This window comes from Glycine max, chromosome 5 (genome assembly GCF_000004515.6).
Source record: "Glycine max cultivar Williams 82 chromosome 5, Glycine_max_v4.0, whole genome shotgun sequence".
NCBI classification, from domain to species: Eukaryota; Viridiplantae; Streptophyta; class Magnoliopsida; order Fabales; family Fabaceae; genus Glycine; species Glycine max.
The window spans coordinates 40948703-41018955 of record NC_038241.2 but is presented as its reverse complement, the minus strand read 5'-3'; the positions used below and the strand labels follow the sequence as shown (position 1 = coordinate 41018955).

Genomic DNA, 70253 nt, shown 5'->3' with positions numbered 1-70253 from the left:
GCACATTGAGCAACAGGAAGATATGATCAGATTAACCCATAGAATACAAGCTCTCTAATTCAAACCAACTATATTTTCTTCTTTTCTCCCCTGGAATGAGAAAAGAGTGACTGGTGTTGCCAAAGACACTTCAAATATGGAAAAGAAAAAAGAAAAGAGAAGCCTCACCTTGGGTTTCAATTGAAAAGCCAATGTCTGCTTTCCATTAACTACATCCTTCAGCCTTAGTTTATGATCACTGTCACTTGCAATCAAAGGCTTACTCTCAAACTCATCTTCAAATTCCATGGAATTTACACAGAAGCAGGTGTTTGAACAAGAAGAAATACAGAACTTGTCCAACATCCAACTAAGTTTCCCCATTTCAACTTCTTACTGGCAAATCTGAACTGAAAGAACCTCTCTGCTCTCACAACTCTAACCTCCCTTGCTCAAGTCTCAACCAATGACTTGAATGACACAAAATCCATATCAGCTGGTTTGCTGTAATACCTTATGTTAAGGAGGAGAGGGAGGAAAAAACAAAGAAGCTTAAGGTCAAATTGTATTGGGAAAACCAAACTGCACAAAACCCAATGAAATTTATCCTGAACAATAATAGAAAAGAGACCCAGTGCGATTGGAACTTGTCATGTGATGAACCACTAATTAAAACACTGACCAAACTAAAATTCAATGAAGACACAAGATACCAACCATTTAGTGTCATAAAAGGAGAAACAGGGTTTGAGAAGCGTCTCATTGACTGTTTTAGCTATTGAAGAACCAAATACTACGTATCAGAAGAGGAGAAACATGATTCATGATCAAAGATGAGAGATAATAAAAGGATCACAGGAAGGGAAGTGGAAGTGACAAACTTTATGTGTGAATGTGATGGGACTTAGCCCAAGCTGGAGGAAAAGAATATGTATATACTATAATATTCAATTACAGATCCATGTGGATAAGTGTAACATCCAAATTAATGAACTATAACCATGGTAAAAGGTCAAATATTAAAGGAACAAAGTCGAGGCATATTTGGTAATACAACTGTGACGCAAAGTGAAGACTAAAGACAAAAGAAAACGCATGGCAATACGGCATAATCGGGAATTCTTTAAAGTTTTGAGCATTATATTAGATCCTTTTAATTAAAAATGTTCATGCATAGTAAATAAACTTTCCGCATATAGCAACAGTGCACATTGCTTGATTGACATCTTTCTACATTATAAATTATACATAATTGGAATAAATACGACTGATTGAGAGACTTTGCATGCTTAATGTATTAACATTCCAAATTATGTCAGTAGATAATTTTATATCAATAAGTGCAAAGGGAAAAAAATGATACAATAAGTAAATCTGATTCATTGAGAGACCTGAATGAAGCAGAATATATATGTTGACGTCTTTGTCTATACCTTGAATGTAATAGTGCAAAATGGGACAGGCTCCATTGCATTATTGGACACTATTAGCTCAGAAGTGTTTGCGAATTATTGTGTTAAATAAATGGTCCTTTCTATCTACAGGTTGGTCCATGTGATAGTGAATCCTTTAAAAAATGGAGCAGATTGAGGAATTTGACAAAGCTAAGGGCAAAGACACTGGTCAGGAGCATGTGTCAGTCACATGAGCTTAATTTGCTTCTGCGACGATAAAAGCAGAGTGAGGAAGTTACTTGTGGTGCTTTTTATATGAAGTTCAGATTATATAATAATATATACATGCACCAAACACAAACATATATAAAAAGAAATTGTGTATGGGATTTGCTTAGTAAGACTCAACTATTGTAGAGACTATTGTGATCTGAATTAATAACATTAACAGGGAAGAATTATATAATAGTGTGCGATATAACAGCATATACATATCCCTAATTGGTTGACTATAACAAAGGAATCCACCGCTATGGACCAGTCAACATGCTACGTTATTTTCTTTCTCTCTTACCTTTAATTTAAACTTTATGGAAAATAACATCTTTTGCTTTCTCTCTAGCTTCTCTTTCTCCATTGAAATGATTCCACATTTTACGAGATGTAAAAGTGAAAGCAACATTATAGAAAACGAGAAACATGATTTTTGCATATTACTTTTTATAACATGATATTTAGTTCTTAAGTGTAAACTTTGTATATATGGATGTATATGATAAAGTTGCACAAAACACTTCTTAATTTATAAAAACCAATCTCAATCCTATTTCTATAGGTGTCCTTTTGACGTATTTGTGAGTTGTTACACGCTGCCACAGCTTTCTTCAGCCTGCTTGGCCTTCATTACCCAAGTGACTTCACCTAACGCTAGCTACCTCTATCGAAAGCAAACAGCCATTATCTTGTGTACGTGAAAAGAGCAGGTCGTAGTCGTTAATTGCTTTTGGAAACGGGCTACCATATTAAATGGAAGAGTTCTTAACGTGATATGTAAATGAAATAATTAATAGTATAAAGGGATTGTGAGTTACATGCAAAGTTAAGGGCATGGTATTCTATTAGGGCAGTGAGCAAGCATGCTAAGGAGTACTGTATTAACTCTGTTTAGATTGTAATTTAAAGCTTCTCAAAAAAAGAAATACACTTTCTTAAGAAGTAAGTATTTTGTTTCACTTAGATAAACGCTATTTACGTGTGAACGAAACTTTTATGCAAACACATCTTAAGAAATTCATCACTAAATGGGGCTAAACAAGAGCTCAACATTAAATTTATATCTTATCAAATTTAAACAAAATTATGTATATTACATCTATAGTTTTTGAATATTTTGATATCATTTAAAAATGCTTATGCCATTCAAAAAATACTTGTTAATTTTGAAGTATAATGAACTCCATGGGGCAATTGGTTGTCTAGTGAAATTGCATGTGAGCCAGTATCATCTACTAATTAATTAAAAAAAGCAATGATTGTTGTGTTAGCGCATTGATGATGCCATACTTGGGACATATCCATCTGGAACGTACTGTTAGAATAATTCTCCCATGCACTGAGCCACCGACTAAACCTGTCACTGCTCAGTGCTCACTTGCTCTCAACTTCATATGTAGCGACCTCAAGGAGCAAAACCCGTGCTTCACGCTAGTAATGGTAAACCGGAGTACCAGACAGCGCATTAAGTATGGATCAAAAAAATAAATAAGAATTCTATATGGTAAATTGATTATAAATTATTTTAAAATAATTATTATAAAAATAATATTTTATTATATATAATATTTTTTTTCATTATCAATGTCTTTAAATTAATTTCTTAAATCTATTTTCTCGAATTATAAAAGGAGAAGTATTTCTTGGTTTTGAAATATTTGTGTTTTAGGTTTTTCCATTTATAGATTTTGCTAACCCCGAATATATCTCGAGCAATTAAAATTTATTTAAGGGAATAATTTTTATGAATAAAATACTTTATCATATATATGTGATCAGATTCTAATTAGATTATTTGTGCATCATATTATGTAAAGATTTCAAATATGATTAAACTTGTTTGATCTTAAAAATTTAATTATTTTTACTTAATTATATTTTAACTTACTAAGATTTTCTTTTACTATGTAAAATATCTGTGAATAAATTAAAAAAATGATAAATAGGTCAATTTTTTTCTAAAAATGTGCGGTTTAATTTATATTTTTTATTTTTTGAAATCAATTTGTAATCATATTACATTTTCAAAAATGAATTTGATTATTTATTACCTTTTAAAAAAATGACATTAGATAAAACATGAAACTAAAATGATGAGACTCGCTTATTAGACTCTTTTCTTCTTCTATCTCCTTGCTCCTATTGCCGGACGAAGGAGGGATTAATTTTTTCTTTCGTCCATCCATTTTCAGTATAAACAAACAAGTCTAAATATTGTAGAAGTACAGAAATAATTATGTAAGATGTTATAACCTCTTCTGATTTTTTTCTTTCATTATTATTTTCCATTAAATATGAGCACCTCGATGTTAACTGCATGATGTTTTATCCTCCATTTTCAAATTTAAACATCTGCCACGCACAAAGAGAAAAGGAGACAAGAACTATGAGTAATGACAGATATCGTTTTCCGAGAAAGGCGGAAAAGTTTCTGAAGTACGAGCAACATACGTTAAACACAGCTTGTTTGTTTAAACATACCGCATTTGTATCTTTCAGACTTTATACAATTCATCATTCAGAAAGGACATCATGAAATAGGAGACGGAAAGTGTAAGTGAACTTCAGAAAAGACACTCAAAAACCAATCACCGGTTTAAAAGCAGATATTATTACATTTTCCTATTCAATTATAGCAAAGATGGGTGTTATTATGTATGTATGCTTAATAATCCCTCTAAAGAGAAACCAATAACTGTACTCATTTGCAAAACTACAAAATCAAACTCATTAGGATCAGTCTAGTGGTAAGAAGTTTGGATAATTAATTTACATAAGGTCTTAAGATCAATTGATCAAATCTTGTTGCTGTCATTGTACACGAAAAACTGCAGAAACTGCTTACTTCTTTTGAAGGCTCATCCCATCCTCGAATATCTAGAACTAGAAGAATAATATGCATCATAAGCAGTTAGTGACACATTTAGACATACTCACAATCATAGATTGAGAAAGCAACTAATTGCCTCTGCTGAAATTTATTTTCAACATATTCTGGAGCTGAAATTTGAAAGAATAAAATCACGAGATCAATGTAAAAGCATTTCATGCATGGCTAAGATAATGGAACAAATTTTTCTTACCAATTGCTTTTATCTGGAAAGCTGGTAAAAGGGAGCTATGAGTTCAATAAATCTTTTCGCTTTTAGTAGTGGTACACGCTGAATTATAGAAACAAGCAAATTATTTGATTAAACAGGCAGTATAACTGTGTCGCAAAAATATTTCAACAACATGAGTAACTTACCATTTAATTAACATAGGATTAATCAGCAACTACAATGACAAGAATTTATAATTTCCTCTCTTTAGGATATATCTTAGGAGATGTGAAATCTCATACCAAAATATATCATCTTGTTATGCTAAGATGATGATTGAAGAATAGGATCACAAATGTGCAGAAACAGGCAAAATAATTGGAAATCCTATTGATATTCACTCTTATCTCAGTGAGAATTACAGAAGAAGATTATGCCAATTCCTAGGATTAGAGAACCCTTGCCTCACTACTATACTAACTTCTCACAATCTATCCTTTTTTGGAATTTCTCTATTATCCCTTTTTATTATGTTTGATAACTGTAAAATAATTGTACTTTGATAATAAAAAATTAAGTAAAATTGTTCTTTAAAATGATTATTTAGTTATTTGTGTTTAAATTGTTAAGAATTGATGTTTTGTCGAATTCTGACTACAAATATAAAAACTGGAGGTGCTAAAAGTAAAAGCTGAAGAAAAAACACAAGAACGAAGAAATCTGTAACAAGGCCCCGTGCGCAGCTTGCGCTAAGCGAGACAGAAGACACAGGCACTAAGCGAGACATTAAGCACGAGAGTCAGAACTCGCGCTCAGCGCACGACTAAGAGAACAAAGCACACTAAGCGAGAGGAGCCCGCTAAGCGCGCGATCCATTAGCGCTGAGCGAGGAAGGACGCGCTAAGCGAGCTTACGAAGGTTCAAAACCCACTCCAACAGCTATAAATAAAGAGTCTGACCAAGGGAAAATGACACACCAAGTCTCAAAGCACTCTCACTACTACCTAAAGCCCTGAGAACTCTTCATCTCCTTTCTTTTATCATGTTATCCCTTTCTTTATGCCCTCTCATTGTACAGTCCTGGTTAAACCCCCAGTTAGGACTTGGTAGGCCTAAAAAGTCAAACGATGTATGATGTATTCACTGTTTATCAATGAATACCAGGTTTTTCTTATCTTATTATCTTTTTTGTTTATCTTTTCCTGCATTATTCATCTTTTCATTCTTTTAGGGGTTAGATGCTCGAAAAAGGATAACTTCTAAATAAGATTTAAAAAAATATGCATGCATTAGTTTTAGGGGTTAAACGCTCGGAAGAAGGTAACTTCTAATAGAACAAAAAGAAAAGATTTTATAAGAGAGTCATTGCTAGACATAGAATAATCATTTTATGCTCATGCATTTTTGCAAACATCTAAAATTCATACTTTATGCATTTTATTTGTTGAGTCTTTACAAAGGAATTTGGGAGATAGATAAATAAAATAGGCTTGTCATCCTGAAAAATCAGGGATAAGTAAATGAATAAATGTGGATAGGATAAAATCACCTGAATTGATAAAGAAAAATTCTAAATTATACATCCTAAGCAAATAGGGCATGTTAGGTCCTAACATTTGTATTTCATTGAATTTCCTCTTTGATTATTCTACTTTTAATTCTTCTACTTTTTAGTATTTATAATTCACTACTATTGCTTCCTATTCTTTCTTCTATCCTTCTTTTTTTTATTATTTTCCTCTTATAAATTGAAAAGTATTTAATATAAGTACAATGCAAAATTCCTGTGAAATTCGACACTCGAACTCTTGAGACTTTATTACTTGAACATTTGATACACTTGTCAAACGTCTAACAATGTTCTTCCCCATCCCTTCCTGTTTCCCTCTAATCAATTCATTTAGAGATTCTCATTAATTAATCATCACAAAATAGTAATAGATACTAACTCATTAAGTTCACTGTCAGAAACAACTGATTCAAGCCCTACTTACCCTCTATTATCGGTCCTATTTCGCCTAATATACACCTTATTAATTTGGAGGTTTGCTATTAGCTAACAATATTCCCCCTGCCCCCCAAACTTTCACCTTATCCTTGAGGCGAAAACAAGTTTTCTGGCAAGGCTTTTCTTTTTCTGTCCTTGGTTACTAACTAGAACACTAAACTATGGTCTGATATGGGGCTCGAAGATATGTACAGCTTTGTAAATGTACCATCACTAAAGCTGTTGCTAGGATGGGATTTTTTTTAAAAAAAGTTGAACAAATTTGAGATGCATCAGTGTGAACTACCAGGAAAAAATTATGGACTGCCCCCCTAATCTGAAAGGAAGCTCTTAAAGCTCCAGAAAGATACCATTTCCTCTTCCAACCAAATCATGTCCAAAGTTAGTAGTTTGAGGTCAATGCATCTATAAGTTTGCTGCCAAATATTTAGATAAAAATTGACGATATTCATTCCCAGAGGATGTAAGGTCAATTGGTGACTGAAAAGTGGTAAAGAAGTTTGAATTGTACATGTGATTGGACTTTGTTCAATAACACGATACTGTGGTGGTAGAGGAATTCTATTGTTATAGTCCTCAATTGAATTAAGCTGATAGATTTGATTGGGTTGCAAGACGATCTTTCCACTCGAAAATTCGAGGAGAAATCAGGCTCAACACATTTAGAAAAAATAAACTCTTAAAAATTAAGGTTTAAATTTTTTGGTCCTATAATTTCATAACGTGCAATTTTGGTTTCTTTAAAAAAAATATTACACATTTGATTTTTCAAAATTTATTAATTTTGGTTCACCCTTGGTATGTCGCCAATCTTTTAAGTTTTAACAGAAATTACTGAGCATGAGACGGGTTGAAGACAAGTTATCTCTATTGTTACTCACCAAAATATTCATTAGGGTCATTTTCTTTCAAGAAACGGTGCATGTCAATAAGTGAGCGACCAAGTATTTTATGCCCAAAACATTTCAGCAATTCTTGTACATGTTTTTTTTTTTGATAAAAAATTGTCATATTATATTGGTTTTTATTTTAATAATTCTAGAATTTGTAATTCCAGTGTGCCCATGATTCTCAATTTTTAATCCTTTTTACATTATTTTTGTCAGCTTGGATTCCCCCTTATCATTGTTAATTTTTCTACCACCACAGTATCAGCTTAATATAAAAAAATCAACCCGTCAATTTAAAAAAACATGGGAACCCTATTGGATTTGGACATATGAGACGAAAATTCGAGGGAAGTTTCAAAATTTTATTTGGATTTTAGGACGAGATTGGATTATGTCACAGGTTGTTCGTAAGGATCACTTCACAAAAGCAATATTTGCAGATTAGTTAATAATAGTTAGATATTTCCAGTTTAGTCCATCCCATGATTCGTTGGTCATGGAAAAGGTTTCGTGACATAAGTTTCCTTCATCTTATTCTTGGAATTTTGGGTACCTGTGACTGTGCGATGCACATAGAGTGGGCTGAGGTTTTGTAAAATTCCAATAAATATTTAAGAAAAAAATAATAAATAAAATCAAATTATGTAGTAATTCTTATAAGAATTCTCATGTTTAACTTGTTCAAAGCTGTTTTTAGTTTATACATAAAAAAATGTAACTTGTAGAAAAAACAATTTATTTCATTTTTTAATTTTCTTCTCTTATAAAACTTATTAAAAAGTTATTTAAATATGGATCATATCACTTCAACAGCTTTGTATGTACAGTGGATATTGCTGTTTACTGAGTCTTGAAAAGAAAGAAACTGAATATATTCTTATTCTTATAAAAGAAAAAGAAACTGAATATATCTAAACCAATAAATAATAAATCACCAGCAAGTCAGATATTAATTCGAGAAATTTCAGTTAAACACGAAATGAATTCGATCATCTAAATACATTATAAAATTTTCAAATTTTTTTATACTAAATTATGAAATCAAAATGGTTATTTCACATGGTCCATCCACCCGAAAATTCTCCTTAATTAAAGCTTAAACTAGGGAAGTTTAAAAACCATGCAGTGTGGCATTTACATTTTAGACGAAACATGATATCTTCATACGTATGAGACACAATAGAGATGAGTCCCTTATCTTGTTACTTACGAAAACGGATAACATAATTTGTTATTTTCTCTGCAAACCTGGGATAAATTTCTCTTTCAAATGCAAGGACTAATCCAGAAACTTGAAAATAACTGATAAGTCCATCATAATCGATCCATAGAAACAACGTCCCTAAAAGAAAAATCTCTAGAAGTTGATGTTTTATTTTGAAATGAGGAGCATTGAATAGAATTTAGAGTCGCCATGTATGACCACAGATGTAGACTCTCTCTCACACACAGCTGGAGGCTGTCCTAACAAATTAAATTTAAAATATAATCGACTTTTTCAAATCTCTGTTTCTTGCTGTTGCGCTAAATCTCTCTCTGAACTCTGAACTCTGAACTGCACAAAGCCGTAACTAATTTCTCAGTTCAGAAAGATCTGCTACTCTCTCTCTCTCTCTCTCTCTCTCTCTCTCTCTACTTTTAGAGCGTTATAATAAATATAAGCTGCATAAGTTGAAGACTCAGCACCGATTCTTCTTCGTCTGCTGCAAATTCAGGTTACTACTTCTCATTTTATTCGTTTCCTTTTCCTCTTTTAGGGTTTCAGAATATCACCTCCACTGCACTGCACTGCACATTTTCTTCTGCTTCTTAGCCTAGTCTTTGATTATCAGATCTGGTGTTTTTACACTCTTCGAAGTTGCTGCCTGTGGAATGGAATGTTCTAGATTTTTTTTTAATTTTTTTTGTTTCGGAGCATTCTAGACGCATTATGTGGAGCTGAACGCGGATGATGCTTTATTACTCTTTAGCCTTTGGAGCAATCTGATTTTGCTTTATTGAGTTTTGTTTATTTTCGTGAGTCATTGACGTGTTATGTTATGTGTTCACAGAAGTAGAGATGGCAAGTCGAGTGAAGGAAGATGAGAAAAATGAACGAATAATTCGAGGTCTTCTCAAACTCACACCAAATCGAAGATGCATTAACTGTAACAGCTTGGTAGGATTTTTTCTCTCCCTTGTTATATTTCTCTCTCGATCTTGTTCTGAATTCAGCGGATTGAGATATTGTTAGGTGCTCTTTGAGTTAGTGACTTGTCTTACTATGTACCATTGAATTTGAAAGTATACTACATTAGTTTATAACATTCAAAATGTAGTTCAGGTGAGGGACATTGATACGATATACAATCAATGGTAATGCACCTAAGTGTGTGGAATTTTGGTGTGACCCAAGGTCATTAATGTTAGATTCACCTGAACTCTGTTATCATGGGAAAGTCACTTCAAACAGATTGCTTGCTAGAAACAAAATGGTCTGACAGAAGGAATTGTATGTTTGTTTAACCGTCCGCAAATAATTGCACACATTATGACAGAAAATGCGAGAGCAATTTCTTTTTTGCTTTTGGCTGAATATCCGTCTGAGGTGCAGCAAATGGATAAACACGCCAGATAATGACATGCTGTTTCTTGTTGTATTTGAATATGCTAGAGTGGATGGCACAAATAGTATGATTTCACCTGCATATGGCATGTCAACCAATACAAAGGAGTCTTTCATTTAAGTGTCAAACTGTCGATTATTGAAAATTATTGTATAGTTAGATATTGCAATCTTTTCAAGTGAGGCTTTACTTGGTTAATAATATTTTGGTTTTTGGAGTTTTAATTATTAAACAAGGAACTTCCGTATCAAATAATTTATGAGCTTGTTCTGCCTTGTGCCTTCATTAATATTGACTATAAACAAGTTTTTACAAAATATGTGTGTCTAATAATTAGGAAGCAGTTTTGGGGAAAAAAAAAGAAAAGAAAATATGTGCTCAGGTTTTCTGTAATATCATGGTTGTAGCCTGTTAAAATTGTTCGGATGATAGCAGTATGCAGTACCTATCAATAGTCTCTAGATTCCATGCAAAAAAGGAGCCTTACATGAAGAGAATTTGTATACAAGATACGATGCTTCTATTGGGCACGTTTATTGTCATTTTTAGACTTCGATTTAAGAACCAGTAATCTCTACCAACTTTTAGAGTGCTGTTCTGATTGCATTCTTCTGAACCTAGCTAGGAAATTTTTTAATTTGATGTTGAGGTTTGAGACTAGTTTGTTGCATTAAATCCTTTTTTCTTTCTCTCTTGTTAGGGACCACAATATGTGTGCACAAATTTCTGGACGTTTGTTTGCACTAACTGTAGCGGAATACAGTAAGTACTTACAATCTCTTTGCTTATGGTATTATTGTTAAAATGTCTTGGCTTTGAGGATTGATAAATAGATATTCTTTAAGGTGCTTTGGAAACCCACTGTACTGACTAGTATTTCTCTTTTTAATGGACTGGAGTTTAAGTTTTGTCATGTGCCTTTGGATAACACTTAACAGGCTTTCTATATGTTTTCTTCATGATCTTCTACTCCACTAACAATGAAGCTTGAAATGTCTGTATGTATACTGCTGCATGCATTTTTCTTGTACTTTCTTTGTATTGTTGTAATGTTTATGGATGGATTGGAGTTCATAAATTGTACACCTAAAAATGTCTGATTTTTCTTTGGCAGTTTTGTCCAAATTGTAATTATTTTAAATATTCTATTGTACTAGAGATAGGACAATGTTGTTTCAGACTTCAGTTTACTTTCTCCTCAACTGCCTTTTGTTTAATTTCCAGCCGAGAGTTTACACATCGGGTAAAATCAGTTTCAATGGCTAAATTTAGTGCACAGGAAGTTAGTGCACTTCAAGAAGGAGGAAATCAGGTGTGAATGCTTTTGTGTGCTAAAACTTGCTCTAGATATCTTAAGTCTTACTCATGTTAAGTTGATAGCACCCTGCAATTAACACATTTCTTAAGTTGATTTTCATTATATCTAATATTTGCAGCGTGCAAAGGAAATCTATTTTAAAGAATGGGATCCACAACGTCATTCTTTGCCTGATAGCAGGTAAGCATTTGCTTGTTAGCTTTTATGTATAATCGCAGGGTGCATTATTCTGATTAGCATTCTGGTGCCAGCAATATTGACAGGCTCCGGGACTTTATTAAGCATGTTTATGTGGATAGAAGATTCAGCGGTGAGAGGACTTATGACAAACCTCCAAGAGTAAAGGTACTAAAGTGTTTGTTTTCTTCTTTGGATTTACAATTTTAAACACATACGAAGTAGTCTATCACAAATTCGATTTTAACCTATGAAGCACTGATGCATGACACAAATTCAACACCAAATTTTAAGAATTGTAGGACACAACATATATGTGCACACACCCAAAATTGAAAATCAAAGTAATATATATATGTGTGTGTGTGTGTGTGTGTGCCAAAATGAAATGGGTACCTCCGAACCTGACAAAAAACACTGCTGCCTTTTTTTTATTTAAAATTTCCTTATTAGTTTAAAACAGGTTCCATCTCTTTTTAATAATAATAATAATAATAAAGTAGTCCAGTGCTGCTGTGTTGTAGCCATATTGCAGCCGAAAAATTAATTTTGAGTCACACACATATGGACACATTTTGTTAGTCTGCCTCTGCCATGTTGGATACGTGTCCATGCTTAATTAATTTAACTAGTACACTGTTATACAGGGTGACAAGGATGATTTCCATGAAAACAAGAGGACAGAGACTTATCACAGAAGCCCTTCATATGAGGACACACATGAACGTCGTTACAGTGACAGGTCTAGTCCTGGTGGAAGAAGTCCTGTATATGATCAAGAAAATAGGCAATATGGTGATTACAAGAAAAGCCCTGGTCGTCCTCCAATAATCAATGATTGGCGTCGAGAAGATAGATTAGGGGATGGATGGAAATTTGAAGATCATAGAATATCTGATGGAAATCATAATGTGGAAAGTACTTCTCCTGAGCAAACCAAGGATCTGGATTCTTCCAGCCCACCTGCAGTCCGACCTGTTAGAGAGATCTTGGGAGAAAATGTAGTACCTCTTCGAATAAGTGAACCACCCAAAACAAACAGTGGACAGGCTACTAATGGCTCAGCACTCACACAGGTGAAGTTATTACTGATGATGTTCCATATGCTTCAACCATCTGTGTTGGGAGTTAGGACATTTAATACACTGTTATAATAGTTAGTTAGTAGGAGGGGTTTTAGTTAGGCGGATTTTCTAGGTAAATAGCTAGGAGGAGGGTGGAAAGGAATGGGATTTTGATTAATATCTTTTTTGTAAAATGAGCAATGCTCTGTAAGCATCAAACGAACATGGTAAGTGGCAATAAGCATGAACATCAACATGTTCATTTATAGTTCGATTGGACAACACTTATTAATCTATGTAAGTGATGTGGCTTGGTATTTACTTTCTTTACTACGAATTTCATGGGATGACCTTCCCCCTTCCCTCTCCCCCTTTTACTTTGCAAGTTTCCCAAAATTGATTTTCTACCCAAAAAAAAATCTAAATTGACTATTGTAATTGCAGAGAACTTCATCTTCCAGTAGCTTAGCATCCAGCAATGGAACCCCTGCAGAAGTTAAGCTTGAGACTATTAAGAGCCTTATTGATTTTGATGATGATCCTGAACCACCTGTTGCTTCAGCAATTCCTCAAGCCCCGCAAACTACTGTGGCTAAACATGGGATGCCTGCAAATTCCAATGATAATAATTGGGCCTCTTTTGATGTTGCTCCTGAGGCAAAAGCACCTCAGGGTCCTTCGAATATAAATCCACTTGAATCCATGCTGACACAATTGTCAGTACCAGTATCTTTACCTTCTCATGTTTCAAGAGCCCAAGGTGATTCCCATGTTGCAACAGCTAATTCTGGGAGCTGTGCGACAAGATTATTAATATTCAATGACTCTTCTGTTTCTCGTGCAGGACCTTTGACGGGGTCAGCTCTTACCACTACTGCTGCAGGAGCTCCAATTGTTAGCAGCTTCTCAACATTCCCAGCCAGTGGTGCTTCAGTAACATCTTTTGGATTAACAACAGCATCAACTCTCAATAATGCAGGACAGTGGGCTACTTTGCAGTATCAGCAACAGCAACCTTTGCTCACTGCTGCTGCTAGTCAGCCTACTATTCAACAATCCACTCCACCAGTTGGTGGAGCTTTGAATAATCAGGTTTGTCTTATTGAGTAATTGTCTCAAATGTTCTGTCTATTAATTAATTAATTCAGATGTGGTATTTGTTCACCCTTTCCTGGAATTTTCTTGCAGCCCTGGACTGTACCTTCTGTACAAGGGCACGCAAACACACCAATGCCTCATGCATCGCACCTTGTCCCAAAGCCTGCCAATGAGGCTAAATCCAGTGTTGTTTTACATCCTTCTACAGTAGACATAAAACCAAGTGGAAGAAGTGAGCTTCCTGAGGTATTCTTCACTCCATATTTTACTTCATGAAACATCTATATCGTGCAGATATTGTGTGTATCTATTGTTTATCTAAGGGGAGTAGTTGTGATTTCTGCAGGATCTATTCACTGTAAAATATTCACCGTTCCCTGCTCCAGTCCCAGGTTGGCAAATGGGTCCACCACCTAGCATGGGTATCTCAATTCAATACAATAATGCAGTGGTACTGTTGCAATCCAACTTATTAGTTTGCAACTTTATCTTAATTTGTTGCTTCTAACTAGTAGAATAGTATGACACATATCTCATAATTTTCTTCCAACTGTTACAGCCCATGCCAAGTTATGCACAACCATCAAAATCAACAAATCCATTTGATGTCAGTAGCGAACCAACTCCAGTTCAAGCCCCAATGGTATGTGACTTTCATTGATATACTAGTGTTTAATGTTCCCAGTGATACACTATACACTATTGGTCCTATTTTGTGTAAACCATTTATATTTAATATTGTTGATTTAGGATTTAGGCTCTTCTATAAAGTGCATTATGGTGGTTTGGATTTGCCCACTATTGAGTTATTAACTCAAATGTATTTTTTCATCATTAATTACTACAGTGTATATTACTTTCTGAAGTTTGATTCTTTCTTAGAGGTGCCTCATAGGAATATATTTTCTGCGTTTTCTTTCTTTGATCATCTGGCTTTGAAAAAGCTGGAACATTGAAGTATGATATGCTGACTTTCTAATATGTTTATTCACCAATTAATTGCATGTTTTGGTTGATGCTTTATGGTTGGTGTTCCTTTTTTTTTATTTTTATCAACAAATGTTAATTGTTAGTTTTTTGTTAGTGGGGGGAATCAAACCCACAACCATTTCCTCTCTACCTTCTCCTTTTACCATGAAGCCAACCTTATAACTCCTATGGTTGGTGTTCCTTGGTTGCAGTTTCCTTCCATGTCATCTTTGCAAGGTGCTCTGCCTAGTGTAACGCCTTCAGCTACAATGCACCCATCAAACATGGGTAATATATCTCATGCCTGGAATCCACACTCATCATCACCATCTTATGTATCGCCTCCTCAAGCACAAACTCTTGCACCAGCAATGGGACTGGGTATGCCTATTATTACTATTTCCTCAACTACTTTATGCCAAGGCAATGCTGCTCTTTATCTGTATCCTAAACCGTGTTAAAATCTCAGGGGCATACATGGGACAACAAATGGCAACTAACATGCCAATGCCAAGGTAAGTAATTGTCCTTTAGTCTTGATAATCTTTACTGTTTGCATGGGCTATTTTAGGTGAGATGATTTCTTTTCTCTTGAAATCAATCTTTTGGGTCCAATCATTCGTAAAATGGCCCATGTTGGAATAATAAAAGTGAACCCTGTATTCATTAATAACCCATACTTTAGCATCACATATTAGGTGTGATTACTGAAAACTGAGTTTTATCTGTGCAAGGAGCAATTTGTTGCTAGTCTGGATAGGGTCGATAATTATTGGTTGTGGTTGGCCATTACTTTTCTTTCCACTTAAGATTTATAACTGAATATGTAGGCATCAAGGAATTGGGAGTTTTGCCACCGAGGCAACTGCTTTTGGATTCTCAAATCCAGATCAACAGCTGACTGGTAGGTTGTCAACTGCTGCTACCCCAAACACCTACCATGCAGGAGGGAACCCTTTCGGATGACCTAAAGTTTTTGTCTGCTTGGACTCTTTTTAAGTCATGCATCGATTTGTTGCACCCTGTACAAACATGGTTGAACTTTCTGGCGTTTTTCAGTCAAAACGAAACACTCATCAAGCATATTGAGAGATTTATGTTCAGTTACCACACGCCTGTGGGTTCAAATTCAAATATTTGCACCTGGCTTTGTAAATTGTTTATTGTTATAGGAAAGATGAAAGACAAAATCTGCTTAAGGGAAAAAGGGGAAAAGAGGAAATTACGGAGACACTAATATTGTGGAGATAAAGGTGTCCCTAGTATCATTTTTTCAGATTTTTCTGTATTGTATTATTTTGTAATCTCATAATTCTTGTAAGGTCTTTCTATTCGTTGAGGTATTGTTAAATAATTGTCAGTTTGAGTTCTATGCCTCTATCTGTTTATTTATTGATGTTTTTATTAGGAAACTTGAAAGAATGGATGTTGTGTTTTTATTAAGAATTTAATTTAAATACACCGATAGTGTAAAATTTTTATACATTATTATTCAATCATGTATGGTAAGGTTTTAGGTTTTTTTTATAATTATTTTAAAAGTTATATATAGAATAATTTTAAATTGATTGATAGTGTAAAAACATTTTTACATTAACAATACATTTTTTTAGGAAATTTTTTTATCATAATTTGACTTGCAATAGAAGTTGAAGTGAGAAACCATGAATAAAATGAACAATTCTCCTAATATATAGGTTACATCTAGGAGTAAGTGAAAGATGAATCACATCAGAAAAAAAATTGGTCACTGCAACTACTCTAAACTTGTTAGGAAAGAATACTTATCACTTTCTCTATTAATAGGAGTGAAACACCTTACATTCTAGGACGCCGGCTAGTGTGCGTAACATCTAAGGGCGAGAGTGAGAGTTTTATAAGGTATGGACAGTGCGAAAACAATTAGGACCGTTAGATGTGCATTTTTTATAATCAATAGTTAAAATAAGTAGTAAACTACCATGTAAATATTACACTGGAATAAAGTTGATAAAAAAATAAATTTAATAAATGGCTGGGATTTTTTTCTCTCTCTTTCCCAATCCCGGCAACTAATCTACCCCTCACTCCATCTTCATTCTTTTACACACCCAATTCCAAAAACACCATCCACAAACAAAAGTTGGATCTTTTTTAAAATACTTTTCTGAATCTTAGATAAAAAAATTGTTTGAGAAAAAATTTCACCGTTTAATTTATTATATCATAACTCTTGTGAGAAGATAAACAAGGAACATGACAGAACAATTGCAGAGAACAAAAGGTTACAGAGAAGAAAAAAAAGAGAAAAAAATCAACAGCCTTATCATTGCTTCAATGACTTCCATAGATCTAAATTTTTTTATGCAACAAAATTATTACAAAGAACAAAATAATTACAAAGAAAAAAAAACCACCTAACCACCGCAACCCAAGGCGAAACTCACGACGAACCCATTGCGAACAACCTGTGAACCACTTGTCATTTGTGCACTATTAATCTTTCTAAATTTCTTATATTGAATATCTAATATCCAATTTCATTTTTATGTATATTCCTTCAAAACATTATTACTTTTTAATTCAAATTTTGAATCTTAATGTACCATGTTAAATTGAAGATATTTTTTAGATAAATTCATAAAATTTTTTTTAAGATAATGTTTACTGTTTGCATGGGCTGTTTTAGGTTAGTTTACTTAAATTTAAAAATACCGATGCAATTTAAGAAAATCTAGCAATATAGTTATAGTTCCAAGGGTTTGCAAAAAAATTCCTTTCCAGCACCCCCAAGAAAAAAGTGTTTTTTTTTTTCTTTATGATCGCTTGGATGGTGGAGTGAAATGACCGGATATCTATGAGGTGATAGAATAAATCCAACCAGTATATATGCATTTGTGCCAGACCCATTGCTTCTGTCTAGTGTCCATTGAAGAAGAATCGTTTCTGCAGAGAATTCCCTTGATTTTGCAATTGCTATTCTTTTTCATAGCTGCATCTGAGATATGGAACTATCTGAAGATCTTTAATCCTTGAAAAAAATATCAAAACTAGAATGGTTTGTGTTTCGGACGCGTTCTTAAGTAGAACCAGTATGTCTGCTTTTCCATATGATTGGGGCTATCAGCATCCACACTGTCAAAAGATACAAGTATCGTTTCGTTGAGCCTCAATTGTTCAAGAATTATATGGAAAAAGTTACTAATAAAGCAATGTTAGAGTTTAAGATATTATAGCTTCTATTATGCTTAGATAAAATTCAGATCTTCATGCCAGACTTGGTTTTACTAAAAATACTTACAATATACACAAACTGCCAACCATTCATTTACTATTCTGACCCAGGTGCTGGTCCAGCCCACATCAATCGTCCATCTGCAGAAAGAATATAGGTAATTACATCTTGTGAACTTGCTATAACATGTATGAGGGCACTGAAAGAAGGACAGAATCAACTTCAGATGAACTTGCTACTAGCACTATAAAAGAATATCATTTCAGTAACAACATATTCGAGGTGACACTGCTGAGTGCTGATTGACTATTGTATCACCCTGTTAATTCCTCTAAAGTGAAAGGAGATTTACTTTAGAGGATTTTGAGGATAAAATACAGTTACAATCATTGATAAAAAGAATGATAGTGCCATGCAAATAAGACACCTCTAATACTTAATGGGAATCACATTTATTGGGTTCTAGGGCATCTTGATTTGTATTTGATTAATTGATCATTTGCCTATCATCAATTGGAAATGCATTTCTTTTGTTTGCCACGCATTTTTTTCTCTTGGGACGAAGAAAAACAAGAAAACTCAGTAAGATGCAGATAACATGATATGGGCCAAATACAGGAGGGGAGGAGACCACCATACTTTCTCATAGAATGATGACTATTCCATCCAATCAATAGCATAGCAAAGTACATTGCTCCTGTGGCAAAAACAAAATGGAAGAAGCCATAACCATAAGGTACATCATCCTGTGCTGGTGGAGTATCATCCTTCCTGAACTGCAGGGATCTGTCAGATATGTATCCAGAACATAATGTCATGATTCAAGTTAAATTCAAAGTAACTAACCTGAAAGCATTTGGAGTCTATGCCTGTTGAAAATGTCGCAATAACAATTGCTAGTATTGCAACAACAAAGCTCTGCCAACAAAAGCCATTGACACAGGTCAACCAGTCGTGAAAAAGAAATTGGGTTTGTACATTTCAAAGATTTAAAAATAAATTACCAAGCAATCATAAAGATATGATGATGTTTACAATCAAAAGGTGAAGTTATTTTTTCTTAAAACGAGTTTAAATTTTTCATAATAGACAAGAGACATTGAATTGTATTTTCTGGGATACATGTACACGAAATGTGCATATAACTGAGCTAGAGACTCAAGGTCGAATATACAACAAACTTCAATTTTCAGTGTAGCAATAATAGCTATATGTTACTCTCAAAAAAGAAGATAGAAATAGAAATATATTACAATGATGCTTAGCCAGTCTGTTTTGGTTGCAGAGTCTGACTTCCTGATGCAGTTTCCTCCAGCAGGTTCACTGCATGCAAAAATATTCTAAGTTCAAATTCAATAGAAATGAAAACGGGCAGTTAAGAGAGGTTGCATAAGCAATAAATGAATAGATAAAAAATAGATAAAGGTTCCTTTCTTTTTTTTTTTTATCGTTTTACTCCCATGCCTTCTTTGGTAGACATATTACAATAAACATTAGAAACTAAATGCATTGGGCAGCAACATCGATACTAATCCAAAACTATCAAGCAAAGATTGGTAGTCCTGCCTTCTAATAGCGCACCAACAAAGGAAGACAACATAGAGCCCCATCAGCCCTGGAGTTAGAATGCCAGCATCAACCTATTGCAGATAAAGTTAGAAATTTAACATCTCAGTCTTGTACGATGAAGTGAATTGAGCAAGACAAATAGAACTTACTTTTGGATGCAGAGACACACTTGTCATAAGTTGGAGAAGTACTAGCGTCCAAGTAATGAAGAAAATGTTGAGGAGACAAGATGGCTTTGGTGCATACCAAATGTACATCAAAATGATCCCCATCAGACAGACAACATATGCAGTCGTTGCAAAAAACATCACATGGATTCGGCTGCATGAGAATTGATGATTAATGCACATAAGCATTTACAAAAATATGGAATATACCAAATAGAGAGCTAATAACTAATAAGGATTTAGAAAATGAATATTTTTTTTTTCTCCTTATGTCTTTATACAAGCACAATAATCAATTATTTAATATCCAAAAATCAGGGAAGCATGTTTTAATTAAAAAAAACCTTCAAAGTTTATATAGCTACTATTTTCTCAAGCATATTGTTCGTGCTCAGGAAGCATGTTTTTCTGTTAGTTCTTTAACTGATGAAATCTTACCATCTTGCTGCAAATTTTTCTGACTCACAACATTCATTCAGCCATGTAATGAAGCTGATTATGCTTATCAATTGAATAAGGAGGAAAACCCTGAAAAAAGAATATAACAACATTTTAAATATTCACAGCTCAGTTTAGAAAGAATGGCATGACTAAATTATTTGTAAGGGGTTAAAACTGTACCCTGCACCAAAATGAGCCACCTCCCCTGCCAAAAGAAATGTATCAGAGGAATGGCAAGCTTGTAATACCTACGTTTTGATATTTCAGAGGATCCATTAATTCTAGGAGGTTTGTTGAAAATACAATTTACTGACCGTAAATCTGAATAAATTCAGAAGGGAGTAGAAATGGAATGACAGTCGTGACCACCCAGAGAGCAATCTTGACTGACCACCATCCAGAGTGCCATGTATCTCTCACATTGTTCAGTTTAGAAGTGCGAGCAGTAGACAAAAACATTATGATATAAAATATCTGAACTCGGATTAAGGTTCACTTTTAAATATTATAGGACTAAGCCATTGACCTAGGATTAAGTGACATAGTTATGATATAAAATTTACTTTTAATTTATTTTTTCCACCTAGCATAAACAAACATAAACTACTGGTTAATAAAATTACTAATTGTTTCTTTTCTACAAACCTTATGCATAGTGTTTATCAACTATTTTCATGCATATAATTGAAAAGGATACAAAGCAACCCAGGTTCACACGCAAAACACCTTCAGCATCCAAACAGTCTTTTCCACCATTGCATCCTTTTAATCCTGTAGGCTAAATATATTAGATTTTAAGTTAACGGCATCATATGAAAATAGTATGCTCAACTTTAGATGAAAGGGAACATGATCTCAGTCGTCCCATGAGTGTGCATGAGATGCATCCAATAATTTCTCTTGATTGAATTGAATGATTTAAGAAGTCCGACTTACTAAAATAGAGGGATAACAGGTCTTTTTACGCTTCAGAATTTGCAAATTAAATGCTTGCTTATACCACTTTGGTCAACAAACAGTTTCATATTGAATACATACCAAGAAGTACATTGTCATGAATTGCTGAATATTTTTCACTATATCTAATTCATGTTTATAAAATAATGCATGCATTCAGATGAGACGTCAGATTTGCAGGCTAAGATGGTGAATCTCAAGGGAACCAATAGGCCGCAGTATTAAGAAAAATATTTCAACGTATATAAAATACTAACGGAATATTTAAGCATAAGAACTGGATCAGAGAGAAGCATTAGAAAACTAAATGTTATGGCGGTGAGATGTGAAAAGAAAAAAAAAAACATAACTTGAAGGATTTCAGAAATCTTACTCTTCATTTCTGTTAAAGCACCACGACCATAATCCCGTGCAGCCCATGCTAAAAGATTTGCCACAAGAAAAATCAAGGCATAGGCATATCTTGCCATCCAAGGATTAGATGCATTTCGGAATTGACTGCACCATGAAGAATCCTTAGATATGATACGCCTCTCGTTACCACTGTTGCTTTCCCCAACTTCCATCTCTTCTTCTACACAACAGTGCTACGCAGTGCATGAATGGGCGTCTTTCCCTTAAGATCTTCTATTCCATAATTCTCTGTACTGTGCTATTCGGAAAAAAAGACTCATCTATATATGTTATTATAGCTCCATTACTATTTAACTAATCCTTAAATGAAATAAGAGAACAACAACTTAAATCTTGGTCAAATTTAACTTATGGTTTTGTCTTGACGTAACTGGAGAATAATAGTTGTTTCATTTGGTGGTGATTAGTGAATAGTGATAGTCATTTCATTTCAGATGTCCTGCTTGTCATTCCTTTTTTGGACCAACCATTCCCGATCAATCATAGTAGAATAAATTCTAATTCCGACAGTTTAAATCGTACGTCAAATGTCTTTCCACAATTTCTCATCTCTTTAGCTCTCAATAATAAAGTGGACAACCGTAGAGATAACTCTCTCCCCCCAAATCACAAAAAAAAAAAAAACTCTCTCCCCCTGAAAATAATACTAACACAAGCAGTACTCATTAATCACTTACAAGCACTTGCATAAATCATAATTCATAACTGTGACGGGAATGTACGTTTACGTAAAAACGCATCAACCGTGTGAAGTTAGAACTCACAACCGACTTCATTGTCCCAGTTATTATCTCAACAGAAATACATTATGACAATGTCCTCTAAAAAAAATGAAACATATATTAAAAAACGCAAAAAAAAAAAGAGAAAACACTTTAATTTCGGAAACATCTATCAATATTTTGGTAGTTAATTAATACAACTTATCAACCAATTTTAATATCATTTATTACTTGAACATTCACCACAAAATATATATATATATATATATATATATATATATAACTTATTGACTATTATTGACTATTCAAGTGATATATATATATCATTCATCACTTGAATAGTCAATAAGTATTTAAAAAAAATCAGGATGAGGAAAATAAATAAATAAAAGCGAACCTCAATTATCAGTGCTGGAGGCTTTTTTTTTTGTTAAAATATTTGAAGCAGTTGAGTGCACCGGAGTGATTCGTTTTCCTTTACCTCGAAGTAAGAGTCTAAACTTTGCCTAATTTTCTCGGCAAACAAACATCATGCATATGCATTCAGCAGATTCTGCGCGGAAATTAAGGAAATGCCTACGAAATATGCATAGAATTAAGGTCACAGAAAATGAACATGAAACTTTGATCCAGCCAAAACTGTGAGGAAAAAAGACGTAGAAACAGAGTTTTCTATCCATTGACAAAATGCATATAGCTTAATACATTGGAACCTGGAGAAAGTAATGGAGGGCTTGCAATTTGCAAATGAAACTGAGAAATGAGAATCGCTTGTCGCAAAAGCGAGGAATCTAAGAAATGAATGGAGAAATGCAAGTACCTGCAAAAGAAGAAGATCAGAGCAATGATGAAGAGGACACGCAGATCTAGTTAGAGCCAACACTGAAACACTGTTTCTTGCATAGACACGGTTTCATTCTCTTTTAGTTTTCGATTTCGCTCTTTTAAGAGAGATTTTTTTTTAAAAAAAAATGACAAAGAGAGAGGGAGAGGGATTATTGCTTTGCTTTGGTAGTTCTGGTGCGTGCTTTTGGGCCTTAATAGAAATTAAAAGATGAGAGAGTTTGCTTTTGGTTTGGTGGTTTTTCTTTGCTTTTCGCCGCTTTTCCTTCTTTTCTATTTCCCGCCGTTAAGTTTCTCTTTCCTTCCCCAACAGATTGGTGTTCCTTTCAATGTATTCATCTTTTTTTATATTTATTTATTCATTTCTAATTCACCCTTCTAAATTCCTCTATATGTTTTTTTCTTTTTATAATTAAAGTCCTCTATACGTTATACTTAAATAATACTGTAGTACTGATATATCACCGAACACTTATCTCGAAACCCAATCTTCAGAACTTAGGTGCATTAAAATTTAGTCTCCTGGAATAGGGTGGATCAAATGTAAATATAATAATATTTCATATGAGCAAAAAAATATTTAATAATATTTTATTATTTTATGGGTTTTGACTTTTGACTGATGGATGGATTGATGATTTTAAAAGATGGATTGTATAAATATATAAAATTTAATGAGTATAAAATAACTCTTAATATTTTAAAACAATTAAAATGAATAAATAAAAATGATAAATATTTTGTTTCATTAAATATTTAACATATTTCTAATTAAAAATAAGTATCATTTACTATTTTTTGTCTAAAAATAAGAAGGTTGTAAAAAAGTTAATTGAAAAAATAAAAAATTAATAGACTTTTATATTTTCCTTGATTAAGACTTTTCATTCTACTTAATGTATATATTAAAAGAAAAAATTAAAAAAAAATAATGAATACAATTTTGATCTTTATGCAGTATTTGGAGCATCATTAACCATTGTAGTATCTATATCACTTTGTATCCAAGAGATGATTGAAGATACTATAATAGTTAATGATATTGATAAAAAAAATGCTACATAAAGATCAAAATTCTATTTCATTAAATTTATTTAGATTGATTTTTTCAAGTAGATCTTCAATATTCTCCGTGTCAGAATCTCAGGTACAATAATAAGTACAGCTATAAATTCTGCAATAATACGAGTATTTATACCAATTTGTAACTTTTACGATAGTAATGTTTAGTTTTCAAATCACACAATTCAGTTTTTTTCTTTTCATATTCTTATGTAGAGAATATGTAGTTCTTCTATTTTGTAAGTTTTGATTTTTTTTATCGGTTATGAAATTGATATTTGATTCAAAATTTAATCACAATTAATTTCACATTTCTTCTTAAAGTATATTTTACAGATCCAACTCAATCATCCTCACAAACTCAACATATATTAAATTATACCTATTAATTTGCAACGAGATTAGGAGTATGAAAAAAATTGGTTTAGACTAAAGTGGAATTTAACTAAACTAAAATTGATTCGATTTTCACCTGGTTTATAAAACTAGTTGAATTAATTGAATTGTTTATACAAAATGAATTGGATTAATTGAATTAGTTTTCACCTGGATCATTTTTTATTTGAAAAAAAATAATTCAAAACCCATTTCATAATCGATTTAATTCTTAAAATCGATTTAAAGCTAGTTCAAAACTAATTCATTTTAAAACCGATTTTTTAAATCAATTCAATTATTTGGATATAAAACTAAACCTATTAAAAGGATTCCAAACTAATCCAGATCATACATTCATAATGGGATGACAATAGAAAACCATGAAATCGTCACCAAAATTAATTTTGAGATTTTTTTTTTTTTTTAAGGAAACGGTCATATTAACTATATTACAGTTTGAGAGTGGATTATGTTCGAGCAAGGCGTTAACAACTCTATAATGTTATCCTAAAATTATCACTTTTAATTAAATGTATAAAAATATAATAATTCTGATAATATTTACTTTACTTTAACCTTCAAAAGAAAACAAGAAAATAAATTTTAAAAATTTATCTACTATTGACCTTAGTAAGAATCTTTACTATTTAAAAAATATTATCATTTTGAAGAGAAAAGAAATTTTGTGATGATGATTTTTTTTATTACATTTAATGTCACCAAATTAACACAATGCATGTGTATCAGATTTAATAGTTTGACTGTAACACTATTGGTGACAATGAGATTTTTCCAACAAATAAATTTCTGGTTGCTTTTGTTTTTTGTTTTGGAGAAAAAAAAAATATGTATTGAATATGTAAGCTTTTTTTATACGATGAATGCATAATCATTCCTTTAATAAGATAAATGTTAGTGATATTTTTTTTTCCCAAACACTCTTATGATTGGATGAAATATTGAAATTTGTTAAAAAAAATCATCAATTTGGGTGAAAATCAAGAGATACAATCATTAAATGATAAATGATAAATGATAAGTGGATCTCTAAAATTTGTGATTTCTATCAAATTTCATCCAATTACATGTTGAAAAAAAAAGTAAATCTACTTTCTTAGATAATTAAAAAATAAGTATATGACATATGTTTGATTCCTAATTATGTGAACAGAAGAGACATTTTTTTATTGATAGTTTACTTTCTTATGGAATTAATTTGATGACTTTTGGCTAAAAAAGTAATTGTTTTCTAATATATATACATGGATTGATTGAGAACTTAAGATTAAGATTTAAATAATTTAAAACATTAGTTTATTTTAAAAAGAAAAAATCTTTGGTTTGATATGGTGTGTCAAAATATAAAATTTAAAGTAAATTAAAATATAAAATTAAGTAATAATATGTGGGTGGAATCTTAGGAGGAGCTAATATTAGATTATTTTCAGTAATGATAAAAATAAATTGGCTGTAACGACAGGAAAAACTAATACATAAAAAAGATTTCTGAAAAATCTATTTAAGAAAATATTAAAAAAAATCTTTAAAAAAAGTTTTTTGAAATCGACTTTGGATTTGAGAGTTAATTTTTTTTTTTAGGTTTGATTTGAGAGTTAACTTCACATAGGAAAGATATTAACATCTCATTATATGTTATAAAATGATTACCTTTTACTTAAATATAAATTAAGATAATTTTTAAAGTATTTATTTTACTCCTTTTTATAAATTAAATAAAATTAGATTTTGAATATGTTTTATTGATTATTTTCTATATAAAAAATTATTATTTAAAAGAAAAATGTATTACTTTTGAAATAAGTAATAACAGAAAAATTATAAAGCATATTTAATGAGAAAAAATAAAGTTACGTTAATCTTTAGAAGAAGAAGAAAGTTACTACGTTAATGTTAATGGATTATTTTTAAAATATTTTGATAAAAAAAATTGGGAGAAAGAAATTTTGTTTTAATAAAATCTACATTGTACATGATGTAACAGAATACAGTTTTAAGAAAAAATATAATGCAGTTATAAGTATACCTTTACGGTATGTGCATAAAAAAAGTATACCTTACGATACGTGCAATGTATTCAATGGAGAAGTCATACCTCGGTTTGTGAAAATTTAATGTTATATGATAATTTAAAAAATATGCAACTTTTCATAAAATTTACACATTTTTTTATAATCTAAAACTCACACAATTTGATATGTTTTAATGTTTTATGAGTTTATTATTCATATTTCACAACAAGATCTAATAGGTAATAGTATTCATTATCCTCGTTCTCACTGAATACGCCCCACATTATCCCAAAATATAGGAACCTTAAGTCCAGCGTGTTTGAGGCTTGACAATAAATATTGACCCAAACAACAGCCCAGCCCAGCATATCATGAACCCGAAATTGATGCAACATGAAGTTGAATAGATCAACCTAACTTATATTAGGGGGTCTTGTTTGGTGCACTTTCCATTGTATTCTATTCTAGAAAATTCATTTTGAAATGTAAATTTGTATTTCAGCATGTAATGGAAAGTGCAAGAAACAAGAATAGGAGTGCATTCAGATTGGAATTGGAACTAACACTCATAGGTTAACTTATTTTCATGAGTTCAAATTCGCATAAGCTATTGCTATTTCTACTCTCCATTATTACTAACATACTTGCCTTTTGATTTTCTTTTCCAAAAATCCCCTACAAAATACAGTCCTATTTATTGGTTGAGTTTCCCTCTTCCAAATTTCAAACCCTATTCCTCTTCCCTTCTCTCATTCAAACTTCAATCTCCCCCTTCCATTTGTTCTACCACTCATCATCTCAACACTGTGATATCATCGTGATATTATAATTTTGTGCTATCTGCTTTGATTGAGACCTAAAGAATGGTTTTAAATTGTAACTTTCTTTCCCCTCCCTCTTTTTGAAAAGGCAAAGCAAGCAAAGGAACCACTCCTATCTATTATAGTGTTTTTGCTTAGATTACATGGTTTATGTTGATTAAAACAAGATTTACATGGTGATAATTCCTAGTACCAAGATCAAGAAGTTTTGCAAGAGCTATGCCAAACACAATGAGCAAATGTCTTCCCGTCCTCTTTATTCTTCTAAGAGAATACAAAGTCAATTAGCCAATTAAAATATGCACCATCCAGCATAATATTCTTTTTGTTGCCGTTGGTCACTCGAGGAAGTTTAGAACTGTAATGGAAGTCATAGTGGATCATACTTTCTCATGCTTGAATGTAATTTTATTCTATCGTTAGTTTATACTAAAAGTACAGATGTAAAATATGAAGCATGTATAATCATGATGTCGTTTGAAGCATAAAATATGAACTCTTGCACTTTCCATTACATGCGCGAACTGGGAACAATTTTTGAAGTGCAAGACTTATGGGTGTGTGCAAAGGGGACTGTATTTTTTGTTTTTTTTTTTTTGGGGGGGGGGGGGTGTTGAGTTGGAAATAGCAAAACCCTTCCTATATGTACATATAAGTTGGTCAATCCATCAAGCCCATCTTGATTCAGACCCTGCAGGACTTATTCCTTTTCGGGTGAAAACTAATGGCTTTTGGTAAGTATGAAAACATATTATCGTACAAGTAAAATAAAATAAAATACATCATTGAAAAAAGATTATGAGATATGTGGATAAAGTAGGGTTGTGGTGAGGGATTTTGGTATGTATGAAAAATATGTATGTTTGGAATGTTTGCAAATATAATTTTGAAATAAAAGTATATTGTAAACTCAAGTTTGATAATAAAAAAATATATTATTATAATATAATTTATGTTTGGATAATTTTGTTAAAGAATGTGTTAACAAAATGATTTTTGTTTAAAAAATACTGATCAAAAGTACTTTTACTTAATGTTCTTTTTTGAATAAATATTGCCAACAGAAAATAAAATTTAAAGAATAATCTATGTTGCTTCCAATTGAAACTCAATTTAGAGTCAAAGATAAGTAGGAAAATTACTTTTAGAGACAATCAAATTTATTAAGGCAAAAATATATTTGAACTACCCAAATATAACATCTAAATAAATCACAAAAATGACCTTAAAAAAATTGAAAAACCAATAAGAATTTAGTTAAATCCAGTCAAAAACTAACAAAAGTCTAGTTTTATATTTTGTTCAAAAAATTAACTTAATTAAGGTATTTTTTTATTATCTTTCTTATTCTAGAAATGAACTTGTTATTGTTAACCGTTAATGTTGTCATATATTATTGTAACTTAGACTTATGTCTTAAAATATATTTTTATTTGAACTTCTGCATATATTTTAAATATTAAAATCCTACAAACTATTGTTTTCTTTTATTTTTATCCTCAATATATTTATATAATTTTCTAGTTATTTTTAAAAAATAAATCATAATTTTATTATTTTTCTGTCATTTTATATTCTTCAACTATTTTAACAGTTAATTTTATTAAATATTTATACTTTAATAAATTAATTTTCAACTAACTTTGAGTTATAAATTATTTTTTTAATTTTTAACTTTCAACATAACTTTTTAATTAATATTGTCAGATATAACCTAAGATACCATTCAATTGTGTAACTTGGTTTGAGTACATGAATTAGTTGACATTGACATTATCCACCTCCCTCTCCCATTATTGAATTAGTTGTAACTTAAGGTGTGAAATTTCATCTCTAGTTAAACCCGCAGTTTGTTTTTATCGGGAGGAAATACTAAAAATGTACTATTCCTAATCCATCTTATAGCATGTTTGGATAAATTTTTTGAATCAGACGTGACTTAAATTTTGTGAAGCAGTTAGTATTAAGTTTTGCATCTAAAAAAGGATTAGATGTGAAAATCAAACAATATGTACGTTTTCAACACCATTCCAAACACGCATTTAATATTCCCAGTCTATCTTAATTTTCCCTTATACGCAAGCAAGATAATTTGGCTTAGAAACTAAATTAAGGTTTGAATCTCAGCACCACAATATGTAGCTACGTTATACATTTGATGTGTCCTTAAAATGAAAAGAACTATTTCTCTAACTTATATACTAATCTACGCATAATTATAATTAAGATTACATATGTAGAATCATCGGTAATTACTAATAATAAGAAACTGAAGAAATCTTGAATATATTGTTTGGGAATTAAGATTTGAAATTGTAGGCGAATCTCAGTTAATTTAAAAAGTTTCCCTCCGAATGATAATTTGATACTATTAGAATTTTCTTGAAACAGAGAGTTATCTCTTTCCTTTTAATGTGAGGACTGGGATCAATATGATGAGCTCACTTTATGAGACGTCATTTACTATAGTTGACAATCACAGGCTGTACCAAGAGCCCTAATTGAATGGTAGTTATGTCACTCCGAGTAGAGGTAATTAATTAATAGGACAAGTAAGCCAACTTCGAAAATCAATAGTATTTTGATTATCTTCATTGCATTTGCATGTTGGATGTCAAAAGCCCTTACATTACAGACCATGTGAAGGGCCCCTCTTATAGTTATATAGACATAAAGGTCACTGTCCCTTTGATGGTGGGATATGCTCTGCTTGCTTTGTATCTTTCCCTAGATTTCCTTTAATCCAAGGGTAGAAATTAAAGATAAGAGGAAGGTCTCTGCTTTAATTATTTTTTTTTCCATTCTATAACCAAGGAATAATCAAAAGGCTAAAGCTACAAAAGTATATAGAACTTTCATATTGTTTGCTATGGTATCTGGTGTTGAGGAAATGACCTACACTACTGACTTCTCCATGTAGACCATTTCGAAATTATTAAATGCTTTTCACGGTTTCACCTATTATTTGGTACATGCATTAAGTAGTGGATAAAATAATGCAGTGTCCAAAAAGGTTCTAGTGAATCCAATGTCAATGTTTTATGACATCAACATCTGATCTAACTGTAGCATTTATGATAAAATTATTGAACAAAAATTTATTGAGCGGTATCGGAGTGATCTTAAGTTAATTAAATCAATCCTTCTTTAACCACTCAAGGAAGGAAAAACTGGTAGTAGTACAATTTTGTTCGAAACTTAACCAATAGTCTTAAAACTAATAATCTTATGTGCAAACAAAGTTATTAGATTCCACTTCTTCTCCTTTCCCCTAATTTGAAGGAAAGGTTGCTTTATTCTGTTCATTTTCGAGACTCTCCTCCAGGTAAAAAAAACAAAGGAACAAAGAAATACCACAATTTACCATGGAAAGTAGAAATATTAACGTTTTTTTTTTGTGTGTGTGTGGAAAGAGGTTGCCATAAAAACTGGGAGACTTTGTGTTAATTAGTATATTCCCTGAAAGGACTTGGTAAGAAGCAAGCATTGAACCCAGTTTGGGTTGTCGATTCCATACGCATCCCGAGCATTAGATGCTTCTGGCTACTTAGGAAAAAATTGTTAAAAATTTTCAATAAATTTTATACAATATCAAATGAGTACCAAAACATATTACGTCATATTATGAAGAGGTTTTAAGAAATACTTGGATCCATAGAATTTGATTAACATGCAATGAAATTTGATAGTGGTCACGAACAATTAGTTTAATGACTTTTTTTCTTATGGGACTTCGTTTTCTCTTCAGATGAAAAGAGAATAAATGATTTGGTATATTGGAGACCATAATCATGTCTTATGTTTTAAACTTATTAGGATTTTTATTATCTCCTAATGGACCAAATTGGTTTCCACTCATTAAGTTCATATACAGTCTAATGACTCACTTAAATAGATCATTTTCTATTAAACTCATTTAAATATAAATAACTAATATAAATATTATAATATAACATGTAACCCATATTAATTAATTAGGAATTATAAAATTCCTAACAAAAACAGGTGCTAAAATGAGTTACAGGGTAGAAAGATCCAACCCTCAATGCAATATTCTGTTCTTAGAGTGAGAAGTGTAACTACTGATTCATAATTTTAGTTTTACTATAATGCATTATGTGTGTGTGTGTTTTATAACTTAATATTTTAATTTGTAAAGTGTACGGATAAAATTTTAAAAGGAAAAGCAACAGCCTCGAAAAACAGACACAAAATGATGATTGATGACCGACAGGATTTCATTACCTTGGATTAGAAAAAGAAGAGTTTTCGTGGCAGTAGTAAAGCTTAGCTTACAGTTTAATTTGTTCACGATCCAATGCTGAAGAAGGTGTGCAAATTTGAATTCAAATCTCAAAACCAAGACAGTTTGCACATGGAGGGTGTTCCTTGAGCAACATTTTAAAATCAAAGATAAGAAAGGACTTCATTAAATACATTGACCCCAGTCGGTGCTCTTTAATTGTTCTTGGGAAATAGTATCTATTTACGCCCAACCACCGTAATCTGATTCGGAACCTGCAGACTCTGATGGTGGTCTCCATGGGCTATTGGGGACCATTCCGTAGGAACAATTTGTTCCCGATCCCTACACCCGCTCAAATATGTTACGTTTAATTTTACACGTAGAGGAACAAGAAGCTCTACTTGTGTGCCTAACGCTCCCTAAGAACAATATTTTTCCCTTCCTTACATTCTCAACGTAAGTTTCATTCAATTTTGCATGCAAAAATCTAGAAGCTCTAATTGTATAATACGGTACGTAGATCCTTTCAAAGACAACGATAGGAAGATTAAAGTGAAACAACATTAACATTAACAATGTTGGCATTTCCAATGATAGATTAAATTGATTATCCCTCCCTCTGATGAAGAAAAAGAAGCGTAAAATAGTCACAGTCATAGTCATGGGGAGAAAGAAAGTTATATATGATTCAACTTATAATTAAGATGTTTGATTATAAGCAGCATATAAGATCATAAATGCAGATTGATAATGACAGCCAAACTAAAGAAAAACATTCAAACCAAAAATCTCATGACCGCAACAGATTTGAGACGGTGATAAGAGAAAGCGAATTTAGAAAATCAAATCAAGCGAAATGCTAATTAAATATACTACTGAATTGAAAGGCAAAAGAAACAAAATTTATACATATAAAAAAATAAAATAGTAGTATGATATAAGAGGAGAGACAATAACAATAAAAATAACCAGCAGCCGCTGCGGCAGAAAGTGGAACTGCTACTGCCACTGCCTTTGCAGCCATAATAACATAAGCTCTCGGATTCATCCCTATACATACAATTTTCTCTTCTCTGCAACCTACTCTTTTTCTGTCATCCATTTTTATTTATTGATAACATTTGAAATCAATATGTATGGAGAGAGACTATCTTTCTCCTCTTACCCTCGCTTTTCTTCAACCTTCTTGACGATAAAATAAAGAACAAAACCTTGTCGTACGTTCTCTTGTTCTAGTAATTCATAATAAGCGACGAAAGAGAGTCGCATAACGTTCCTTCCATTGGAGAGTATTAGTGAAGAAAGGGCCGCAATTAATAATACAAGCGTGAGTGATGAGTATTGTTGGTCAAAAGAATCAATAAAAGGGTGGTGGTGGGGGTGACGCGTACGGGAGTCCAACGATAGGTGGCAATGGCCCTTCATATACAGGGGCGGGTGGTGGGGGCGGAGAAACTGAAGGTGGAGTTTCGCACGGAGGCGGTGAATGGTATACCGGTGGGGGCGGCGAACTGTATTGAACTGGTGGTGGTGGTGGTGGAGAAACATACACTGGTGGCGGAGGAGGAGAAGGAGATGGTGGTGGGAGGTAAGGTGTGGGAGAAGGTGTAGATTGGGGAGGGGGTGGAGGAAGTTCTATACAAGGCGGTGAAGGTGGTGGTGGAGGTGATAAATAAGGATAAACAGGTTGTGCGGGTGAGTGATGGGGGGGAGAAGGGGGCGATGGTGAATTTGATGGAGGTGGCTTTGGAGTATGTGAAGGTGGAGAATGTTGTGGAGGGTACACAGGTGGTATAGGGGAAGAATGTGGCGGCGGTGGCAAATACCCTGGAGAAGGACTATGAACAGGTGGTACTGTTGTAGGTGATGGAGGTGAAGGTGTTGTGGGTGATGGAGGTGAAGGTACTGGTGAAGGAGTTACAGGTGGCGTAGGTGAAGGAAATGACGGAGGTGAAGGAAATGGCGAAGGAGGTGAAGGTGTTACAGGTGTCGTAGGTGAAGGCGTTACAGGTGTCGTAGGTGAAGGAAATGGTGAAGGTGTTGTAGGTGAAGGTGTTGAAGGGGAAGGAGGTGAAGGTGTTACAGGTGGCGTAGGTGAAGGAAATGGCGAAGGAGGTGAAGGCGTTACAGGTGTCGTAGGTGAAGGAAACGGTGAAGGTGTTGAAGGGGAAGGAGGTGAAGGTGTTACAGGTGTCGTAGGTGAAGGAAATGGTGAAGGTGTTGTAGGTGAAGGAAATGGTGAAGGTGTTGAAGGGGAAGGAGGTGAAGGTGTTACAGGTGTCGTAGGTGAAGGAGTTACAGGGGTAGTAGGTGAAGGTGTAGAAGGTGATGGAGGTGAAGGTGTTACCGGTGTTGCAGGTGAAGGTGTAGGTGAAGGAACAAATGGTTTACACTTAAAGGAGTTACAGTCCACAGGTTTAGAGAAGAACGACTTACATTGCGGCGGAGGCCTCTGCGCCGGCCTTGCCGGTAAGCAGTTGAGCCTGTCGTCAAACGCTGGCAATACGAGACATGCGGGAGGCTCACTAGTGAAGAAGTTAAAGGAATAAGTGAAGTTCTGAAGGTGAGGCAGCATACAAATGCTGGCTGGAATTTGACCTGAGAGTAAGTTATGCGCCACATTGAGCTGCTCCATGCTGACGGCGTTTCCAACGGCGTTCGGTAAGGGACCAAGAAGTTGATTAAAGCTGACGTCGAACACCGTCAGGTTCTTCAGAAGCCCAATCTCCGAAGGCAAGCACGATCGGAATGCATTGTTCATCAAGATGATTTCGTTCAAGTTAGACATGTTCCCCAAGCTGGCCGGAATGCAGCCGTGGAATCTGTTGTTGGCGAGGACGATGACGGAGACCGGCGAGTTGCCCAAGTTGTCCGGAAGATCAAAGACGAAACGGTTGTCGTTGATGAAAATGGCGTCCAGGTCCTTATCGAACAACTCTCTCGGCACCGTACCTTCGAATTCGTTGAACCTGAGATCCAAGAACTTGAGTGACGGAAGACGCAGAACCACCTCAGGGAACTTTCCTGCGAACCTGTTGTTACTGAGATCCAGTTCGTAGAGCAGTTTCAACCTATCGAACTTGTGCGGCACGGTGCCGCAGAATCTATTTGAGTTGATGTGGAAGAGTGCAAGATCCACCAGCAAACCGAGCTCTTGGGGTAAATAACCGGCAATGTCACCATGGTTGAGATCAATGCCGGCTACGGTACGGATATTGGGGTTGTCCAGCGCGGGAGCACAGTACACTCCGGTGTAGCTGCACACTTGGGATCCAACCCAATCGGTTGTCTGGTTGCGGGGATCAGACAAAATGGCTTGCTTCCAAGCTTGCAAGGCTATATAAGCGTTTCTGAGACGGTCATTTTGGAAGACAAGAGAAGGGTCAACGGTGACATTCTCTCCTCTGTCGCCGAACTCGTCGGAGAGGGCTAGGGAGAGTGTGGCAATGAGGAGTGTGAGAATGGAGGAGTATGTTGCTTCCTTCTTCATCACCATCATCATCTTCTTCTTCGATAGAAAGAGACTATGATGCCAGAGAGAAATAATTCATCAAAGCCCACCAGATTCTCTCTCTCGTCTCGTTTAGGCAAGTTTGTTTAAAAAAATTAAAATTAAAACCTTTTATTTTAAAAAGTAAATAAGCAAAAGAGTTTATTGGTACCATGCTGTGCTGGGTTTAAATTGGTAGACACGTACTCTGCCAGCCAGCGATATTCAATTGCTACTAACAATATTTAAAGTAATAAGTAATGCTTTGTTACTGGTGTGGATTTGGGGGTGTTTAATTATTTATAACTTAGAAGGAGCAATGCCTCACTTGTTTGAGAAAAACTGTAATTAACTTAATAGTAATAAAGTGTTGTTGGAAGGTGCAGTAATTTTTGTTTGGATGTGTTGATATCCACTGCCAAACGTCTGAACTGTGATCTGAACGAGGAAGAAGAGAGCAATCGACGCTCTATCGAGTCCCACGTCATTACTCTTGGGCTTCTTCATTGGCAATGCATGCATTCCCATAAAAAAAAGTTGAAACCCATTTCCATTCATTACTTTTGTTCTCATTAGGTTTTGTAAGATTACATTGAAAATTTTCATTCATGCTACTATCTTAATCTGTCACTATTTGATGCAATATATATATATATATATATATAATGAGAAAAATACGATTCTTTTTATCTCCACAGATTTAACTCATTAGATTTTTTTATCTGATATTTAAACTTTAACAAGGTACTAGTATTTAGATTTTCCAATTAATGAGAAAATACGTTTTCTTGGTTGCTCACTTCATTTCGTAATAATTTGCATTATGATATTATTCGTAACTTCGGACATTTAATATCTCTGTATTCTTTTTTGCCTTTATTGAGTTTTTGAAACAGCATTAAAAGCACTTTCAAATCTTAGGTAATTTTGACTCCTTTCAAAAAATTTACCTACCTTTTTTAATATCTCTCGAATTTGTTATAACTATCTATTACTTCTTCTTCTTCTGTATTTATATATACACAAAAAAGTAATTTTATTTGTTGGACAGAAATGTAATGTAAGTAAATTTAACTAATTTTATTATATTTAATATTATTATTTCTAAAATATTTTTTATTTAATTCTATTTCAATTTTCAATAATTTTTTTATTCATAATAGCAAGCAAGTTTTAATGAAGGATATTATAGAAAAAAATATTTTTTATTTGAAATTAATAAACTTAAATGATGTGAACTAGTTTTTTTAATTAGTATGAAATTAATTATTTTTGTTTATATATGAGTTCAGAAGGAGTATTATGTTATTTTTATGGCAGAAAACATCGGTTAAAGAACTTTAAAGTATAAATATTTTTATTTGAAGTTGAAAATTATGTTGTCCATGAGTACTTTTTGCATTCTCATATGATTTTCACACTCAATATTTCTCCTTTTAATCATTTGATCAATGTCCTAAAAAATAATTAATAGTCAATGTCCAATAAAAATGTAACACGTGACGATTAATGTTCAATGAAAACATGACATGTGACGGTCAAGATAAACAATTAATCGTCAATGTCTAATTTTAGAATTGAAAATTGAAATAAAAAGATTGTAAAACAAAAAAAGACTAAATTCATTAATTAAATTATAGGAAAACAAAATCAAATTATGAAATAAATGAAAAAATCAAATTTACAATTTTGTCAAAATCAAACCTTTCTATTCAATTTGAGTTTTTTTATTCACGACAAAACACATCACATTGGTCACTCTCTTGATTTTAAAGTGAATAATAAATGGCAAGATAATTTATACGCATGTCTAATATTAAAATAATTCAATTTATATATCTACTAATTGTTTTAAATTAAATTAAAATAATAAAAAGAAGTTAAAAAAAGGATTTTTTTAAAATATTATATTTTTCAAAATCATTTTTGGATTTGTTTGATTGTTTACCAGTTTTAAGATAAGTTAGGTTTTTAAAGTTAACGAATCAATCATCAGATCAAATCCTGATCCGACCAATTGAATTGAATGATCCAATCTAGTTTTGAAAACAATGAATTAATAGTGAAAATAAATCATGAAAAGAATCCAAATTTATCTAGATTGCAAAAAATAATAAATTAGTTAGACAAAAAGGTAAGAACAAGAGATTAAGTTTTTTTTTTCTTCCTCTTTTTATATTTTATATTTTATATTTCAAAAAAAAATTAATTTCGTATTTCTTTTTTTAAAATATTTAATTTGGCCATCTAATCTTCAAAAAATATCAATTTTGCCTTTTTGTTTGATTTCATTAATTAATCTCAAGTAAATATTTGTGCATAAAAATTAAAATATAATTTTCTTATGCAAAGATTAAAACAAAAGGTAGTGTTAAATATAAGAATTAAACTTTTTAATCCGAATAAAATCCATCAATTTAGAAATCTTATAAAAAAATTCTAAAATAAAATAAACATATTATTTATCAGCTAAAACTAATTTATATATCTCTTTTAAAAGAAGCAAATAAGAATTTTTAAAAATTAAGATAGATAAATTAATTTTAATTTACGAGAGTTTTTTCATATTATTTTTCTCTTATTTTATTAAAACTAAAGGGTTGTTTGGTTGGTATACTGGAACACAAAAATGAGTAGAAAATGTAAAAAATTTGATACAAGTTCCACACTTTTATATATTACTTTAATTAACTATTTTTTTAATTCCATTTTTTTCAATTTCATTTTACTGTATCGAATAGTACCTACTACCTAAGCTTTAATTGAAAAGTTTGCAATTACAGTTTGTTAATTTGTTTTTCAAAATTTTCATAATAAGAAAAAAAAAAAAGGAGAAACAGTCACTGTTAAGTGTTAACAGGAGTGTTAAGAAAAAAAAAAAAATTTCATACTAATGATGCTTCTTAGTTCTTCTGTGTTTGACAGAGAACTTTTTTGGTTAATTTGCTGCCCTAGTCTACCACCGCCTTTTTGATTGCTGAGATAATGCTCATTATAAGGTAACCAAATGATTGAGACTTCCTTTAATAATGAGCACTACTTGGACTAAGAAGGACAAGTTTAATTTAAGGATTTAATTTTTATTTGACTTGAAATTTTGTTAACAATGTTTGTTTGGATACGAACTCCATCTATCGAGATTGATAATAAAATTCAATTTGCCAATAGTGTATAATTTTTTTTTCATTACATAGTGTATAGTATGAATTTTCATTATATATCATTTAAAAAGTTTAACAATTAAAATCAATGTAGATTTTATGTTGTACTATAAATAGTATTAGTATAAGTATTTTTTTATACAGAAATAAAAAACAAAAATTGATGTTCAAAACTTTTATTATTAATATATAATTCATCCGTTCTAAAATAAGTATCATATTTTGAAAATAATAATCTCAAGATAAGTATTATGTTAATTTTTTTAATGTAATATTAATTAATTTTTTCTATTACTATTTTTAATAAGTGTCATTTAAAATTTTTAATATAATATTAATGATAAAATTCAATTTGTAAAATTATTGTCACCTTTTTCCTATTTATTAGTTTTTCTTATACCTTGTTTGATAGAAAAAAGAGAAATATGATAAATGAAAATAAAAAAAAGTAAAAATAGGTGAAAAATAAAGTAAAAAGTAAAGGTGATTTATTAAAGACAAATAGAAAAGAAATAAGGAGAAATAGAAAAATGGGTGCAAAATGGAAAAGTTTTGATTTGTGATAACTAGAGTTCTTCGTTCTTCTCTAAAAGTGTATTTTGTGATGATTAAACTTAAATTTTTTTTCATAAATTGAATGTGCGTTGGCAATTAAGTTACAATCATTGGATAATTAAATTTATCTATAAAAACAAAGTGTTATTTGGGGATGGAGAATTATTTAAAACTAATTTAATTTTTAAAAAAAGTGAGACACTATTTTTTAAAAGAAAGAGAGACACTAGGTCTAGTGGAGTGATTTAAAATATAATTGAATTGCTTTTAGAAATACGTTGAAATGATTTTCAAAAATTAACACCTAAAATTAACTTCAACTTATATTTAGTTAACAGATAGAATGAGTCGTGAACATTCCTAAACCTAAGAATGTAAAAAAAAAAATTACATTTGTTAAGCTACATTTATTTTACGTAATACCCTACATTATACAGTTATTTTTTTTTTTATAAAAAAAACATTTATGGGGTAACTTTTGTATCCATAATAAAACGGGCCACTTGTGTACTGGTACCTAAGCCACCTAGTTCTGTTTTCAGCCCACAACCAACGCGATAGCAACCAATATATGTAAAAATACTATCTCTTTTAAAAGATTAATGGTGTGATTGCATGCAAGTTATACAAACTTGGATCTAGGAACATTTTCACGTCAATGGCAAGAAAAAATGTAATAGCTATAATTTGTTGTTTCACTCTAAAAATTATATTTAAGTTAACAACGTGGTAATAAAACAAAGTAATCATAATAATACAAGAGACAATTCACACATTATAAGGAATTAAAGTGTAATTTATTCCAAATGAAAAGACTCACATTTGTGCTCACGTAGGAGACATTCAACTATTCAAAGCCAAGGAGAATTATGAATAGGTGTTACAACAGATTTAACTTGTAAGTACTTGTGAAGGGCCTGTAATCCCAAATCTCTTCCAAATCCGCTCATCTTATACCCTCCAAAAGGAACATCACTCCCTACGGTAAAATAGCAGTTGATCCAAACAATGCCTGCACGAATGGACCTTGACATAGTGTTTGCAGTATCCAAATTCTTGGTTACAATTCCTGCTGCTAGGCCATACTTGGTATTGTTAGCACTTTTAATTGCTTCCTCCATGGTCCTGTTCATGTCATATATATACTTTAATTCAACCTTCGTTAACAAGCCAACAAACACATTTTTTTTTTGTACTAAACAACTACAACAAAAACCATTAAATTAGACTATAACTTACTTAAACTTCATCAGCGCTAGTACAGGGCCAAATATTTCATCCCGTGCTATTAGCATGTCCTCCTAATCAGGATTTTTTTTTTTTTAATTTCCAGAAGAAAAATGAAAACACGATGGTTAGTTATCAAACTATGCTGAAGATACCCAGGTTGAGACTTTGATGGAATTAAAATTTACCTTTACATTGGAGAAAATTGTAGGTTCTATGTAGTAACCTTTGTTGCCCACTGTATTACCTCCTGTCAAAAGGGTGGCTCCTTCTCTCTTTCCGTGCTCAATATATGAAAGTATTTTCTCCAATTGGTTCCTGTCAGCCTATAATAATAGAAAACAAGTTATGATAAATTTCACCAAAAAATATAGTGAAAATGGGATAAAAGACTAAGTAAACGTATATTTATTCAAATGTTTGAACTATATAATTGGAATAACTTTGTTATTTTAGACGAACAATATAGTAAAAAAATAGTGTGCATCCAACCATCACCAAACAAGACAAGATACATTAGATGATGACCAAAAGATATTTGTTTCACATTATAATTTTATATTCTCTGGAATCATATTTCTACGAGTAATATACCAGAAATGTTATTTACACGAATATGTTTGGTTAGAATTGAGTAATTTTGAAAAGAGTTATATAATTAAAAAAATTTAAAAACTAAAAGTGAAAGAGAGTAGAAGAGAGTTCCCATAAGAATATAGATATTCACCTCCTACTCATAGGAATAAAATCTACTTACAATGTGAGAGCACAATTTTCTTGAAAATAAAAATATATTCCTGAATACATTATCATAGCCTTCTAATAAATATGAGAATACTCATTTATATTCTCACATTCCTGATATAAAAAAGAGAAGATGACGCGAAACAAATGCTCCTAGAAATATATGGGAATGTTGATAAAAAAAAAAATTAACACCATGTCATTTGGTATTATTTGAACAAATAAATTTGTACTAATTACTAAAATTCATTTTCCTATTTAGAGAGTTACTAGTAAAAACAAAGGATCAAATACGTTTTAGAACTATTGTAAGCATAATCGTGCTACTATATATATTGTCCCTACCTGAGGCCCTTGCAGCGATTTGGGATCAAAAGGATCCCCAACGACCCAAGATTTTGCCTTCTCCACCAACTTCTTCTCAAATTCATCATAGATCTCTTCCTGGACAAACACACGAGAACCTGCCACACAAATTTCTCCCTGAAAGCACAAAGAAGAAATACAAAATTTATTGGCTACATCTATAAATATGGCTCATTCAACCATATATTAATAATCAAAATTAAAAGTTAGTTGATAAGGAGGAAACCACTTGAAAACTCTTTTGTATTTTTCTTTTAATTTTGATTATTCAAATAAGATTTAATAATTTACATTTGTAGTTCACATTTTTCCAACAAGAAGAATACTCACTTAATTTGATATGCTTCGTATATTATACGTGTGTATGTGTATGTATTACTAGATGTTCCTTGAAAGGAAAGAATTTCACCTTGTTAGACATGATGCCAAAGAGAGCAAGCTCGGAAGCTTTGTCTATATCCGCATCATTGAAAATAATGAGAGGAGACTTGCCTCCTAATTCAAGTGAAACCGGTTTTAAATTGCTCCAAGCTGCAGCCTGCAACACTTCACGCCCTACTTCAATTGAACCAGTAAAACTGACCTGAAGATCAACACAATCAAGGAAATTGAAATTTTACAAGTCAAATCAATTAAGAGACTAGTACTTGTAAATATTTGACATGTAACTTCTTATTACCGCATCTATGTCCATGTGTGAGCTTATTGCTGCGCCAGCAGTTGGGCCAAATCCAGGTACTATATTAAGCACACCATCTGGGATTCCAGCCTTTTAAAAGGGACAAACCCAATAGAATTAGCCTAAATTCAAGTAAACTTTGTGAGGGTCATCTTTGATAAGGAAATGAAACTATGTCTTGATACATACCAACTTAGCTAGATGAGCATAAAACAAAGCAGAGAGGGGTGTTTGTTCAGCAGGTTTGAGGACCATAGTACAGCCTGCAGCTAAGGAAGGGCTAACCTTGATGAAAAATGAGAGGCTGGGGGCATTCCATGGAATTATGTGTCCCACAACACCAATTGGTTCCAAAAGTGTATATGCATGGAAATCCCCGTTCATTTTTAATACGTCACCGTGAATTTTATCAGCAGCACCTGCATAGTACCGTAACGCATTTGTAGCTGAAGGAATTTCCGCTACCTTATTAATATAGTATAGCTTTCCAGCATCAATGGTATCTAATGCTGCTAGTTCTTCTATATTTTCATCAACTAGGTCTGCCCATTTCATCATAATTTTTGCCCTTTCCTGCGTGTATACCATACGATGTCAATATTAATTAAGATATTTGAAGAGGATTAGAAGTGATAGATAGAAGGAAAAATTCAAACAAGAAAAATAAAACTTCAGATAAAGATCTTCGTCAATAAACATAAACCACACATGTAAGTTTATTTTTACCTTTTCTATTTAAAAGTTCTTCAACTTTTTCATTCTTAAATAATATTCATTTTTTTTTACTTACATTTGTCATTCCGATATTTACTTTAAACTTTTTCACCTAATTGTTCGCTTAAAGTCAGCCTTTATGTTAGCATAATTAAAACATAAATTTTAATTAACATACTCAACATGCTTCTTTTAATTAGGAGCTAGAAGTTTTTCCCACCAAAGTATATTCAAAACATATGTTTATTATGAAAAATTATCAGGTGAACTTATATTACATTTTTTTTAATGAATATCACATTGTCTCTAATTAGTCATTATATATCATTATATGATAAATAATTACGTGTTATTAATTTTTCATAAAATAAAAAATTGAATATATGACATAGAGAGTGGTTGAGACCACAAACACTTAATAGTCTTGGACTTTCAAATAATGTTTCGTTTGTTGTTCCTCATTATACACTCCGTCTAAGTCAAACATGAGCTCACAAGTATCTTGTTCAACATTGGACTGCTTGGCCTCGATTAGAATAGCCGAATAGGTCATTGATAATGGTATGTGTATACAGGTACCGGCTTTCGAAAGTTTTGAGTAAACATATATTATCGTAATTTTAATTATTAATTTTAAATTAATGATCATAATTTCCATTTTTTCGTTAATTTAAAAATACACGTTGAAGTTTATAATGTAAGAAATTAGGGATGGTTTTGCACATATTAAAAAATACATTAAAATATATTTTTCGTTTCTATAAATATTAAAAAGTTTAGAATCTGTCATTGTAAAATTTTTGATATGTTTTTCATCATCGCAAAATTAAAATATATTGCTTTTGACTTGAAGTCAAGCTTGGAGGAATCAGAATTTACCTGACATTTTTTAAAACCTAAATTATAAGGTAAAATATATTTTTTATCTCTATAAATATCAAAATAATTGGAATTCATTTTTATAAAATTTTGAGTCTTTTTTTCATTTTCAAAAAATTAAAATCTATTAATTTTTGGTCCGGATGTAGGTTTAGGTATCCGAACCTATGTGTCACTCTTTCATTGATTCCATTAATAACTAAGAGAGTGAGTGATTTGTTGAGGCTAAAAACCGCTACAAAATACATAAAAAATTATTTATTTAAATTTGAAGAAGATGAAGAAAATTAGAAAAGAAAGAAGAATTTATAAATTTGTGGGAGGGTTTTTTTTCTATATTTTGTGACGATATTTAATTTTCAGGAATCACCCACTCCCATAAACATCAATGAAACTAATGAAAGAGTACCACATATGTTCGGACATACCTGAACCTACGTTCAGTCAAAAAGTAACATATTTCAATTTTTAGAGAATGAAAAAAAAATTCAAAATTTTGTAGAGATAAATTCTGAACATTTTAATATTTATATGAATCAGAAACATATTTTAGCTTAACATTTAAGTTTTACAAGATGTTATATAGGTATGGATTTGTCCAAACTTGATGGTAAAAAAATAACACATTTTAATTTTACGAAAACAAAAAATATATCGAAAATTTTATAAGAATAAAATCTGAATTTTTTGATATTTATAAAGACAAAAAAGTATATTTTAATTTAAAAAATATCTAATTAAAGAAAAGGAAAAGAATAACTTACAGAGCCTGGCAAGCGAGGCCATGGACCCGAGTCAAATGCCTGACGTGCTGCTTTAACAGCAATATCAATGTCTTCTTTATCTCCCTCACTAACTCTTGCAATTACCTCTTCTTTTCTGGGGTCTATAGTCTCAAATGTCCTTCCTTTTTAATTCAAGTCAAATAATCATAAAGAAGTTTGTTAGAAATATATCCGACTATTTTGTATTTAGAAGAAATCCAAATAAATTATACTTTTTAAAAATATTTGAAATCTAAATGATTAACCGTACACTATATATTTATTAAAAAAAATACACCATTTTTAAACTCCTAGATGATTACTACATAAACCTAAATCACAATTTAACTCCATTGCAAATGAGTAGTTTCATTCAATTTAACTACTCAACTTATCTCTTAGGCATCACAAGATCTCTTTAAGAAAAATTGTCTACCAAGCAAAATAAATGACGATAAGAGGATTCAAACTCATACTTATGGAGAAGAGATAAAAATTCGTTTTAGATCTTTCATCAATGTCAACCCCCATCAACATTTCATAATTACTGTTATTCTTGTTTATTTATTTATTTATCAAAATTGGCATTTTATTTTAATAACTATTATTTTGATAATTGAAAATTGACGGTAATTATTTATAAAGCTAGTTTTAATTAAAAGTAACATTTTTTTATAAAATATTAAAAATAGCATTAACAATAGTTGTAATATTAAAATTCAAGAACCTGATATGGAATCAACAAAATCTCCATTGATGAAGAGCTTGGTAAACTTGATGGCGGGCATCTTGAGGAAGGAATTGCCGTGGCTACTACTGGAGTTAGAGAGAGCACTCATCCGAGCTAGAGATAGAGAGAAAGGAGGTTGTCGTAGAGATGGTGTCGGTAAGTGGAATGTTGCAATATGATTAATTAGGACTATATGCAAAGACAAGAACATGAATTATTGGCGCAACTTTAGGACTTTTGGTGGACAAAATCAGTGCTCTTCAAGGCACAGAACGTACGAGAAAATAAATTATATAATACTATCATTATTGTTTTTAAATCATTCCCCACCTAACCCCATTTAATTTCTATTTTTTAAACAATTAAATAGTGATTTTGCCTTTTATTTGAATTAATATAGTGCTTCTGCAAAGGTGCGTAGACAAGAACATGCATGGTGCAGCTTTAGGATTTAGGTGGAGAAAATCCGTACCGTTCTTGCTAAGGCACACCACGTAAATTAATAAGCACTATTAAATCATTCCCACCTAACCCCGGATAACTTCTATTTTTGTAAACGAATTTAGGATTAAACATGTTTTTTAAACCTGTAATATAATTTATTTTAATTTTATTATTCAAATTTCATTAATGAAATATTTTTACGTTTGATTTTAATTTTTATCCATTAGTTAGATCGATTAAATTATTTTTTAATCAGCAAAGTATAAATCTATTAAATTATAATGTGCAGACTAATAAGATGTTATATCACCACCTAAGTAATAATGTGACACATAAATGTCACGTCATTATTATACAAATTTTATCTTATAACAAATACTAAAATTAAAGGTAAAAGTATTCTACCTAATAAAATAAAAAGTAAACTTTAGATAATAAAATTAAAATCAACAGGTATGGAAATTATATTTAAATCAATAATTTAAATGGTGATTTTGCCTTTTATTTATTTACAGAATTCATTTGGTGCTTCTCCAAAAGGCTCAACATGCGTTGGCATGGGATGTCGCGAATGATAAGGCTGTTTGTAACAGAACAAGTTCTTCATAAGGACAAACATTACCTATCACTATCAGTATAGTGCTTTACAATTCCAACAATATGGAATGATTATATTCTGCATTGGAGGTCTTCTTGGGTATGATGACATTATGCAACAATGGAGATCTTCTAAGGGTTCGATGGTATTATGCAATGGAGGAATGTTCATTTTGTCAATTACTCACCTTAAAGTTTTATTTAATTTTTTTTTTACAAAAGTTATATTTGATTTAGGAAAGAAAGTGAAAAGAAAGCAGAAAAAAAGAAAAAAAAAGTAGAAAGTGAAGTAATTTTTTAAGTTATCTGGTAGAAGGAAAAAGAAATTAAAAGAGAACGGTAAAAATTTTCTTTCCTCTTGTTTGATTATATAAAAAGTGAAAAGAAATAAAAAATATGTATAAAATAAAATAAATACCCTAAACAAAAAATGAAATTTGATGTAAACGAGGTATTTGTTTGTTACGTTAACAAAGCTTTCACTCTTCTCTTTTCCTTTGTTTTTCCGATTTGGAAAGAAACATTTCTTTTTATATGGAATCCATATAGATTTTTCTTTTTCCTTCATACTTTGACATTACTAAACGAGGGAAAAAAATGTAAATGTGAAGTTTTCTTTCTTTGGAGAATCATCCCTCTTGTTTTAATAAGCTAAACTTAACTGACACTAAATGTTAGACTGTTAGCAAGTGTTACACTTTTAAGAGCACATTGTATGTGTTTTGAATATTATATCAGTCTGTGTTGATAATCTCGTTTCATGAGTTATTTCAAGATCATTCTTTGATAGAATATAACATCATTAGAGTTGAATAAGATGTTTGACTAGTATTATTTTACCTCTAACTTAGCCTAAAGTTTGTACATCAGTGGAGAATAGAAATTACTCTTTTCTCTCTCACTACATATATATGAACTTATTTTGATCTAAGAAGTGTCCGTCTCGAAACCAATGGCCATTAGTTGATACTCACATATCATGCTAATAAGTCACTCGAAAAATTAGCTTTATATATGAGTTGCTTAAAAAGATGTAAGAGCATCTTCAAACACATATTTTATGAGTTATTTAAGTAAGATTATTTAATAATTAAGTTTTTATTATTTGAATAAATGATTTGACAATGTGTTACTTAATTGAGTTATTTATATAAGTAAGCGCTGCTTAATTTATTTTTACCAATTACTTTTAATTATAAAATTTAATATGACTCAAGTTAAAAATTTATTGTAACAATTTTAACATTGAACTAAATTTTTATATAAAGTTTTTAAATCATGTGAAACTTTAAGACTCACAACTTATTTAAGTAATTGTATATAATAGATATACTCTTAGATCACATGATGTTATACAAATCATGTACATTCCAATAATTATCGTTATTAAACTCTAGTTTTAAATCATAAAATTTTATAATTTTATACACTCCTAACGAGTTGAATCACATACAAAATTATTTTTTGATAAACTCAGAATTAAACTCGATCGAATCAGACCAAACTCATAGTAAACTGGAGGAACTTAAAGATGATGGTGATGGTGTTAATATTGAAGATGATTTAATTAAAGGATTGATGGACATTTAAATTATCTTTATATTTTTTAAATATTTTTATTTTAAGAACTTATGTTTTGTATTATATGAATTTGTTTGTTTGGGTATGAATTATGTTAGTTTATTGAATTATTGTTAAAATTTGTTATTTTGATGTATTTTAGGGTTAAAATATTTAGTTATGATTTTATATATAGAAATATTAATATCTTTTTTATATTAAATAAGTTCTTACGAATTTAGAAGTGAATATATTCTACCAGAGTTGAGTTTATCGTACTCCACAAGTCATTTAGGGACAACTTTTTTGAGTTTTGTGAAGTAAGAAATGCTAAATAAAGAGAACTGTTAGCTAAGCTGCCAACCTCGTGTGTTTGTGAGAAATGGCATATTATAGTCCTTAACAAATCATGGAAATTAAATCCCACATCTTACGCTAATCAGAAATCATAGTCCGTTTCTTCAAAAAATAAAAATAAATCATAATCCGTAATCACAAATCCAAAATTTTTGCTTATAACAAGACTCCACGACGTATCATAAATCATAAATAGATGGACTATGAATCTAAATGTCATTTTCAATATTGGACTGCTTGGCCTCGATTAGAATAGCCGATCGAATATGTCATTGATAATAATGGTATTTTTCTTTTGCTTCTGCGGAAAAAATCATTGATAATGGTATGTATATATACAAGTATGGCCTTTCGAAAGTTTTGAGCAATTATTATCATTATTAATTTTAAATTAATGATCATATATTTTCATTTTTTATAATGGAAGAAATTGGGGATGATTTAGTTGAAGAAATGAAGAAATATCTCGCACACAATAAGAGCGAATAAAAAATATCTAACTAAAGAAAGGAAAAATAATACTTCCTCCAATTCTATATATTGATCACAAGAAATACTTGATTTTATTTATAAATCACCAATTAACATATTAATAATAATTTTTTAGTTCTATTTTTTATACTATTCTTAACATTTTATTATAAGAGAACAAAAATATTGAAATTGAAAATTATTATTGATTCATAAATATTATATTAAGATATAATTAAAAATTTGTTTTATTTTTAGATATATTTAGTGATTTAATTTTTTTTTTAATGTTGATGATTCAATTAAAAGTGATTAATATATAATATTAGAGGAAATAACGGAGCCAAGCCATGGACCTGACTCAAATGCCTGGCGTGCTGCTTTAATATCAATATCTTCTTTATTTTCTTTACTCTTGCAATTTTTACCTCATCTGTTCTGAGCTCTATAGTCTCAAATGTCCTTCCTTTTTATTTCAAGATGAATAATCATAAAGAAGTTTGTTAGAAATATATCCAACTATTTTTTATTTAGAAGAAATTAAAATAAATTATAATTTTTAAAAATATTTGAAATCTAAATAATTAACAATACAGTATATTTTAAAATTTTAAAAAATAACTAATAATAAAAAAATGCCTTAAAAATATAACAAGAAAATTCACATGCACAAAATAAAAAAGATATTTCATTACATAAAGATGAATAATATGTTACAAAAGAATTTTATAAATTACTTTACAAAGTTATTATATAAATTTCACATAAATAATTATATATGTATGTGTATTCAAAGGCATTTTTCCTATTAAAAAGTCATATTCTTCCGCATAGAAAAATTAACTTCAATGTTACTGAGAGATGAGATCCTTATGTAGGACCAAATTGTTTAAACTTTAAAAAAGTGATTTTATAAAAATTGATTTTTAAAATATAAAAAAAACACTTTTTTAAGAAATAGAAATGGGATCCGTTTGCTTAAGTTTTTTTTATAATAAAATTGCATTTTTTAATGTATTTGTTTAAGCTGTTTTCCTAAAAAAAAAAGTTGTTTGTTTGTTGAAAAATCAATTTCTATCTCTTTTTTGTAAATTTTTTTTTAAAAAGTTATTTAATTGTTTTTAAGTTTAAATAAATTGACTCACAATTTATTTCTCTAAAAAACAAAAAATCTTTTTCCATTTTTTAAGATAAACACATCAAAAGAGTAAAAAAAATTTACTTATTTTATAAAAATATTTTTTTAAATAAGCTTATACAAACATACTCAATTTAATGTACAAACTACTTTTCCTCAAGATGATACATTTTTTTAATAAAAAGAAGTAAATATATTTGTTTAAATGCTTACAATGTAAATTTAGTAAAAATACTATCACATGCATTGTTTTTACATGTTGGTTAGTTGTTAAAATAAAATGATTTTGGAATAAGATATATTTTCTTATATTTTGTTTAAAAACAAATTCTATCTGTGTTGTCTTTGGTTGCACATATTTTACATAAGTTTAGTGAATTGGATAAAGTTTCTTAAAATATTTATAACATTATAATTTAATAAAATGTCATTATGATTATTAATATTCACTAAACTTATATTTTAGTTATCTAGACTACAACTTATATTTTTGTTTATTACTCAATTTAACATTACAAGTTCCTTTTTTATTTAACTTTGTAAAATATTTAAATTAATTTAATTATGATAATAATTCTTTAAATTTAACCAAATTCTTAAAATTAATTGGATGGTAATGAAAAAGAGATTTAAAAGATAACACATTAAAACTAAAATACAATCTAAACAATAGAAAGAAATAAGGAAAAAACTGTAGTAAAAGAAATAAAATAAAATAGAAAGGAGTAACAGAGAGAATAGTAGGAAAAGGCCAACTTTTTGATAATATAACAGACACCACTATTCAAGAACTGAATTTCCATGGCTCATGGCAGATGCAAATTGATAGGTAGTGGCCAGAAGGCCAGAATGGACTATTTTCCAAGATCCATATATGATATATGCAGTAGACATTCAAAGCCAGGGTGAATTGTAAAGGGGAGTAACAACAGATTTAACTTGTAGGTACTTGTGAAGGGCTTCCAATCCATGATCTTTTCCAAATCCACTCATCTTATACCCTCCAAAGGGAACATCATCGCCAAAGGCAAAATAGCAGTTGATCCAAATAGTGCCTGCACGAATGGACCTTGACACTGTGTTTGCCGTATCCAAATTCTTGGTCACTATGCCTGCTGCTAGGCCATACTTGGTATTGTTAGCACTCTTAATTGCTTCCTCAATGGTCCTATTGTTCATATATCATGATAATTAACATAATAATATGAGGATTTCAACATGTTAATTAACAAGAAACATGACACAATAACATTAAAATTAACTTACTTAAACTTCTTCAGTGCCATTACTGGGCCAAATATTTCATCCTGTGCTATAAGCATATCCTCCTAAACAGGTAGTTAACAAATTTTACAAAGGAAAGATGATGATTAGTTATCTAATTATGCTGAAGATACTCAATTAATTAATAACTTTGTGCACTTGGAATTTACCCTTATATTGGAGAAAATTGTTGGCTCAATAAAGTAGCCCTTGTTTCCCACTGTTTTACCCCCGGTCAAAAGGGTAGCTCCTTCTTTCTTTCCATGCTCAATATATGAAAGGACCTTTTCAAATTGTTCCTTGTCAACCTTCAATATACACAGAAAAATTGTTAGCCAATAGACGATGATCTTAATTATTTCTCATTTCTGTTTTTTTGGTCCGGTCATTTCTCCTTTTTCTGTTTGTAAATTCTGCTAAGCAATTTTTGAAATATTAAGTTATGTTGCTACAAGAAAATCTCCGATATATATATATTAGAACTAATGTAGAAATAATTGTGCCACTACCTATTTTTCTTACCTGAGGGCCTTGTTGAACTTTAGGATCAAAGGGATCCCCAACGACCCAAGCTTTTGCCTTCTCCACCAGTTTTTTCTCAAATTCATCATAGATCCCTTCTTGAACAAGCACACGGGAACTTGCAACACAAACTTCTCCCTTTAGTCACATGGGAAGAAATTAAATGTTAGCAGAGACATAATTAACTAGATGCTATTTGAAAAGAAAGGATTTCCTGAAAGCAATTTCACCTTGTTATATAGGATGCCTAGTAGAGCTAGCTCAGCAGCTTTGTCTATATCAGCATCATCAAAAATTATGAGGGGTGACTTGCCTCCTAATTCAAGTGAAACTTGTTTCAAGTTACTCTTAGCTGCAGCCTGCATTATCTCACGGCCTGTTTGTGTTGAACCAGTAAAGCTAACCTGAACATACCACCAAGTAAAGAAGCATATACTCGAATATATAGATTAATATAATATTTAACTAGTCTTATTTAAGATTTTATGGTACTTCTATATGCTTGACATGTAAATTTAATTACCTTATCAACATCCATGTGTGAGCTTAATGCAGCACCAGCAGTTGGGCCAAATCCAGGCACTACATTGATCACTCCATCTGGGATTCCAGCCTTCAAAATAAGGAAAATAATCTAATTTATAAGCTTTTATGCTAAAGTAACTTGTGATGAAGAGCCATGTATGCATTTGTTTTTAATCGACAAACGTTAATTGTTAATAGGAGGGATCGAACCCATGACTTTTTCCTCCTTTTCTTCTTTCTTAATCATCCAACCAACCTTATATCTCCAAGCCATGCATGCATGGTTGATAAAGATATGAATGAATCATTTAATTGTTGAAAATGGATCACATGCACATACCAATTTAGCAAGATGAGCATTAAACAAAGCAGAGAGGGGTGTTTGCTCGGCGGGCTTGAGGACCATGGTGCAGCCAGCAGCTAAAGAAGGAGCAACCTTGATGTAGAACATGGTATTGGGGAAATTCCAGGGAGTAATGTGTCCCACAACACCAAGTGGTTCAAGCAATGTATAGGCATGGAAGTCTCGGGACATTTTCAACACCTCGCCATGAATCTTATCGGCAGCACCTGCATAGTAACGAAGAGTGTTTGCTGCTGCTGGAACTTCCAAATTCCTACACATATGGTACAACTTCCCCGCATCAATGGCATCTAGTGCCGCAAGTTCTTCTGCATTTTCCTCTATTAGCTCTGCCCATTTCAGCAAAATTCTTCCTCTCTCCTGATTATCACATTCACGTACGTCATGTCAAGTTTCAATTCATACGTCGCAAAAGAATTTTGTCTCATAAAAAAAAGTGCAGTACCCTTTAACTAAACTGTCTTTATTTTTTATTTTGATGAGATGCATGCTTTAACTAAGCTTTGAATATATATGCAAGAGTTTAAATAAAAAGCACCTTAAAGATTTAATTAGAATGCTTTTTAATTGGTTGATAATATATAGAATTTTACCATATATGATACTACATAAAAAATTAATGAACTCTATATATAAAATTGTATTGAAAAATTTATACAACTTTGATGGCTTTTGAACGTGTAATTCTCTTGTTTTATATATCACTCAAACAAAACTAACGTAATATAAAAAAAAATATTGTACAAATAAAATTACTGTACATTCTGGACGCATGATACTCGAAAATTACAAACAAACTTTGATGATGCAAGATTACCAGTGGCTAATTAAAAAATATTTATTGGAATAACTAAGTTAAAACATCAATAAAGTCCCGAAAAATATAAACATGATCATATTAAACAAAACTCAAATTCTTAATTTATCAATATTTAACAGCAACCAACGAATTACTTTGGAGATTATAGCCAACTATATTTATCGAAAGTATCCATCACTACTTACCTCAAGCCGTAATATGACTCCCTTGCTAAATGATATTTATACAACAATTTCAATGTAAATTCATTACTATAACATCTTCTTCGATCTTCTTCTTCTTCCAATTTTAGGGGAGGGTCAGCTAATTATTAATAGTTTGTGTGTTTCAAATATTTAAAATCATCAAACGGCCGTTTGAATCTAAGAAACTTCTTTTAAAAAAAAAAAGTCTCGTTAGGTGTGTTTTTTATGTTTTATACCAAACCGACATCCGTAGTCACGCTTGCACGTAGGAGTAATAATATATTAAAATTTCAATATATTTTTCATGTAATATTTATTCTAATAATAACATTTGACAAATTTAATTATATTTCAAGTATAAATTGTATCAAAATTATGAAATAATACGGCAATATACGATAAAAGAAGTGTTAACTTTTTTGCGCGATTAAAATTAAATGTAAAAAAATTTAAGTCATATTTAAATTTCATAAATCCAACTCATTTGAGTGACTTGTAACTTATGCATAGTTGTGTTTTAAATAAAATTGAATCGATGGTTGAAAAAAAAATTGAAATTGATAACATCGACATTACAAACTGGATCACATGGGTTTGGCATTAAATAATCAGAAATCACGTAAGAACGTTGATGTTAATTATTCATATAGCAATCTGGATCACATGGCCGTTTGCATGCTCGAGTCTTAATAATATTTATTTCAAAGATTATCGTAATCTTTTAATATAACTTTAATGTCAGTTCTTTTATAAATTATAACATACATAATTAATATCGACATGAGCATATTATTTAATAATTTAAATCATATTACCAATTAGAAAATATCAGTTTTGTGAAATATTGTGAAAATATACTATTAAATACAAATGTTAAATTTTTTTTACGTTGATATTAAAATTAAATATAAAAGAGTTACCCAAATGCATAAAGTCAATCCATTCCTCATCATTCGGCCAAGTGAAGTTACTGCAGTCCGCAGTAATCTTAATTATGTTGTTTATATTTATAGTTATCATATATTAATCTCCTTGTGCATAGTATAAAAAAAGAGAAGGGAAAAAATAACGTACAGAACCGGGAAGGCGAGGCCATGGACCATTGTCAAATGCATGACGTGCTGCTTTAACAGCAATGTCAATGTCTTCTTTATCTCCCTCGCTGATCCTCGCTATAACATCTCCTGTTCTTGGATCTATTGTCTCAAATGTCTTTCCTATTTTTTCAACAAGAGTTTTAGCAAAAGTCATATATATTAGTATATAAGACTTAGTTGAGAGTTGAGACACCATAGTAGTACTGTTGACACAAGTATAGATAATTAATTAACCTCTAAATTACAGTTTGAACATAAACTTACAAGGGACAATCTGTTGGGATCCCTCCTTAATGGGAGAGGTTCTAACCATATGCTTAAGGTCAAAATTATATATATGCGAATTATGTCACACCATAATAATAGGAGTATTTAGTTTTGATCCATGTACATCAATGGAAAGAAAAATACAGAAAAAGGAATAGAAATTAGAGGAGCATAGAAAGGTAGAAGAAGCAGATAATTAGATGGGGCAACAGAAAGTGCATAGGTATAAAAAAAATGAACCTGACACAGAGTGAACGAAGTGTCCGTCAATGAAGAGCTTGGTGAAGTTGACCGTGGGGACCTTGTTGAGGGAGGCAGCAGCTGCATCGCCATTATTGAAAGTCATGGTTGAGTTGTGTGAATGAATCGAAGCAACAGAGAGAAAGCAGAACCAGTCGTTGGGGACTGAGACTTGTAATAATATGCAAACAGAACTAGCACCACTCGTATTAATCGACATTAGATGACAATTATGTAAAATCCCATGTCTATCATAATTATAAATTAAGTTTCATAAGTAAATTATGATTTAAATCGTCATAGGTAGACTAAATTATCAAGTTTCATATAATTTAAAATTAATTAATATTCTATTATCTGTATTTCATTTTATCTTATCATGTTATATAGTATTAATTAAAATATAAACAAATACTTATTTTTAAATCACATATTAACAAAAGTCTTGATATCTAAATTTAATACACAGAGAACACAGAATCATTACCAAAAAAATACACAGAGAATCTTTTGGGTAATGTTTAAATTTGGGAGAAAGATCCAATTATGAAATCTGCTCCTCTGATGAATTAGAACTACCAGGGACAGAACTATTTTGGGAAGCGAAAGAGTAAACTTAAAGCCAATTCTGGACTGTACAAAGGTAGAAAAAAAAAATGAAATAGAAAGAAAGAAGTGGAAAGAAAATGAGATAATTTTTTTTTATTAAAATTATGATAAATCAATATACTTAAAGCATGTTTGATTACAGTTTTATTGTCCTAAAGGTCAAAAGTGTTTTTTTAAAAAAATATTTATAAAAAAACTATAATCATTCACACCCTAATTATATTTATCATTTCCATATGCTGGGGCAACACCGCCAACAAGTTAGGACTTAGGAGGGTGAAATGAGAATTGTAACAGTGGGAAACCTGGTAATCATGTCACCTTTTTAATTATTGTAGCAAACTAATGTGATCCCTTGCTCTTAATTTCATCGTTGTCATTAATAAGTTTTTTCGTTTCTTGTAATTACCAAGTTTTTTTATTTGATATGTCCCCTTTGGCAGGGTCAACGCAGGAAACGTGTTTAAATTAAGTGGCTTTTTTTAATTATTAAAACTAAGAGTTTATATAAAATTTTACATTATTAATTAATTATTTAGGAATTATTAGGTTAGGTATGTTTTCATATAGTTTTTTTTATATAAAATATGATAAATTTAGTAATAATTTATAATCAAATGATAATGTAAAATTATTATAAGTATCTGCAATGAAAATTTCAATCTTAAATTCTTAATTTATTTTCTTCGAGTCTCACACTATCACATTGATCAGATTTATGTATTTTTACATGTTTTTTACTCTAATATTGAACTAATTGAGAACTTAAATTGGGTCTCATTATTTCACATCTTTATAGTTTACTATTTATTTTTGCTTCAGAAAAATAATTTATTCATAATTTTATTTTGAAACGATAAATATACAAAAAATAATAATGAGAAAAATATTACAATATGGAAAATATATATTTGAAATATAAAAAATTAACACAATATTTTTTATCACAATAAATTAAAAATCATGAGAAATACCTTAACCAATCAATTTATTTGGGGTTGGTTTTGTTAATTGATTTTTTTTCCACTTTAAATATGAATCAAATCAATTATAATTGATTCGGTTTTTGAATTTATTTATTTTTTCAATCTTAACCAACTTGATGACTCAATCGATTACTTTTAACTTTAGATTAACTAGAGTTTGTGACCCATGTAATGCAGGAATTAAATTTTTGTATGAATGTTTTTATAAAATATTTTAAATATATAAATATATTTCTTAAATTTGCATTTCAAATTATTTACTGTATAATATTTTTAATTATTACTTATTATTTTCCTTTATTAATATACAGTTGATTAACTTTAATTAGATTAATAAGCTTTGGTACTAAATTTTTCTTCTTCTAATCTTGTCTTTTTTTCTTCTTCATTCAATTTGATCTTCTTATAATCTTATATAGTATTACCAAGTATATTTTTTTGTGTTGAATTTCTCAATTTTAGCATACACTAAAGATTTTTTACTAAATATTTTTTAGGATTTTCTTCCAGTACGAATAATTTTAAAGGTCTACTATAATTGTAATACACTTTGATAACCTTATAATAAATTTTATATATATATCATTTGAATTGGTTCAGATATATCATCAATTACATCATCAAATTAATCTATATTTAACACATAATTTTAACATTTTAATTTTTCTTCTAATTGAATTAATCTATATTTTAGAGAGAGATCAAAATTGTTTAAATAGTTTTTTACAGATTTTTTATTTTATTCTTTATACGCATATATTTCAACGATTTTTTTTTCTCGTTTTAGTCACTGATGATGACAGGCCGAAGTCGATTATGAAAAAAAAAAAAAAACTCCTGGATGATAATTGACAAAGGGCTTCACTATAGTCTATCTATTATACTTGGGCCTTTACTTTTGATGTGAACTTTGCCTTTAACTTAGTACAGTACTTGGTATTGTACATATTTACACATTAGTATAGGAAAGACATATATTAGTTGATATGATATTTTGTGATGATAGCTTTATAGGCTAAGGAAAGCAGTATCACAAATTAAAGCGAATAATATCTTCTCCAAATAATAAATTGTATAAGCAAACAATTGTGTCTTGTTCAGATACGCCATGACAAGATTTTCGAAAGCGGGTTTGCAATTAAATTTGGGATTTGGATGACTAAGTCAGTGTTCCATTTTCTTCTTAGAGGGAAAACGTTAACGTTAAAATACATATTATCAATAACTATGTGAGGGGAAAAATGAAAGACGAAACTTCAACCAGCTGCACGACATGACAAAGACTTCAAGAAAATGAAAACAGCTCTTAACCCTTACTGGGCCTATTGAATCTGAGGTATATAGTCTTATAAAATAAATATCTTTCTCTTTCCAGCAAATTATGTATTTCCAAGAGAGAATTTTGAGGAATTACTAGTAATCCTACTATATTATGTAGTCAAACGAACCGTGTCTGTAATTCATGCACATGTTTGAGCAGAATAGAATTTTATATGAATCTTTTATAGGAAGTCATCTGTTTGAGCTGAATAAAATTTTAAATAAATTTATATTGATTCTATTAGTACAGGAAAGTCATATACAGTCAATACAATATATATATATATATTTTTTTTTTATCAATACACATTAAATTTTATAGAAATATCTGATTCGAACATACCGCATATTTTTCCTTCCTTTTTCCTTTACCATTCCTTAACTGAGATCAACCTTATATCTTCAATATAACATATTATTAATGTGAACAAATCATAATTATACTAATGAATACTTTAATTTTCAATAAAAAAATTATACTAATAAGAACTAAATAAGAATCTAACTCGAATGATTGTACAGTATAAATTGTTATAAATTTTCTGGGAACCGAATTCAATTCCCTTGAATAAAAGACTAATCAAACCAAAAAAGCTTAGTGGGTAGAATTTTTTTTATAGTGTATCTTGTCACCCTTTCCAACCTAAAAATTCAATATCAATTCAATTAAAATGAAGTCTTAAAGAACCACACCAGTCACGGTTATGATGAATATGGTGTATTTTCTTTTCTTTCTGTCAGCTGAAGTGCTCTATAGTGTCTGCAAATTTAAAAAAATTGCCTAAAATTTAATTTGCAACTGAAAATTTGACTTTGTCAAGAACAAATCATCATATGTTGCGTGAGTGATCGGTTTGCATAGTATTTATTTACTTTATCCTTTTCTTTAAGCTTCATAGGTCAAAGCTATGTAGCTTTGACTATGGAAGATCTTGGGCGCAAATAATGGAGCTATATGTTACACAACAAATCCCAAAAGGAAAATAAATAAATTGAACTTGAACCTTTGGCGCGGCAAGGGATATCTTAAAGTATTGTTTTGTATGTTACAAAACTGTCTAACACATATTCCGACGTGCACATATTTTTTGTTTTAAATAACCAGCACATGCCAAAAACACGTTTCCTGCAGCTGTTGTCTGATTAATCTTGTCAGATTATATCTTCTCAAGATATGTCTTAATTATTGAACATTAAATTAAATGCTGCAAAAAGATTATGCCGCGTGATAAATCCTAATAAGTTCACGGTTAAAACATAATGGTATATTATTAGGCGAAACCTAGTCATTTTTAGCAAAAACAAAAGGACAAAATGAAAATAAAATGCGCTGCTTTCCTAATATGTTACGTGATTTGTCAGACTCTCACGTATTGTCCTATGGAGATTATTGTGAACTTAATAACATATCCGAAGCTAGTCATACAAGCAATCTTTATCTATATTATTGCGGGAGAGTGAATAGCAATTGTCTTCTCTGTTCTCGGTGATTCTTTGGGCAATGACTTTAAGTTAGTCTAAAAATATCTGCTGTAACAAATGTTTTGGTATGCACCAAAAATATTCCCGAGACTAATCTCTTTTAAGATGTAGATTCCTAAACTGAAATTCATTAATCTAAACAAAGCCCTTTTCACATTTTCAGGACATTGAACGTCAGTTAACATAGACTCGTGCTGTAAAGGATATGTTGATCGCATTTTATTGCGATTAAAAATTAAAAGCATATAGATATAACTAGGTTAACAATTTTACCAGTTCTTTTGGAAGCTAATATGACAATACACCGAAACGCCATTGAGATGTAGAAAATAGCCCAGAACAAATAAAAGAAAAAGGAAAAGGCGAAACAAACCTGGGACTAATCAGCTCAGGCGGTTATACGGAGTACTCCCAGAAGAAAAAGAAAAAAAACTATTTTATTTCCAATTTTAACATGCACAAAACGAGAAACAAAATAGATGAAAGTAGCATCAAACAGGCAGAAAAAGGACTATAACCAGAAGGGGGGGAGGGGGAGTCGAATAATTAACCCCTGTAAGTGGTTTGATCTACTGTGTACGGAGGTGGATAAGTAGGAGGAGCACCATTTCTGTAATCATATAGGCCATAGCTAGTCTGTCCTGAATAAGAACCACTAGACCGGTAACCAGACGGACCCAAATTGTCAACAGGAATAGAGTAGTGCTGTTGTGTTATTCCAGCCGGGCTTTGAGTGTGGGAAGTTCCATAGGTTGCTGTGTAAAGATTAGCAGTTGCACCATCGTATATGGTCTGGCTGGGGTAGTTGAATGGAACAGAAAATCTTGCACCGGGACTGGGTTGTAGAGAAGGTGCCAGGTTCCTGCGACTGAAAGATGATGAGTGCGCACTGCTAAATTTGGCTGATTTGGCTGGACGTGAAGAGCTGGATCCACTGCCTCGCTTGTTCTGAGGTTTACTTCCGGATGTCGAACTCTTTTTCTTTTCAGCCTTGGCTTTCTCCAGAAGGGTAGCCCACTTCCTCAAATTATCAAGGTTAAATTCTGATTCAAGCTTGTGATCTTCTACACATTTGATTATAGCCTTAATGGAATTCAACTCCGAAGTGCTTGAATCATCCTGTAAAATGATAGAGACAGATTTAAGAATGCAATCCATCAATGGCATACATTCTTTTTGATTCAACATAAACACACTAATGAAAGTGAATTAGAACAGAAAGGTAGTTATGCATACCGTAGTAGCACGATTGTTGTTTCCCTTTTTCAATGCGGTACTGACATTCTTTTTGTAGTTCCGATGGTAGGACTTGAGTAGGTCAATCGGAGGAAATCTTTCAGTCAAACCAGATTCTGAAGCAAAATAAACAGCTTCTATCTCTTTGCCATTTTTAATTAGTTCATCTATAATATCTGCATATATCATTTGCTTTAATTAGTCTATGCAAATATGCATGCATTGGCCAAAAAAGAAGAAGAATCACAATGAGAAGTTTAGAAGTATGACAATGAGTGTCAAATAAATCAGAATCAAGGTAAAAGCTGTATAAGATAATACAACTGAATTTCTCTTAGCATTTGATTTACCATTTAGACCATGTCTTATGGCATCTACTTTATTACAGAGAAAAATTAACTCTGTTAAACAGCTACACCTATACATCTAAAAGGTTAGGTGTAATGGGAAATTTGAGTTGGATTTGTGGAAGTATAGGAAATCAAAATACTTTGATGAAAGGTAATAGCTAAGATAACAAGTAGGAGGCTCTGGCATGTTAACATTTACCAATGTGCAGGTGTATCATTGAAAGAGAAAATAAGCAGGGTGGCACAAAGAAATGCTTTCAAGTCAATAAAATCTATTTTGAAAGGAAAAGAAACAACCAAACTCCTTTAAGAAAAATATTTAGATTTCAATCAACTCCATTGTATTTTAAAATTTTGATGACCCAAAATCCCATAGCCCTGTTCTAAATCATGCTCTCCATACTAACTCTTGGGGATTTATCAGAATTCTTAAAACTGATGAATATTTTTTTTTTTAAAAAAAAGAATGCCATACCAACATACTTAGGAATATGAAAATAAGCTAATACACAGGAACCGCTTTCAAGTTTCAACTATGATTATGTGCAGAAAACTCAGGTATATTCTGAGCTCTCAACATGACTGACTCCCTAGTGCATGTTTGCTTTTTAGTTGCAAACAGACGTTTGGAGCAAAATGAAGTTTGCAAAAGCATCCAGACCCTTCCTTTTGCAAAATTGAGTTTGTGGACCATTAGATTTACTTCGGAATTCAGGCACCACATTTTGAACTGAAATCCAAACATGCACCTAAGCTCAGAAATGTAAGCAGAAAACCTGTAAACTCTCTATCCAAACACTAAATGACTCAATTACTAATTTTTCTCAGCCCATTTGCACCATTTTCCACTACCACCATCACAAAATCTTTTGGCAGTCACCCTTTCCTACTAATTTACTACAAGACTTCCCTTTTTCTCAACCCATCTCTACCATAAAATTTCAGCTTCCTTCATTTTCACCCCATCTTTGCCACTTTTGTAGGCCACATATCACATATGGAATGGACTCCAGCTCCAAATTCCATTGCCTACTAAGAAAAGATAAGTGGTTGTCATAGACTCACAGTTGATTGCATGCCACCACCACCGGATAACATCAACTCTGACAACGCAGGTTAAAAAAGGAATGGCTGCAGAAGGGTGCATCCCACAGCTGATGACACATTTATTTCAGCTCAATTTTGAACAAATAATTGCTTTCTTTTCAAAAGTTCACTGAGGAATTTACAAAGAGCAACAAATATTTTCCCAAAATAAGCTAATCCAAACCTGCACTGTGTTATGTAAATATAGATAAGAAATGAATGTTAGTCAGTCAGTCAGCTACTGATGTTATGCACATGTTTCTGGGAGGTTGGGGAGTGATTTCTAGGAATTCAAATGCACAGGGAGGCAGTGGCATGACATAGAAGCAGACAAAGCAAAGAACAAGTGGAGGAGCTTCAATAATACTTTCAGGCCGTTGAAATTTATAAAAGCATTTCCCCTACTCCATATTTCTATTGTCTTAATTGCTAGCGAAATGCAGAAAGAACTCAATTGTTGCTGACTCGTAGTACGATAAAGTGCAAGTGAAAAAGAAATGTACAATGTTGGAATAACATCTAGCACCCCCTAAAAATTGAGATGAAGTTCATCACCACAGAGAGGGTATTCCTATTTATTTATTTTTTAACAGATGAGCTATAGTTGAAGAAGGTTCCTTGCATTTTAGCCTATAAATTATAGAGTAGAAAAATGATTTTTTGACACCCAGAAGCTATTTGAGAGTAAAAAAAGAGAGAAATAGAGTAATAACATTCAGACACCACCCACTCCATCAATTATTTCACTGTACCTCTCTTCCTATTACATGATACTACATTTCTCTCTCCAAGTGTCACGAAGCACTGGGTGTCCATTGATATATTTTTTTTTGCAAAATTAATAAACACAGAATTTAACAGAAATGTAAGTTGGCAAAGAAAAGACGAACCTATGATCTTGTCCCCGAACTGTAAGGAAGCAGCAAGCTTTGCCATGTCCCTTCTAGAAGCAAACTGCATAACGAGCTTCCTCAAATACTCATCATCAAACCTAGACCTCAAGCCGAAACAAACGACCATCTGCAGAAACATGACCACTTCGGCAGCACCACTCTCGGATTCTCCATCCAAATGCTCCTTCCACATTTCCACAACCGAAACGGCTCTCTCCGCGATCCTTCTTGAATATTCCCTCGACTCCGACTCCGAAACCATCAGCGCCTGAATCACAAGCCCGCACGCCCACCTCTTATCCGTCACCCCGGACTTGGCCACCTTGCTCTTCAGAAACTCCTCCACCGCCTCAACCACCAGCCGCGCCGGGTCCACCGCCTCCGCCATCGCCGCCGCTATCTCCGCCCGCAGCGACGCCGACTCCTTCCGCTTGGACACCACGAAGCGCAGTAGCGCGGGGGCGTCCATCTTCCGCCAGAGGGATTTGAGCGTGGCGGAGAGGTCGGGGTCAGGTGGATGCGTGGCGCGGAGGTCGGCGAGCGCGGCCTCCCTCTGCTCCTCGATGCGGGCGGCGGCGGCGGACTCGCGCTCGGGGATGGAGGTCTCACGGCGGTGGAGGGATTCGAGGGTTTCTTTGGAGAGGGAATCGAGAGATTGTAGGTTTGAATCGAGGGATTGGGATTTCTCGGAGATGGAGTGTTGGAGGGAGGAGAAGTGGGTGGAGAGGGTGGTGAAGAGGTCGGTGCATTTCGCCAGAATGGTTTTCTTCGCTTCGAGTTCGTCGAAGAATTGGTGGACCCTCGTCGCCATTGGAGAGTGCTAAGACTCTCTTCTTCTCAAACCCTAATTTAATTTACCGTTTAGAGGACCAAAAATTTGAGTTGCTTCACGTTCCTTACTGCAAGTCTGGAACACTGGAACGGATAGGTGAGCTTTTTTTCTTTTCTTTTCTTTTTCTCTCCTAAATAATAAAACAATTAGAATTTACAATTTTTCATTAACTAGTAGTATTTTAATACGCATATTATATAGAATATTATTTTTTTATTTTAAATGTTAATTTTCATGTAGAACATAGATTTTAGTCTCCCACAGTCCCACTCATACATTTGCCCCTATAATCCTTTCTTTGGTGATAAAAAATATATATTTGTCCATATAGTAGTCTCTCACAAATATATGGCAACATTTTCTGGCTAGATAAAACAATTAGAAAAACTTCTTTAATGGTGATAAATCATTAAAAAAAAACTATACAATAACAAAAATATGCCGGTTTCCTTAATGTTAACTACAATTTAAAAAATTCAGTTTAAGAAACTGCAATTAAAACATTGTTAAAAAAACTACAACATACATAAAGACATTTATAGATATGAAGTGAATGGTTTAAATTTGTTTAACTTATTTACCCAAAAAAATGCAAAATATATTATACCTATTTGTGATTATCTTCGTCGCGCGTTAGTTTGATTATTTTTATTAATTTTTTTTCTGCTAAAGAAACATACTAAAAAAAAAGAAGCAATTATGACCTTAGTCCTTACACCATGTGTCATGATCTAAACAAGTTTCGTTTCTTTTTCTTATATGTGCTAAATTTGCTGTGCTGCTATATCTGCAAAATTTGCTTGGATTGTGACCTTTGTCTCGAATCCACAACTTTTTTTTTTTTTTTCAATTTCTAGTGTGTTTTTGCCTTTTTAACAAGCTAAACACACGCAGAAATTTAACAAAATAATTTAATGATTTCTCACATTTCAAGAAAAACAAGTCAAACGCAAACCACTAAATTTGATTTTATACATTTTTGGTGATAATTCAGAAAAGAAAAAACATTAAACTGGAAAAAAAGGCGATTTTATTAAGAACATGTATTACTGAAATCATAATTATGCTGTTATCATGGGCCAGGTTTGTTAAAATTGGCCTAATTTGACGGGGCAGGCTGCACATATAAGGTTAGCTTCGTTGATTTTTGAAAGAAAAAAAATGTTTAAGGACAAGAGAACTACTCAGTTTTTTTATGACGATAAGAGAGGTAATCTATTTTTTTTATTTTAATTTATAGTGAAGTAATCTTAATTCAAGATCAAAGCATGTTAACGAGTTATTTTTGTTTTTTCGGTCGACATGCATCTTAACAAGCTTTAAGCAAGCTTACAGATATCTGGGATATGAACGCCAAATCCTTTTTGTTGACGTTTTGAATATGTTAATTGAGAAATATTTCAAGACAAAAAAAAAAAGAGAAATACTTAAACTAGAGTTTTTTTTATATATATCCGTTTTAGCTTTCATAATGTAAAATAATAACCAAGTTAAGGACTAAAGTCTTATTCATTAAATATTGAAAAAAACTAAATTGATATTTAAAATCTTCAAATATTAAATTGATATCTTTTGTATTTTAGAGGAATACTTTCCGTATTTACATCAATATATTTTTTTATTTATGATCACAACTCACAAGTATTCTTCACAATCATGTCACAATTTTTTTCGAACAGGAAACATTCATAGCATATGAAACTAATTCTTTGAATGATTTTTTTTTAATTTCATACACAATTTAAAGATATTCGGATATTTAGCGCACCTGAAACATCCATTGTTAACTACTCAACCGTGTACAATAATTTTGTGATTATAAGGTTTTAATTTAGCTAAGATTGATGATTATAAGGTTTTAATTTTAAACTCGTGACCGTAGTGTCTGATACACGAAACATAGAATTATTGTTTTGTTAACTCTAGATTTTATGTCTCCATTTGAATTAATTTACGGCTTTTCTTAGATGAAAAATGAAATGAGTAAAGTAGAGAAATATAGGATCAAAGTTTTTGGCCATGTCTTCGACTCCTCGTCAAATATTTTTTTCCTTTGTCGTCAGATGATGGCTAAGGTGCTATTTTCTTAGAGAGGCTACATTTTCTGTTTGTTAAATTTGTTCAGAAAAAGAAAAAGAAATTAGAGATAATGCCCCATGCATGTTAGTTGGTGGGTTTTCTAGCTTCTTTGAGGATAAACCTATTGATAGTGACTTCCCTTATGGCTCATTCGGAGCTTCTACAAGCAACATAATGGACTTTATGGCTTGCAGCAAAATAATTTAACACGTTAATTTTATATATATTTAGTTAATTAATCGCTTTGTTGAAGACTGATATTTTTGCTTAATTTGATCAAACAACCAAAGAAGGAGAAAATAGACATGCCCAAAGGCCAAAGTCCTTATCCACAACACCCATGTTCGGTACACACTAGTTAAACTTCTTCATTTATGTTCTCAAACATGATGGAGATATAAGTTTGACGGAATGGAAAAAGTGATGGAAAATGTCACCAATTCAAATCTTTCAACATTTCTAACAAAAATTAATATTTGTTAATAAAAAAAAATTCTCCACTCTCATGGATGAAATACAGAAAAGAACACGAGTGGCAAATATTCTTTACTTCTTGATGGAGAAATTCGCTATTCTCCTTAATATATACTACCCAGTGGTTGTACTGTGAAGACACTAATCAACGCAAATTTGAAGAACAATCAATCAAATTAATTTCTACGATGGAATGAACATACTGACAAATTTTATAAACATGCATTTAGATGTTGAGGGAAGAGTTTAGGAATTGCAATGTTTCGAACGTGGAATGGAATAAAGGAGAACTCCGGCTATTTTCTGCTGGAGTGATAAAACTAATTTTTCAAGATACAAATTAAGATCCTTCAACACATGATTTTTTAAATACAGATTTAGAGATTAAACTATCAAGCTCATGACCATATGCTTAAAGAGCATGATTAATCATCTCTCAGATCATGTTCGTTTTGCACGCAATAATGGTATTACAAAGAAGAAAACCATTAGAACCCCCTCCCACACAAAACAAAAACAAAAACAAAAACAAAAATATACAGACATAACTATGTAGCATGCATTTGGCATTGTAAAGAGATAGCAGGGTTTCAATTTTCCTTAGCCTTGCCTTAAACTACCCTTTTCTTTTCACAAGTACAATGGAAGGATCAGCAAACCGAACAGAGAAAGATCTAGAAAGATTATCTGGTTCATCAAGTGCAGTCCCTTGATCGAAATTCTGAGAGTAAGTGTATTGATCATAAGGGACCTGAAAGGATGATGCAGACTCAAAAATCTTCTTCTTCTCTTTCTTGAGCTTCATCCACAACAATTTCCACCTCAACTTATTGCTTGTTCCAGTGGCTGATAGCGAGTTTATATGCTCAATCTCATTGTAACTCTTCCCCAATTGGATTGTTCTCCTGCCAGAATTGCACCAACCTTTGATATCCATGGAATCACTTAGAAAACTCAAAGTCACACGCCAAAGAGTGTAAATAAGCAAAGTGAGGAGTGACAAAAACTTTAGAATATAAAAGCCCACATGGCTTTGGATTGGGTATTCTATTGGAACCTTTTTATTTTATTTTTTGGCTTCAGTTGCCAAAGTAAAAGCTAATTAACCAGCTAACCACAACAGAATAAAACTATATATTTGGCTTTAATTGAAAATTATAGACACCCACACCCTGATTATGGGGATCACACTCTGCATACTAATAACTCAGGCACGTGACCGACTGCATGTAATTGCTACGTGGAACTGTTTACCGAGGCAACTATGCCATGTGGAACAGCCTTGAACTTGATATAATTTTCATTATTGAAAGATATCATGCATTTGGACACATACATCATGAATTATGCTTAGAAGCTCAAGTTCCAGTTCCGTTGACTTAATACTGTACACTATCATGCATATGCCACATGGATACCGAGATTGAGCAGCACTCTGCATCTTGGACAAACACCGTTAAAATTAGGCTAAAATGATGTCTAATAAATACACAAATTTTACTAGGTTAATTAACTACCTCCTGTAATCAATTATCTGAGACCAATAATTGAATACCAAAACACGAACTTTGGTAATAATTGATTTCCCAAGGCATGCTAACAAAAAGTAATTGATTACCCTGTTAAATTAATTGATTACTATACGACTTTCTATATTTTCGAGGCCTCTTTGATTTGTTATATAAAGGGAAGGACCCCTTCCGCATTTTTTCATACAAAATTTTACTAGTTTACAGTGTTATTATTCTGCCAAAGTTTCTACTCAATCTCATTGATTTTGGAGAATTCTTGAAGCTCTCGTTGAAGGGAAGACACCAAAAAATGTGTCTCTGAAAATTGTGATTATAATTTTGTTTTTTTTTTTTTGGCTTTAGGTGAGGTATCTCAAGCGACTAGGGGTGAAGAATTGTTCAGAGGGTTTTGTACTTGGGTGAAGGGGTCCAAAATTTCTTCAAAGTGAGGTATCCTGTTGAAATTTAGCGGAAATTCCAAATTTTGACTTTGGTATTGGACATAACTCTCAGTGAAGGAGTGAACCAATATAAAAATCAACTTGTGCAAATCTTTATCCTATCTCTTTAATTGTTGTAATTTCTTATGATTTTTGGTCGATTGGAATTATTCTTGATATGAATATGATTGTTTTGGTATAGTGGAAATGATCTTGCAACTTATTGGTTCATTTTGATATATGGAATTCTTTATTGTGATATTTGTGATTATATTGGCTTCTGAATTGCATTCCTTGCATCAAAGATTGGTTGTGATAATCAATTAGAACTTGTCACCATTTGCATTAGAAGCTTTCGTTAGAATTTCAGATAGATTGCATTCTTAGGCATTATAGGCTATAAACTAAAAAAAAAAAAACTTGTCATTTCGATCAAGCATTGAAAAAGAGACCTATGGGGAGTCTTTAGCTGGGGGGATATCCTTTTCCCGTATTCTTGCTTTTTAGCTTTCCTTTTGGGCTTTAAGCCACGATGATTTTTTTATAAAAAAAAATATAATTTTAAAGTACAAAAATTGTTTTGTTTAGTTCTCCTCTCTCTAAGTACATATTACCCATTTTCATAACCACATTTTACATTAAGAATAGAGTTCTAACATAAATGCTAATTAAATATGTGACAATCAACGAATCTCCAATTTTGAATGGAGTTCTCGTGTTTATTTTGTCTCAGTTTTTTTTTTTTTAATCATATCTCTTAAATTGATGATGACTTTGGCATAATTAAGTTTGGAAAAGGGGTTTAATATCAAAATTCACAAGAAAATATTTTTGAAAGACCAAAACTAGAGCTGTCAAAATTAAGCGAGCCAAATGAGGCAGTTGGACATATGAAATACAAGATCAAAAAGTACCAAACAAGGTGTTCTATTTTTTTTTTCTTCTAAAATTTAAATAGAATTAATTAGGTAGAAAAAAAAAAGTGGCCCAATTTGACCTGCCGAGCTGGGTTAGACAACTTTGTTTAGATAGCCACTACCAAAAGAAGTCCATTAGACAATGAAAATATCAGTCGCTAAATGTAGAAAAACGGTCGCTAACATACTTAGGTATCAGCGACCAAAATGTCACACTAAAGTCCAAGTACGAAACCGTTAGCGACCGAATAGTTTCTGCCGCTAAACAGTCACCAAATATTTCAGTCACTAATAAAAATGTTCCGTCAAAGAGTCTTTGGTTGATTCTATATTGGGAACCAGAATAGAGACCGTAATATTGGTGGCAGATTCAATTTCTGAAATGACAAAAACTAAAATCATTTGAAAACAAATAATTATTAATTCAGTCGCTAAGCTGGTCGTTGTTTTATAAGATAGCAACTATTTCTTCCGTGGCTAAATCCGGTTGCAGTTTTGCATTTTTCTAGTGAGCTCTAATAAAAACCATTCTAGTAATCTCTAGAGTAACATATTACTCATTGGCTATTGTCAAATTACCTCAAATAATTAATCAATTATCTATGACCCATAATTGATTTCCAAATTGGGGTATTTTTAACTTGGTTGGAGTAATTGGTTTTGACCCATTGAAAAAGAGAGACTAAAATTTTCAAAAAATATTTTTCTCAATCCTCTTTCCTCTCGTGATATTACTTATTTACGTATTGGCAAGTTTCTATCAAAATTATTACTTGGTTTAATTACTGTTTTTAAAAATGAGTAAATTTTTTTTCATAATTTTAAAAGAAAAATAAAATAGATGTTCTTTAAATACATTGAAATTTTTAAAAAAATATTTTTACTTGTTTAGGAAAGTAAAAAAATGAGTTAAAAAAATACAAATATTATATATTAATTAAAAATAAATTAATTTTTATCAAAAAATAATTTAAAAAATTTGAACTTTTTATTAAATGAATTTTTAGACTTAATTGCACTTTTATTTCTTTAAATATTAAAATTGTATAATTTAAGGCCCTGAGTTTTATTTGTGCTAATTGGATTTTCTAGACATTACAAATGCACAATTTTAGTTTTTTGGATTTCAATTGTGGGTCAATTAGATCCCTTAGGTATCACAGTTTTACAATTTTAGTTTATATAAACGAACACCATT

The 70253-nt window shown here is 31.6% G+C and overlaps 8 protein-coding genes across 14 annotated transcripts in view; 1 reads left to right on the top strand and 7 right to left on the bottom strand.

Moving 5' to 3' along the window:
* Window positions 1-1323, bottom strand: part of LOC100816650 (protein SODIUM POTASSIUM ROOT DEFECTIVE 2) — a 2916-nt gene extending 1593 nt beyond the window's left edge. Inside the window, exons 1-2 of one of the 2 annotated variants that reach the window (XM_006580398.4) lie at window positions 697-1323; window positions 169-492 (exon numbers count right to left, since the gene is read on the bottom strand). In XM_006580398.4, the coding sequence (XP_006580461.1) occupies window positions 169-363 (195 nt within the window). In that variant the 5' untranslated portion in view covers window positions 364-492; window positions 697-1323. The remainder of the gene's footprint in view (window positions 1-168; window positions 493-696) is intronic. The other variant, XM_014775887.3, reaches the window with a different exon arrangement.
* Window positions 1324-8779: 7456 nt separating this feature from the next.
* LOC100781002 (probable ADP-ribosylation factor GTPase-activating protein AGD14) lies at window positions 8780-16187 on the top strand. Of its 2 annotated transcripts, XM_006580399.4 has the most exons (15): window positions 8786-9300; window positions 9637-9743; window positions 10892-10953; window positions 11416-11503; window positions 11628-11689; window positions 11761-11854; window positions 12334-12762; window positions 13195-13510; window positions 13595-13842; window positions 13939-14094; window positions 14195-14299; window positions 14408-14491; window positions 15030-15198; window positions 15287-15332; window positions 15648-16187. In XM_006580399.4, the coding sequence occupies exons 2-15, from the start codon at window positions 9645-9647 to the stop codon at window positions 15781-15783; spliced, it is 2094 nt and encodes a 697-aa protein (XP_006580462.1). In that variant the 5' UTR covers window positions 8786-9300; window positions 9637-9644; the 3' UTR covers window positions 15784-16187. The 2 variants fall into 2 exon arrangements, with proteins under 2 accessions (XP_040871652.1, XP_006580462.1); XM_041015718.1 differs by having other exon boundaries at window positions 8780-9300; window positions 13195-13842.
* A 1352-nt stretch (window positions 16188-17539) lies between these two features.
* On the bottom strand, window positions 17540-23449 carry LOC100781543 (probable serine incorporator). 5 transcript variants are annotated; one of them, XM_014775884.3, is made up of 14 exons: window positions 23122-23447; window positions 22699-22877; window positions 21539-21817; window positions 20906-20979; window positions 20523-20682; window positions 20389-20413; window positions 20206-20295; window positions 19750-19921; window positions 19598-19671; window positions 19285-19354; window positions 18878-18949; window positions 18671-18807; window positions 18098-18171; window positions 17540-17931 (listed from the first exon to the last, which is right to left on the bottom strand). In XM_014775884.3, exons 3-14 carry the CDS (start codon window positions 21729-21731, stop codon window positions 17876-17878), a joined length of 1197 nt encoding a protein of 398 aa, XP_014631370.1. In that variant the 5' UTR covers window positions 21732-21817; window positions 22699-22877; window positions 23122-23447; the 3' UTR covers window positions 17540-17875. The 5 variants fall into 5 exon arrangements, 4 of the variants coding, with proteins under 4 accessions (XP_014631370.1, XP_006580463.1, XP_014631371.1 ...); XM_006580400.4 differs by having other exon boundaries at window positions 21539-21812; XR_003267122.2 differs by lacking the exon at window positions 17540-17931 and having other exon boundaries at window positions 18154-18171; window positions 18671-18802; window positions 21539-21812; window positions 23122-23449.
* Window positions 23450-32574: 9125 nt separating this feature from the next.
* LOC100782090 (leucine-rich repeat extensin-like protein 4) lies at window positions 32575-35555 on the bottom strand. Its single transcript, XM_014775882.3, has one exon. It carries the CDS (start codon window positions 35181-35183, stop codon window positions 33039-33041), a length of 2145 nt encoding a protein of 714 aa, XP_014631368.2. The 5' UTR covers window positions 35184-35555; the 3' UTR covers window positions 32575-33038.
* A 4022-nt stretch (window positions 35556-39577) lies between these two features.
* On the bottom strand, window positions 39578-45220 carry LOC100527654 (aldehyde dehydrogenase). The gene is made up of 9 exons (NM_001248590.2): window positions 44988-45220; window positions 44261-44403; window positions 42093-42476; window positions 41904-41993; window positions 41634-41807; window positions 41204-41341; window positions 40303-40440; window positions 40127-40188; window positions 39578-40012 (listed from the first exon to the last, which is right to left on the bottom strand). The coding sequence occupies exons 1-9, from the start codon at window positions 45199-45201 to the stop codon at window positions 39739-39741; spliced, it is 1617 nt and encodes a 538-aa protein (NP_001235519.2). The 5' UTR covers window positions 45202-45220; the 3' UTR covers window positions 39578-39738.
* Window positions 45221-50295: 5075 nt separating this feature from the next.
* On the bottom strand, window positions 50296-55052 carry ALDH2C1 (aldehyde dehydrogenase family 2 member C1). Its single transcript, NM_001367191.1, has 9 exons — window positions 54841-55052; window positions 54311-54453; window positions 52208-52591; window positions 51866-51955; window positions 51573-51746; window positions 51343-51480; window positions 50991-51128; window positions 50824-50885; window positions 50296-50725 (listed from the first exon to the last, which is right to left on the bottom strand). The coding sequence occupies exons 1-9, from the start codon at window positions 54944-54946 to the stop codon at window positions 50452-50454; spliced, it is 1509 nt and encodes a 502-aa protein (NP_001354120.1). The 5' UTR covers window positions 54947-55052; the 3' UTR covers window positions 50296-50451.
* A 4479-nt stretch (window positions 55053-59531) lies between these two features.
* Window positions 59532-63754, bottom strand: LOC100818249 (FRIGIDA-like protein 4a). The gene is made up of 3 exons (XM_003525219.4): window positions 62800-63754; window positions 60474-60649; window positions 59532-60356 (listed from the first exon to the last, which is right to left on the bottom strand). The coding sequence occupies exons 1-3, from the start codon at window positions 63611-63613 to the stop codon at window positions 59784-59786; spliced, it is 1563 nt and encodes a 520-aa protein (XP_003525267.2). The 5' UTR covers window positions 63614-63754; the 3' UTR covers window positions 59532-59783.
* A 3049-nt stretch (window positions 63755-66803) lies between these two features.
* On the bottom strand, window positions 66804-67124 carry LOC100818788 (uncharacterized). The gene has a single exon (XM_003525220.2). It carries the CDS (start codon window positions 67122-67124, stop codon window positions 66804-66806), a length of 321 nt encoding a protein of 106 aa, XP_003525268.1.
* Between the last annotated feature and the right edge of the window lie 3129 nt (window positions 67125-70253).

What these genes read in the sequence shown, in the direction of transcription:
- LOC100818249 (XM_003525219.4), bottom strand. Translation starts at nt 63,613, where the DNA reads ATGGCGACGAGGGTCCACCAATTCTTCGACGAACTCGAAGCGAAGAAA. An exon ending in GTTCGGGGACAAGATCATAG is followed by an intron (nt 60,650 to 62,799) that starts GTTCGTCTTTTC and finishes TGATATATGCAG; the next exon opens with ATATTATAGATGAACTAATT. An exon ending in ACAACAATCGTGCTACTACG is followed by an intron (nt 60,357 to 60,473) that starts GTATGCATAACT and finishes ATCATTTTACAG; the next exon opens with GATGATTCAAGCACTTCGGA.
- LOC100818788 (XM_003525220.2), bottom strand. Translation starts at nt 67,124, where the DNA reads ATGGATATCAAAGGTTGGTGCAATTCTGGCAGGAGAACAATCCAATTG.
- LOC100527654 (NM_001248590.2), bottom strand. Translation starts at nt 45,201, where the DNA reads ATGTTCTTGTCTTTGCATATAGTCCTAATTAATCATATTGCAACATTC. An exon ending in GGCCTCGCTTGCCAGGCTCT is followed by an intron (nt 42,477 to 44,260) that starts GTAAGTTATTCT and finishes GTATACACGCAG; the next exon opens with GAAAGGGCAAAAATTATGAT. An exon ending in ATGCTCATCTAGCTAAGTTG is followed by an intron (nt 41,994 to 42,092) that starts GTATGTATCAAG and finishes CCCTTTTAAAAG; the next exon opens with GCTGGAATCCCAGATGGTGT.
- ALDH2C1 (NM_001367191.1), bottom strand. Translation starts at nt 54,946, where the DNA reads ATGACTTTCAATAATGGCGATGCAGCTGCTGCCTCCCTCAACAAGGTC. An exon ending in ATGCTCATCTTGCTAAATTG is followed by an intron (nt 51,956 to 52,207) that starts GTATGTGCATGT and finishes CTTATTTTGAAG; the next exon opens with GCTGGAATCCCAGATGGAGT. An exon ending in CACACATGGATGTTGATAAG is followed by an intron (nt 51,747 to 51,865) that starts GTAATTAAATTT and finishes TGGTATGTTCAG; the next exon opens with GTTAGCTTTACTGGTTCAAC.
- LOC100782090 (XM_014775882.3), bottom strand. Translation starts at nt 35,183, where the DNA reads ATGATGATGGTGATGAAGAAGGAAGCAACATACTCCTCCATTCTCACA.
- LOC100781543 (XM_014775884.3), bottom strand. Translation starts at nt 21,731, where the DNA reads ATGGAAGTTGGGGAAAGCAACAGTGGTAACGAGAGGCGTATCATATCT. An exon ending in TGAATTTATTCAGATTTACG is followed by an intron (nt 20,414 to 20,522) that starts GTCAGTAAATTG and finishes TTCTTTTGGCAG; the next exon opens with GGGAGGTGGCTCATTTTGGT. An exon ending in TAGACTCCAAATGCTTTCAG is followed by an intron (nt 18,808 to 18,877) that starts GTTAGTTACTTT and finishes AGATCCCTGCAG; the next exon opens with TTCAGGAAGGATGATACTCC.
- LOC100781002 (XM_041015718.1), top strand. Translation starts at nt 9,645, where the DNA reads ATGGCAAGTCGAGTGAAGGAAGATGAGAAAAATGAACGAATAATTCGA. An exon ending in GCATTAACTGTAACAGCTTG is followed by an intron (nt 9,744 to 10,891) that starts GTAGGATTTTTT and finishes CTCTCTTGTTAG; the next exon opens with GGACCACAATATGTGTGCAC. An exon ending in CTCCAGTTCAAGCCCCAATG is followed by an intron (nt 14,492 to 15,029) that starts GTATGTGACTTT and finishes CCTTGGTTGCAG; the next exon opens with TTTCCTTCCATGTCATCTTT.